At 43.0% G+C, this 72,089-nt stretch overlaps 1 protein-coding gene, 1 long non-coding RNA gene and 1 pseudogene across 5 annotated transcripts; 2 read left to right on the top strand and 1 right to left on the bottom strand.

Moving 5' to 3' along the window:
* The first annotated feature begins 11,896 nt into the window (after positions 1 to 11,896).
* Gm2710 lies at positions 11,897 to 22,058 on the top strand (annotated as a pseudogene).
* A 10,656-nt stretch (positions 22,059 to 32,714) lies between these two features.
* On the bottom strand, positions 32,715 to 58,112 carry Gm35601. 4 transcript variants are annotated; one of them, XR_001779541.2, is made up of 5 exons: positions 57,832 to 58,112; positions 53,796 to 53,902; positions 40,144 to 45,794; positions 39,519 to 39,666; positions 32,715 to 35,527 (listed from the first exon to the last, which is right to left on the bottom strand). It is a non-coding gene; the product is annotated as a predicted gene, 35601 (long non-coding RNA). The 4 variants fall into 4 exon arrangements; XR_001779542.2 differs by having other exon boundaries at positions 57,951 to 58,112; XR_373716.4 differs by lacking the exon at positions 32,715 to 35,527 and adding an exon at positions 38,098 to 39,278.
* A 5-nt stretch (positions 58,113 to 58,117) lies between these two features.
* On the top strand, positions 58,118 to 60,323 carry Dusp23 (dual specificity phosphatase 23). Its single transcript, NM_026725.2, has 2 exons — positions 58,118 to 58,476; positions 59,266 to 60,323. The coding sequence occupies exons 1-2, from the start codon at positions 58,210 to 58,212 to the stop codon at positions 59,449 to 59,451; spliced, it is 453 nt and encodes a 150-aa protein (NP_081001.1). The 5' UTR covers positions 58,118 to 58,209; the 3' UTR covers positions 59,452 to 60,323.
* Positions 60,324 to 72,089: the final 11,766 nt, after the last annotated feature.

Raw genomic sequence — 72,089 nt, 5'->3', positions numbered from 1 at the left:
GCATCAGGCCTCAGAAGAGAAATCCGTACTCTACAGCTATGAGCTACAAGCTGGAGAAGTCATGTCTCCCTCCACACCCAGTGTGGCCAGAGTCCACAACACAAAAGCAATACAACAGCTCAGCATCCATAACAGCCATTCCCTGGTAGAGTGAGAAGCCTCAAGGTTTACAGTTAGAGCTAAACAACTCAGCAAGCTTAGGCAGGACAAGGCACGGAAGCATTCAGAGCAGAAGTGAGGCCAACTATCCAGTGGCAGGACTCAGGGGTAGCTGCCCATGCCAAGGAACCGGACAAGGACTGACTGCCTGGGCAATTCCCATGGCTTTCTGCAGTAGGTCAGAATCGGTCCTCAGTAGCCAGCTACAGGGAGGGGTAGAATGATTACCATTTACCTGTCGAAGGTTTTCCTCAGAAAATTAGAAAACCCCATCAATGTCATTTTTGCCATCTTGATCGACTTAAATAAAAATATCAAAACATCATTCAGAGGGATCATTTTTTAAAGCATCTGTTTTAAAATGTCTTAGAGTTTAAAATTTCACCTTTTTTCATCTTTATTAAATTAAAAATAAAAATTTCAATTGAAATGTCACAAAAAAAACATTATTCTTAAAATTGAGCACTGAGGAGTTAGTAGAGTGGGTAAAAACAATTGTCAGGCAAGCATAAAGACCTGAGTTCGAATCCTTATCCCCATAAAAACACAGGCTATGACCCTGCGCAAATGTGACCTTGTCACTAGGGGCAAACACAGATGAGTCTGTGGAGCTCTCTGGCCAGCATCTAGTAAAATAACTGCCAGCCTCAGGTCCAGTTAGAGACCCTGACTCAGAGGACCAATAGAATGAATAGAAATAAGCAGCCTCAGGGTAGGAGTTGGGGAGGACCCTCCAGAAAGTACCAGAGACCCAGAAGGTGAGAGACTCTCAGGACTCATTGGGGGGTGGGTGACCTTAGCCAAAATGCCCAACATTAGGGAGAGGGAACTCAAACAGTCCACTTCTAATAGACAGACAGAGCCTCAAGTAGAAGGTCAGGGTAACTAACCCACAGTCAAAATTTCTGACCCAGAATTGTTCCTATCTAAAAGAACTGCAGGATGATGCCCTCCAGGTCCATCCATTTGGCTAGGAATTTCATAAATTCATTCTTTTTAATAGCTGAGTAGTATTCCATTGTGTAGATGTACCACATTTTCTGTATCCATTCCTCTGTTGAGGGGCATCTGGGTTCTTTCCAGCTTCTGGCTATTATAAATAAGGCTGCTATGAACATAGTGGAGCATGTGTCCTTCTTACCAGTTGGGGCATCTTCTGGATATATGCCCAGGAGAGGTATTGCTGGATCCTCCGGTAGTGCTGTGTCCAATTTTCTGAGGAACCGCCAGACTGATTTCCAGAGTGGTTGTACAAGCCTGCAATCCCGCCAACAATGGAGGAGTGTTCCTCTTTCTCCACATCCACGCCAGCATCTGCTGTCACCTGAATTTTTGATCTTAGCCATTCTGACTGGTGTGAGGTGGAATCTCAGGGTTGTTTTGATTTGCATTTCCCTGATGATTAAGGATGTTGAACATATTTTCAGGTGCTTCTCTGCCATTTGGTATTCCTCAGGTGAGAATTCTTTGTTCAGTTCTGAACCCCAATTTTTAATGGGGTTATTCGATTTTCTGAAGTCCACCTTCTTGAGTTTTTTATATATGTTGGATATTTATGAAATTCCTAGCCAAATGGATGGACCTGGAGGGCATCATCCTAAGTGAGGTAACACATTCACAAAGGAACTCACACAATATGTACTCACTGATAAGTGGATATTAGCCCCAAAGTTAGGATTCCCAAGATATAAGATACAATTTGCTAAACACATGAAACTCAAGAAGAATGAAGACTGAAGTGTGGACACTATGCCCCTCCTTAGAATTGGGAACAAAACACCCATGGAAGGAGTTACAGAAACAAAGTTTGGAGCTGAGATGAAAGGATGGACCATGTAGAGACTGCCATATACAGGGATCCACCCCATAATCAGCATCCAAACGCTGACACCATTGCATACACTAGCAAGATTTTATCGAAAGGACCCAGATGTAGCTGTCTCTTGTGAGACTATGCCAGGGCCTAGCAAACACAGAAGTGGATGCTCACAGTCAGCTAATGGATGGATCACAGGGCTCCCAATGGAGAAAGTACCCAAGGAGCTAAAGGGATCTGCAACCCTATAGGTGGAACAACATTATGAACTAACCAGTACCCCAGAGCTCTTGACTCTAGCTGCATATGTATCAAAAGATGGCCTAGTCGGCCATCACTGGAAAGAGTGGCCCATTGGACATGCAAACTTTATATGCCCCAGTACAGGGGAACGCCAGGGCCAAAAAGGGGGAGTGGGTGGGTAGAGGAGTGGGGGTGGGTGGGTATGGGGGACTTTTGGTATAGCATTGGAAATGTAAATGAGCTAAATACCTAATAAAAAATGGAAAAAAAAAGAACTGCAGGTACAAAAGTGGAGAAGAGACTGAGGGAAACAGGTCCAATGACTGGCCCAACTTGGGATCCATCTCATGGGGGGAGAGGAGCATCAAGGCCTGACACTATTATTGATGTGATGATGTGTTTACAGACAGGAGCCTGGCATGGCTGTCTTCTGAGAGGTCCTACCAGCAGCTGACTGAGACAGAAGCAGATACTTACACCCAACCATTGGACTGAAGTTGAGGACCCCTATGGTTGAATTAGGGAAAAGATTGAAAAAGCTGAAGGAGAGAGCAACCCCACAGGAAGACCAGCAGACTCAACTAACCCAGACCCTGGGGAACTCCCAGAGACTGAGCCATCAACCAGGAGCGTACACAGGCCCATCCAAAACCTCTGGCACATATATAGCAGACGTCTGCCTGGTCTGGCCACAGCTCGAGAAGATGCACTTCATCCTCCAGAGACTTGAGACCCCAGGGAAGGGGGGGACCTGGAGGAGCAGGAACACCCTCTCAGAGGCAAGGTGGAGGAGAAATGGAATGAGGAACTGTGGGAAAGGGGACCAGGGTAGAGCAATGACTGGAATGTAAATAAATAAAACAACTTTTTTAAAAACAGAAATGTTTGTGTTGTGCATATGATTGTCTCTATTTAAAATCCTAGACATGTACACATACTTTTAGAGACAATTGGAGCGACATTTGTGTTGTTACAAAATAACCATAAAAGATATTTAAAACATTCTTTTCCCCTAGAAATAACCATTTAGGATATGTAACATATAAGATGCCAGCCATGGTATTAATAAAACCTAAAGAACACCTAAGAAGGAGGTCACATACAAAGTGGGTAACATTTTTACTTAAAATGAAAATAGTAAAGGATATAAAAATAAATAAATGGAGATGTAATCACACCCACTGAATGACCTAGATGACCTGGAATCATGATGGTGTTAGTACTCCCCAAATGGATGCATATGTTGCATTAAAGATGCCAATATCCTACGGTCCAACAGTCTTGTGTCTATCAACATAACTTTTAAAACAACTCCCTTAATAACATGTAAAGAAAAATTCTCTGCAGTGTTGTTTGGTTTTCGGGGGGTGGGGGGATTGGAGATCAAGGAATTCCAAGTTTCCATCTGAGAAATGCTTTTTTAAATGAAGGATTTGTTTACCTCAGTTAAAAGGCATGAAGGAGATATGTACACATCCTGTGCAGCTACAAAGCAAGTGGCTGGATATAAATTAGGTCATCCTCATTCCAATATGTAAATTAAAGCTTTACATAAATTAAGAATAGTGTCAATATAACATAGAGGTTATATTCATTCATATGTCACCTTCCCCAGCAGATTAATGGTGAAGCAATAAAGACCACATTTTCTTACAAGCAAAGAAAATTTCTTATAAGGTGTGAAGTTCGTAATGAAGATACTGAGAATTCTGTCTCAGCACTGTTAGTACATGCAGGCGATGGTTTATAGCGGCTTCAAGCATTGCTATGCATTCCACAGTGCTAAACTATATTGTGATGCTGCAAGTGTTGATGAAGGCACTGCCAAGAATTTCTGGGTGAACACAAAATTTTATCGATGACTGGAGAAGCTACACTCACAATGAGATTTTTACGTTTCCATGAGCCCGGCCCCTGTTGTAAATGATAGCCCTAGAAGACATGTTTCTCAAAGGTCACGGGGCCTCTAGACTGCAGGCCAGAAGAATGGAACTAATTGTGAGGCTGGTGGAAGGGTCTGAGAAGCCGTTGCTGTGCTAATAATGTCACTGGATTGTTGCTCTTCATGTTAGTCCTCTGGTGTGTTACTACATAGGTTTTGAATGGTCTGCCTCTAATTATCTATGGGCCTAATTATCTCACAATCCCTGTTATTTTTAGTGCACAAATCATGCAGAACATGAAGATTTTTTAGGAATGCATATGTTACACTATAGCAAAAGAGATGTGTTTTTAAAAAGACAGAGCTCAAAAACAAGTTTGACGATAAAAAGCAAGTTCTCAAAAAGCTGTTAAAATAGCATCTCATGCTTTTAAAATTCAAAACAATGATATATAACATATGTAAGTATATTCTGCTTTATTTGAGTAACATTTTATTTATTATTTGGAGGTTCCATATGTATAAGCAATGAATTTTGACCCTATCTACCTCTCCCACCCCATCCCAACTTTTCCCACCCCCACCAACTTCACATGTTCTTCCCTGAATCCATATCTTTACCTATATAAGTACATTTATCAGTTGTGTTTTTAAGTACTAAGAACAATGAATAATTCAACTCAAACACCCATAACATCAGCCTGCTAAGGAGAAAAATAGCAGACAAATCCAAAATGAAAGATTTTCTACAAAATAGCCAACCAGGATTTCTCAATATTGTCAAGGTCATGAAAAACAAGAAAAGAATGAGAAGCTGTCACAGACCAAAGGAGACTTTAAAAAGACACAGTGACTAAATGTGCTGTAGTGTCCTGGGTTACATCCTTAAACAGGAAATGAACATTGATATAAAACCTGTAGAGACTCAAGGAGAGACTAGAGTTTAGTGGCTGGTAACCCAGCAATGGTGTTTTGTAGCTTTGACAAATGTACCATGACCATATGAGGTGTTAATATTGAATGAAGGGCATATGAGAACTCTTTGTATTGTGTTTTCAACATATCTATAAATCCATAAAAGTATTCCAAGAATATTAATAAAAGATGTTATACTCACACACACACACAAAAAAAAAACACCTATGTAAAAAAGGCAGTGGGATTTCATTATCACACTTGCATCTGAGACAGGAGATAAAACTTTCTTTGAATTATGTGAGTGTTGTTTTTTTAAATATGCCTATGTATATATGCTATAAATTTTCAATTCTTCATAAGACTGTTTTTCAAAATAAAAATAAATAAATAAATTTTTTAAAAAGTGGTAATATTTTAAAGACAGTGTTAGAAGACTGTAAGTTCATATGACTCCCCAGACACTAAAGGGCAAACATGAATGTTGAGGTTTGCAAGGCTTTCCAGTACACTTTGTGCCTTGTCCTTTGAGATGTGAACCAGTAAGAAAAGTCAGAGCCATGGAGTTGAACATACTGATTTTAAAACTGAAGGAGACTAGTTGAGTGAAAACGACTTGGCACTGATCCCTAGATGCAGACAGATTTCATCACCCACCCAGGTCATGCTGCACCAGATAAGTGCCCTGTCACGGGTGCACAGTTTTCACTGCCAAAGTCATCCTCATGTGGCCATGAGCTGATCCAAACATATGCTATTGGCAGGCTAGAGCAAGATCCTCAGCGCATGCAAACACACACACACACACACAGAGAGAGAGAGAAAGAAAGAAAAAAGGGGGGCACTGAGGGTTTTTAATCATAAAGTCATCAATGGGACATCACTTCACTATTTTCAGTGACCTGCTGACCCCTCTCCAGTACAAAAGCCATAATGTGTAGGATCTGCTGCTCTCTACACTGTAAATATCCTCACTCTAGCAGATTTTAAGCTACGAGTGCTGTGCCAGAGTGAAGAGGTGGCCACCGTGAAAGGAGGAAACCATGTAGCAAGGCATGGCCAGGAACCCCTCTTTGACTCAGATGCGCCTTCCATAAAGGAATATGGTGTAACTATTTCACCTAAAAAAGCTCTACTTTTGGTTCTTTTGATCCATCATTCCAGATCAACAACCCTAGAATCATCAGATATATGGCTATCACCAGTACACCTTGACAAATAAATCCTCCAACAACAGATATGATGATGGTCTGGTTACACCTGCCACCTCACCCATCACCCAGGATTCCATTGATCTGGCTAGTTAGGCCAGAATCTTGTGCCTTCCTCATTGTTCCTTGTGTAGTTCTTCTGAGGCTGAGCTGTGCTCAGTCAAAAGAGGAGGACTTCTTCCTCACAGAGGACCATGTTTCACTCAAAGGTCTGTGAGTAGTCGAACTCCTATTGTTTAGACCCTCCAAACAACTTCTCAAGGTCCATAACTGCTCCATGGATGTTAGAATTCAGTGCAGATATTGTCCTTATCAGGATCAATTAACTATAAGACTTTTCCATAACTAAATCTAAAATTCATTCCCTGTTATACTCACAATCCAAATCTACCTGAGCCGTAGTCCCGAATGTAGCCCCATCAAAGTTCAGCATTGAAATCAAACAACAATATCAATAACCAAAGTTGACAACATATAGATGACCCAACTCTAAGTACTAAATCTCTGTACTATTAAATTTCTAAAATGAGATTAAACTCCAAATATTAAATTTCCTCCTAAGTAAAATCCAAATGAATTAAAGTTTAAAGTCAAGTGTCCTTGCTGTTCTGAGAAGAAAAAAAAAAAGGCTCCAGATTCACCCTCCCCCTTCACTTCCAATCTTATTTGTCTCAACCACAGAGTTGTAATTGCATTGCCATGGTAAAGTCAGAACACTTCAACATCCACAGCTTGGGCTTTTACACAATGGAGGGTGTGGCTCCTTCAAGTCTAATGGGGTTGGATAAGCCCTGCCTTTAAAGAGCTCCAAGAATTTAATGAAACACATAATAGTGTCACAGCATCCATTCTGCACCTACAAAAATACACAGAGCCAGCTCGTATCACAGCTACTAAATGAAATCTTTCAGACAAAATCATTTCTCCAAAACCCAGGACTCCATGTTGCCACCGGCAATAACAGAAACGCCACAGTGTCTGCAAGAACAGAGCGGTTAAAGAGAATCTTGGGTTTGTCTTTGCAAGATGCCAGTGAATTGATATTAGCCGCCCTGGGTTTATAATCTCATCTAGGACAAATCTCTTGAGAGATTAATGTAATCTCTTAAGGCATTAAGCCCACACATTTATCCTCTGTGAGGAGAATCTGCCAGGGCATCCTCTGAGAATAGCATGAGGGATATTGCCACCTACCAAACGGTTTAGACATCTGCCATGTTGCCAGTTGTCACTATCTGTGTCTCTTACCTGATGTGTCTTTCTTCTCCTTTCTGCATAATCAAAAGCTCTTGATTCCCATCTGTCTCTTTGAGCCTTTGTTTCTGACACCCCTGAGGTCTCTCATCTAGTGACACAGACTAGGTGGCACGTTTTTAGCAGGGATGATTGGCTCTGGACCCAGAGGCTGTTGCTGCAGCCCTCTACTGAAAAATTGTTCAGGCCAGTGACCCATACCTGGGAAAAGTCTCTACCAGACTCTCACAACTGTTTCATCTTGATAATCACCCTAAGCAGATTTCTGAACTGAATCTGCTGTTGATCCATCTTCAGCTTAGCCCTGTGTGGCCAAATATATCCGTAAGGAACCACCTCATCAGCTTCTGAATGACTCAGGTCACCTTTGAGCGACAACTTCTCCCAAATCATTGTCTTAACGTAATTGACAAAGCCAGAACCTGCTTCAGAAGGGATCATTTTATTTAAATCAAAATAAACAAACAAAATGTCTTTATTATTGAACATGGCATCAATAATCGGGCTCCTAACAGAAAATCCACTTGACACAATTTCTAGCCCCAACAGTATTCATCAGCAGAGGTGTTTCAGATACCGCACCTGTTTTCTGAAACATGAGCTCCTTCAATTGTCATCCGTAGGGAACACAATACCAGGGTAATATAGAAACTGTATCCTTGTTTCTCAGGGCCACGTAGTATATGCTCTGCCACCAAGTACCAGCAGTTAGCACAGAGTATACAACAAGGAGAAATCTGACATTTCGAAATTAATACCTAATATTTCTTCCTCTTGTCCCATCTGGCCACATGCTCCATCTTAGAAGGATCTACTGTAGTGTCATTTACCATCATGTGTGTCCATGTGGGACTCAGGTCCTGGAATCTTGCTCATGCTGGGCTCAAGCACTCTACCAATGAGATCATCCCACACCTCTGTTCCTCCACCCCCATCCTGGTGCACTTGTATCTATATCACTCCACACTGTCTTTCTCTATACAGTCCACTAAAGAGGGTTTTCAAAGCTAAGCTTCCTTTTAAAGACAAAAATCCAGTATTTGGTATGTTGCAACTTAATTTAATCATAATCTTTATAACAAGACACCCAGTGAGATTTTAGAACTGCATAAATTTTAACTGGTATGCCCTAAAACATACTTTTCCCATAATACCATTCATGTTTTGCATGCTTTTGAGGGATGGGAGGAGACTTCCTCATGGCAAGTGATGCTATGCAGAAAATTTGACGTTGAAAATTTTTCACAGAGAGATTTCAAATCCAACAAGATCATTTATAGGAGATTTTCTGTTTTACAGCACTTTTTATTTTCCACATGTATACAATGTATTTTGATCATATCCACCCACACCTCTCCCCTTCCACTTCCCACTAACCTTCCCCCACAAAAAAATGTTCCTCTTCTAACTTCCTGTCCTCTTTATACACACACACACACACACACACACACACACACACACACACACACACACACACCAACTCACTCATGTAGTTTGGGAAGGTAGATACATCCCCAAAATGATTCTCCCTCTTCCAGAAACTACCAACAGTCAATAGCTCCTTAGAGAAAAATGGAGTCTCATCAGCCTCTACCCAATCCATGCTGGAAATTTGATTGAATCGGTCTTGTGCAGGCAAGCACAGCTGCTACGGGTTCATGAATGCAATTGGAAGACATTTCACAGTTCTTTCTCCCATCCCCTGGCTTCTGCATTCTTTCTGCCCCACCCCTCTTCTATAGTTCTGTGAGTCTTCTGGGGATGATCTAGCTGTCCTGTCTGGTACTGACACTCACAGCCATTTACCATTAACATTTTGACCCGTTAGAAGTCTCTATATTAACCACTGCCCAATGAAAATAGAAGTTTCTCTAGCCACTATTAAGAGCAGCACAAAAGTATGTATATAAAAATATTTAGAAGAAACTTTGACATGACCACATAGCAAACAACAATACTCCTACCCAGCACCTATGACCTCTCTCTCCAGCCATGGGCCTTTTACCAGGTTTTATATTATCAGGAGTGAAGCAGTCCTCAAATTCAATCAGAAAGTAGTTGGTTATCCCTTAACAGCCATGCCACTACTGCCCCAACAGCATGTCTTATTTTGGAAGTCAATATTGTAGCATGCTGGATCCAGCACTGAGTAATATCTTTTCTCCCGCAGCAAGCTGTATAGTGCCCTGTACCAAAGACTTCAGCAAGATTCTGATATAGAGACAGGAGTAATGATACTTGGGAGGGGGAGGCTGGGGGCATGTTCTTCTCAAAAATACTAACATATAACCATTGGGCTATTTAATGACAGGACCAAAGGCTACCCAAGCTCCTGTATTCCGCTTAGGCTCTGCATTCAGGCTTTCTCTTCAAAGACCTGTTCCATCCCTTGGATTCCTCACTTCATTAACTGCTGGATCAAAGCATTTCCTCTGCTCCATTTCACCTATTTGCTGTCCTTTTTGCAAGTGCATTCACAGACTTTTTCACAACAGGGTTAGTTTTTATTTCTGTTACACTTTTTTAAAAAGTCTAATGATCTAGACACAGGAGACACACAGAAACAGAAATAAGTAACATGACACATTGGGTGAGGTTTGAATTGCCCTCCAGGAGTTGTCTGTGTGTCAGATACTGTCACCGCACGTAAGCATGCATGTGCATGCCCAGACTGATGCCGATTGTGAAATACAGAGCAACTCTGCTGCTTGTGTCTGTAGAAGCCCTGGATGCATTTAATATTCACATTCCCTTCTGCTTTGGCTTCCTAGTCTATCGTACTGGATAAGCTTTAAAACTGCATTACCCTGATCTTTGGATCCTAATGAGAAAGACCCACTTCTCCCTGGGGCCCTGAACCAGGGCTAAGCATTGTTAAAACTTACAAAATTACTATTAGTGGTGATGGTACATTCTTTTTGTTCTTGCTGTGAGCGCTCCTTCTAGTGTTTCTCTTCCTATAAATAAGCACAGACATTGAGGGATGGACAACTGGACTTGCTATTTAGCATCTGTTGGACAATTCTCTCAATGGCCTGACTGCCTTGAGCAAAGGACTATTAGTCAGCCAGCCAGATTATCCTTGTGCCAGCATCAGCCATTTTGAACACTCTGAGGATGCCTGAAGAAAATGATGCAAAGATTACAGCTGTTTTTCCCTGACTCCTGGAAGCACAGTCAGCCAGGGTTGTTTGGAATCATTTGCTCCGGGCTTTTTTGCTATTACGTCTTCTAAATGACCTTGTAGTCATTTCCATGTAGGCCAGGAGGATACCTTTCCCTTGGTGGCTCGAAGAGAAGTGGCTTGCTTAACTAAGGAAGTAAAAATGTGACTGGCATACAACACATCCTACAGTGGCTGAGATTGATCCTGAGAAGCAATGCTGTAAACAGCTATGATTGGCTTTAAAATAAAATAAAATAAAATAAAATAAGCCATGGCCGGTCTGAGCATTCCTCCTCAACGTCTGCTTGGTTTGCTTGTTTGGTTGGCCTGGAAATTCTCCTATGCCACCTCCTCTCATTTTGTAACACTAGAGCAAACAGAAATCTTTTCTCTATGCAACAAAGGAAAGAGAGAACCTGCAGAGACCACCTCCAGTAGATAGACATGGCCCCCAGTTGAGGGATGAGGCCACCCACCCATCTCAAAATTTTTATCCCAGAAATGTTCCTGTCCAAAAAAGGAATAGGGACAAAAAATGGAACAGAGACTGAAGGAAAGGCCATCCAGAGACTGCCCCTCCTAAGGATCCATCCCATCTACAAACACCAAACCTCCACACTATTGCTGATGCCAAGAAGTACTTGCTGGCAAGAGCCTGGTATGGCTGTTCCCTGAGAGGTTCTTCTAGCACCTGACCAATACAGATGCAGATACCCACACACAACCATTAGACTAAGTCCAGGAACCCCAAAGGAAGAGCTAGGGGAAGGACTGAAGGAGCTGAAGGGAATTGCAACCCCACAGGAAGAATGATATCAACTAACAGGACCAACCAGAGCTCCCAGAGACTAAACCACCAACCAAAGAGTATACATTGAGGGATCCATGACTCCAGATACATATGTAGCAAAGGATGGCCTTATCTGGCATCAATGGGAGGGGAGGCCCTTAGTCCTGTGGAGGCTTCATGCCCCAGCATAGGGGATGCTTGAGCAGTGAGTCAGAAGTGGGTGACTGGGTGGAGGCACACCCTTATAGAGACAAAGGGGAGGGGGAGAAGGGGAGAAAGGATTAGGAGTTTGTGGAGGGATAACTGGGAAGGGGGTGCCATTTGAAATGTAAACAAATAAAATGAGTAATTTTTTTAAAAAGAGGTCTTTCCTCTGGTTAGCTTGTCTTGCATACTTTTACAAGAGTGTATTGAGCTAGCAACGTGGAACAAAGAAAGCACCAGAGAAAGCAGAGTGGTGATGGTGTCAATGAAGCTTAGCAGCCAGGGGACCTGTGCATGCAGCAAGACAGCTGGCAACAGGACATCTGCAAAGAGAGCACTTGACACCTGCAAAGGGAGCACCTCAACACCTGCAAAAGGAGAACCTCGACACCTGAAAAGGGAGCATCTCAATGTCTGTAAAGGGAGTACAACACCTGAAGAGCAGCCAAAGTAGGAAGAGGAAGGTTGGCGAGAGAGAGAGAGAGAGAGAGAGAGAGAGAGAGAGAGAGAGAGAGAGAGAGAGAGAGAGAAGAGGAAGAAAAGCTGAAGATGAGGGATAAAAGGCTGTAGGGACTGAAGAAGGAAAACTGCAGGCTCTGGTCAGGAGAAGAGAGCTTATTGAGGGCTGTTCAGTGTAAGTGTAAGCCTGCGAAGGCTGCCCATATAACAGAAGGACCTTCGAGAGAAGCTGACTGGTAACACTAAGGTGAGACACTGATTTGGGTTTAGTCAACCAAAAATGCTCACAGATTTTCAAGGTGATCTCTAGATCCTAAGGGTCCAGAGGAATCGAGTCACCTAAGCACATCTCTGCTCTTGGGCCATGTTAGATGCTGTTCCTCCTTACGTCTTATTTCACAATAACCACTTCTCCACTGTACACAAAACAAGCATACTAAACCCTGTGTCACTCCCAGACTGAAATTTCTAGAACATACAGCACTCTCCAAACGCATAAAATGCAACTGTAACGTAATGTCTAGTGAGTTCCTAAATGACTCCTTAATACATGTTTCTCTATTTTAATTTTTGAACATGGGGTCCCACCATATATATCCCAGGACAGCCCTAAATTCATGATCCTCCTGCTTCGGTGCTCCTGGGCTGGCATTACAGGTATGCACCACCTCAGCCAGTTATTAATACATGCTTCTGACTTATATAACCTAAGATATTCTCAAAAGAAATATCAGGCTTTTATGGCACTTCTTCTTCCATAAAATCAAGAACATGATTTATATGTATCTGATTTTTATAATTTGCTATAAAAGCTAATAATCACATTCATCTACATCATCTTAATTTAGACATTGTTGATTTTAGTCATCTATATCACATATTTCTCTCTATAATTTATTTTTTAGTAGTTTATATAATTGTCTTTGGAAGTACAAATTTAAGTAGTAAGATGTGTGTCCCTTAAATATATAAAATTAATTATTCATCAATAAAATTCTAATGTTTACTTAGTTATAATGAAAAATGTTGTGGTATAAATGTTTCCAATATCTAAATAATTTAATACTGTTAAATATAGTAAAATTTCACATTTTGAAGTACAATTTTTAACTTGAATATTTTGATGAGATGAATTATACTCACATAATAAATATTTGAGCATAAATGCATATATATGGACTCACACACATATATATATATATGTGTATATATATATATATATATATATATATATATATATATATATACATATATACATATACCTATTGCCAATTCCTCAGAATCCAAGCTTATTTAGAAACAAAGATTGGGAGTTGGGGCGGCGCCATCTTCGGCTCCAGACAACCGACCACCTTCCTGTTGAGAGCACAGGGGTCCGCCCGGCCCGAGAGGTTTCTGCCTCAGGCTCCGGCGGGGGCCACCTTGGCTCTGGGACTCCGCGGAGGGCAGGCTGCACGGGTGAGGGTGTGGAATACAAAGGCCAGCCGTTTCTGGGACAGGCGAGAGCCACAAAGCTTCTGAGGCGGCGCCATCTTCGGCTCCAGACAACCGGCCACCTTCCTGGCCAAAGCAACACAGCTTCTGGGAAAGATCCTGTTTTGGGCCTTCATCTTCAGCCAGGAGGAGGCCCAAACACCAGATAACTGTGCACCTTCCCTGAAAGAGGAGAGCTTGCCTGCAGAGACTGCTCTGACCACTGAAACTCAGAGGAGAGAGCTAGTCTCCCACGTCTGCTGATAGAGGGTAACAAAATCACCAGAGGAACAATCTCTAAACAAAGACAACTATAACAACTAGCTCCAGAGATTGCCAGATGGCAAAAGGTAAACGTAAGAATCCTACTAACAGAAACCAGGACCACTCACCATCATCAGAACCCAGAACGCCCACTTCGCCCAGTTCAGGACACCCTAACACACCTGAAAAGGTAGACCTGGATTTAAAAGCATATCTCATGATGATGGTAGAGGACATAAAGAAGGAATTTAATAAATCACTTAAAGAAATACAGGAGAACAATGCTAAAGAGTTACAAGTCCTTAAAGAAAAACAGGAAAACACAACCAAACAGGTAGAAGTCCTTATAGAAAAACAGGAAAACACATCCAAACAGGTGATGGAAATGAACAAAACCATACTAGACCTAAAAAAAGAAGTAGACACAATAAAGAAAACCCAAAGTGAGGCAACGCTGGAGATAGAAACCCTAGGAAAGAAATCTGGAACCATAGATGCCAGCATCAGCAACAGAATACAAGAGATGGAAGAGAGAATCTCAGGTGGAGAAGATTCCATAGAGAACATCAGCACAACAATCAAAGAAAATGGAAAATGCAAAAAGATCCTAACTCAAAACATCCAGGAAATCCAGGACACAATGAGAAGACCAAACCTATGGAAAATAGGAGTGGATGAGAATGAAGATTTTCAACTCAAAGGACCAGCAAACATCTTCAACAAAATTATTGAAGAAAACTTCCCAAATCTAAAGAAAGAGATGCCCATGAACATACAAGAAGCCTACAGAACTCCAAATAGACTGGATCAGAAAAGAAATTCCTCCCGACACATAATAATCAGAACATCAAATGCACTAAATAAAGATAGAATACTAAAAGCAGTAAGGGAAAAAGGTCAAGTAACATATAAAGGCAAGCCTATCAGAATTATACCAGATTTTTCACCAGAGACTATGAAAGCCAGAAGAGCCTGGACAGATGTTATACAGACACTAAGAGAACACAAATTCCAGCCCAGGCTACTATACCCAGCCAAACTCTCAATTACCATAGATGGAGAAAACAAAGTATTCCACGACAAAACTAAATTCACCCATTATCTCTCCACGAATCCAGCCCTTCAAAGGATAATAACAGAAAAAAAACCAATACAAGGACGGGAACCACGCCCTAGAAAAAACAAGAAGATAATCCCTCAACAAACCTAAAAGAAGACAGCCACAAGAACAGAATGCCAACTTTAACAACAAAAATAACAGGAAGCAACAATTACTTTTCCTTAATATCTCTTAATATCAATGGACTCAATTCCCCAATAAAAAGACATAGACTAACAAACTGGCTACACAAAAAAGACCCAACATTTTGCTGCTTACAGGAAACTCATCTCAGAGAAAAAGATAGACACTACCTCAGAATGAAAGGCTGGAAAACAATTTTCCAAGCAAATGGTATGAAGAAACAAGCTGGAGTAGCCATTCTAATATCTAACAAAATCGACTTCCAACCCAAAATAATCAAAAAAGACAAGGAGGGGCACTTCATACTCATCAAAGGTAAAATCCTCCAAGAGGAACTCTCAATTCTGAATATCTATGCTCCAAATACAAGGGCAGCCACATTCATTAAAGAAACTTTATCTCCTGGGCATATATCCAGAAGATGCCCCAACTAGTAAGAAGGACACATGCTCCACTATGTTCATAGCAGCCTTATTTTTAATAGCCAGAAGCTGGAAAGAACCCAGATGCCCCTCAACAGAGGAATGGATACAGAAAATGTGGTACATCTACACAATGGAGTACTACTCAGCTATTAAAAAGAATGAATTTATGAAATTCCTAGCCAAATGGATGGACCTGGAGGGCATCATCCTGAGTGAGGTAACACATTCACAAAGGAACTCACACAATATGTACTCACTGATAAGTGGATATTAGCCCAAAACCTAGGATACCCAAGATATAAGATACAATTTCCTAAACACATGAAACTCAAGAAAAATGAAGACTGAAGTGTGGACACTATGCCCCTCCTTAGAAGTGGGACAAAACACCCTTGGAAGGAGTTACAGAGACAAAGTTTGGAGCTGAGATGAAAGGATGGACCATGTAGAGACTGCCATATCCAGGAAACCACCCCATAATCAGCATCCAAACGCTGACACCATTGCATACACTAGCAAGATTTTATTGAAAGGACCCAGATGTAGCTGTCCCTTGTGAGACTATGCCAGGGCCTAGCAAACACAGAAGTGGATGCTCACAGTCAGCTAATGGATGGATCACAGGGCTCTCAATGGAGGAGCTAGAGAAAGTACCCAAGGAGCTAAAGGGATCTGCAACCCTATAGGTGGATCAACATTATGAACTAACCAGTACCCCGGAGCTCTTGACTCTAGCTGCATATGTATCAAAAGATGGCCTAGTCGGCCATCACTGGAAAGAGAGGCCCATTGGACACGCAAACTTTATATGCCCCAGTACAGGGGAACGCCAGGGCCAAAAAGGGGGAGTGGGTGGGTAGGGGAGTGGGGGTGGGTGGGTATGGGGGACTTTTGGTATAGCTTTGGAAATGTAAATGAGCTAAATACCTAATAAAAAATGGAAAAAAAAAAGAAGCAACAGTCCACACACAAAAAAAAGAAACTTTAGTAAAGCTCAAAGCACACATTGCACCTCACACAATAATAGTGGGAGACTTCAAAACACCACTTTCACCAATGGACAGATCATGGAAACAGAAACTAAACAGGGACACAGTGAATCTAACAGAAGTGATGAAACAAATGGACTTAACAGATATCTACAGAACATTTTATCCTAAAACAAAAGGATATACCTTCTTCTCAGCACCTCATGGTACCTTCTCTAAAATTGACCACATAATTGGTCACAAAACAAGCCTCAACATATATAAAAATATTGAAATTGTCCCATGCATCCTATCAGATCACCATGGACTAAGGCTGATCTTCAATAACAAAATAAATAATAGAAAGCCAACATTCACGTGGAAACTGAACAACACTCTTCTCAATGATATCTTGGTCAAGGAAGGAAATAAGAAAGAAATTAAGGACTTTTTGGAGTTTAATGAAAATGAAGCCGCAACATTCCCAAACTTATGGGACACAATGAAAGCATTCCTAAGAGGAAAACTCATAGCTCTGAGTGCCTCCAAAAAGAAACTAGAGAGAGCACACATTAGCAGCTTGACAACACACCTAAAAGGTCTAGAAGAAAAGAAAGCAAATTCACCCAAGAGGAGTAGAAGGCAGGAAATAATCAAACTCGGGGTGAAATCAACCAAGTGGAAACAAGAAGAGCTATTTAAAGAATCAACCAATCAAGGAGCTGGTTCTTTGAGAAAATCAACAAAATAGATAAACCCTTAGCCAGACTCACTAGAGGGCACAGGGAAAGTATCCTAATTAACAAAATCAGAAATGAAAAGGGAGACATAACAACAGATCCTGAAGAAATCCAAAACACCATCAGATCCTTCTACAAAAGGCTATACTCAACAAAACTGGAAAACCTGGATGAAATGGACAAGTTTCTAGACAGACACCAGGTACCAAAGCTAAATCAAGATCAGGTTAATGATCTCAACAGTCCTATGTCCCCTAAAGAAATAGAAGCAGTTATTAATAGTCTCCCAGCCAAAAAAAAAAAAAAAAAAAAGCCCAGGACCAGACGGGTTTAGTGCAGAGTTCTATCAGACCTTCAAAGAAGACCTAATTCCAGTTCTTCACAAACTATTTCACAAAATAGAAACGGAAGGTACTCTACCCAACTCATTCTATGAAGCCACAATTACTCTGATACCTAAACCATGAAAAGATCCAACAAAGATAGAGAACTTCAGACCAATTTCCCTTATAAATATCGATGCAAAAATCCTCAATAAAGTTCTTGCTAACCGAATCCAAGAACACATCAAAACAATCATCCATCCTGACCAAGTAGGTTTCATCCCAGGGATGCAGGGATGGTTCAATATATGGAAATCCATCGATGTAATCCAGTATATAAACAAACTCAAAGACAAAAACCACATGATCATCTCGTTAGATGCTGAGAAAGCATTTGACAAAATCCAACATCCATTCATGATAAAAGTCTTGGAAAGATCAGGAATTCAAGGCCCATACCTAAACATGATAAAAGCAATCTACAGCAAACCAATAGCCAACATCAAAGTAAATGGTGAGAAGCTGGAAGCAATCCCACTAAAATCAGGGACTAGACAAGGCTGTCCACTCTCGCCCTACCTATTCAACATTGTACTTGAAGTCCTAGCCAGAGCAATTCGACAACAAAAGGCGATCAAGGGGATACAAATTGGAAAGGAAGAAGTCAAAATATCACTTTTTGCAGATGACATGATAGTATATATAAGTGACCCTAAAAATTCCACCAGAGAACTCCTAAGCCTGATAAACAGCTTCAATGAAGTAGCTGGATATAAAATTAACCCAAACAAGTCAATGGCCTTTCTGTACACAAAGGATAAACAGGCTGAGAAAGAAATTAGGGAAACAACACCCTTCTCAATAGTCACAAATAATATAAAATACCTTGGCATGACTCTAACTAAGGAAGTGAAAGATCTGTATGATAAGAACTTCAAGTCTCTAAAGAAAGAAATTAAAGAAGATCTCAGAAGATGGAAAGATGTCCCATGCTCATGGATAGGCAGGATCAACATTGTAAAAATGGCTATCTTGCCAAAAGCAATCTACAGATTCAATGCAATCCCCATCAAAATTCCAACTCAATTCTTCAACGAATTAGAAAGGGCAATCGGCAGATTCATCTGGAATAACAAAAAACCGAGGATAGCAAAAACTCTTCTCAAGGATAAAAGAACCTCTGGTGGAATCACCATGCCGGACCTAAAACTGTACTACAGAGCAGTTGTGATCAAAACTGCATGGTACTGGTATAGTGACAGACAAGTAGACCAATGGAACATATATCCAGAAGATGTCCCAACCGGTAAGAAGGACACATGCTCCACTATGTTCATAGCAGCCTTGTTTATAATAGCCAGAAGCTGGAAAGAACCCAGATGCCCCTCAACAGAGGAATGGATACAGAAAATGTGGTACATTTACACAATGGAATACTACTCAGCTATTAAAAAAATGAATTTATGAAATTCCTAGGCAAATGGATGGACCTGGAGGGTATCATCCTGAGTGAAGTAACCCAATCACAAAGGAACTTGCACAATATGTACTCACTGATAAGTGGATATTAGCCCAGAAACTTAGGATACCCAAGATATAAGATACAACTTGCCAAACGCATGAAATTCAAAAACGAAGACCAAAGTGTGGACACTTTACCCTTTCTTAGAAATGGAAACAAAATACTCATGGAAGAAGTTACAGAGACAAAATTTGGAGCTGTGATGAAAGGATGGACCATCTAGTGATTGCCATATGCAGGGATCCATCCCATAATCAGCTTCCAAATGCTGACACCATTGCATACACTAGCAAGATTTTGCTGAAAGGACCCAGATATAGCTCTCTCTTGTGAGACTATGCCGGGGTCTAGCAAACACAGAAGTGGATGATCACAGTCAGCTATTGGATGGGTCACACGGCCCCCAATGGAGGAGCTAGAGAAATTACCCAAGGAGCTAAAGGGAACTGCAACCCTATAGGTGGAACAACAATATGAACTAACCAGTACTCGGGAGCTCTTGTCTTTAGCTGCTTATGTATCAAAAGATGGCCTAGTCAGCTATCACTGCAAAGAGAGGCCCATTGGACTTGCAAACTTTATATGCCCCAGTACAGGGGAACGCCAGGGCCAAAAGGGGAAGTGGGTGGGTAGGGGATTGGGGGGGTGGGGGGGGTGAGTATGGGGGACCTTTGGGATAGCATTGAAAATGTAAACTAGGAAAATACCTAATTAAAATAAATAAATAAATAAATAAATAAATAAATAAATAAATAAATAAATAAATAAAAAGAAACAAAGTTTGTGCAGACATATTTATGATACATCCATACCATGGCAGGGTAGCCTCAATTGAATGCCCTTTTTAGAAAACAGATGTGGAAAAACTGTGCTAACACCTGAAACAACTAAGACATGATTAGAGTGATGTCACTGCAAGCTACTGAATGCCAAAGAAGGCCAACAAGCCACCAAAGGCTAGGATGCAGCAAGGAAGGATTCCCCTACAGGTCAGAAGGTGAGCACAGCCCTATAGAAACCATGACTTCAGAATCCAATGCCAGATTGACTATGTCTGTTGGCACAAGCCCCAACTTGTGACTCTCAGTTTCTCAACCCCATCAAGTAATCCAGATGTGTTTTGTACAAATTTGATTTCAGTAGAAAAGCAGAAGTGTCACTTTCCAGTAGAAAGAGCCAAATATGTGCAGTATCCGCATCATTTTTTACACTTGCCAGCTTGGGGCTAAAATTCTAATGAAGAAGAATGGAGTTGAACTGAGCAGACACAAGGAAGGACTACTTTGGACAAAATAAAGCTGGTGTCTGGGGGAGGAGGGAGAGTTTACACCAAGCCAAGCACTGACAAAAATATAATGCAAGTTTTTAATCAAAGTTCCAAGGTCTACCAAAGTAGAACTGAGAGAAAACACTGACACGAAGCACTGTGAGTCGTACAGAGAGCGTGCCTTTCTTCTGCTGGCTGCTGTTCTGTTCCTCTTTGTGCTCCTCACAAAACAGTCAAACAATAATATTGGAAGAACCTTTTGTGCAGTGTGTAGTGATTTATTTACAGAACATTTAGACTCTAAAATTAAATCAATTAGTTCCTTTTGAGGAAAACTAAGAATACTAGTAAAATTATCAGTAAGCTTAGCATTTAAACTCAATTATCAAGATTGACTGGAGAGCCTCATAACAATTAGGATTGCTGGTTCCAGATTTTTCTGGGGAAAACAGTAATGGTCATACAAATATCAAAACATATTTTACATGGTACGCTGTAAACAAATAAAAGCTTTACATGTCAAGTCTTCGTGGCAATTCAATACACTCCCCAGTCTAACATTATTTTCATTTATATGGTAACTAAAATGACCAAGATAATAATGATGATAATAGTACCAATAGTTCAGTAGTATTTACTAAATGCTCATTCTAGGTACATTCTCATAGTAACCCAATTAACCCTTATAATTTGGGGGACAAATAACATTATCCACTATGTGCAGATGAGGAAACAGATGCACTGAGAAACTTTTGACCAGGCTATAGAAAAAAATCATGCCAGGTAAAGAATGCATTATAGGTAGAAAAATCCATAAATACTGGTCATCTTTTTGTTAATAAGTTATATCCACATGGTTTAAAAAAATGGGTAAAAAAATAAATGCGAGCCATTGCAGTACATTGAGCTCCATAGAGACAGCGCCGGGGCAAGCACGAGCCAGACGGGCACTGGGCGACTCTGTGCCTCGCGGAGGAAAATCAACTAAACATAGGCAAAGGAGATCCTAAGAAGCCGAGGAGGGGTTGGGGATTTAGTTCAGTGGTAGAGCGCTTGCCTAGCAAGCCCAAGGCCCTGGGTTCGGTCCTCAGCTCCGGAAAAAAAAAAAAAAAAAAAGCCGAGAGGCAAAATTCTTTGTGCAAACTTGCCGGGAGGAGCACAAGAAGAAGCACCCGGATGCTTCTGTCAACTTCTCAGAGTTCTCCAAGAAGTGCTCAGAGAGGTGGAAGGCCATGACTGCTAAAGAAAAGGGGAAATTTGAAGATATGGCAAAGGCTGACAAGGCTCTTTCTTATGAAAGAGAAATGAAAACCTACATTCCCCCCCCCCAAAGGGGAGACCAAAAAGAAGTTCAAGGACCCCAATTCACCCAAGAGGCCTCCTTCGGCCTTCTTCTTGTTCTGTTCTGAGTACCGCCCCAAAATCAAAGGTGAGCATCCTGCCTTATCCATTGGTGATGTTGCAAAGAAACTAGGAGAGATGTGGAACAACACTGCAGCAGATGACAAGCAGCCCTATGAGAAGAAAGCTGCCAAGCTGAAGGAGAAGTACGAGAAGGATATTGCTGCCTACAGAGCTAAAGGAAAACCTGATGCAGCGAAAAACGGGGTGGTCAAGGCTGAAAAGAGCAAGAAAAAGAAGGAAGAGGAAGATGATGAGGAGGATGAAGAGGATGAGGAAGAGGAGGAAGAAGAGGAAGACGAAGATGAAGAAGAAGGTGATGATGATGAATAAGTTGGTTCTAGCGCAGTTTTTTTTTCTTGTCTATAAAGCATTTAACCCCCCTGTACACAACTCACTCCTTTTAAAGAAAAAAATTGAAATGTAAGGCTGTGTAAGATTTGTTTTTAAACTGTACAGTGTCTTTTTTTGTATAGTTAACACACTACCGAATGTGTCTTTAGATAGCCCTGTCCTGGTGGTATTTTCAATAGCCACTAACCTTGCCTGGTACAGTCTGGGGGTTGTAAATTGGCATGGAAATTTAAAGCAGGTTCTTGTTGGTGCACAGCACAAATTAGTTATATATGGGGACAGTAGTTTTTTTTTTTTCTTTTGGTTTTCTTTTTGGGTTTTCTTTTTTTCATCTTCAGTTGTCTCTGATGCAGCTTATACGAAGATAATTGTTGTTCTGTTAACTGAATACCACTCTGTAATTGCAAAAAAAAAAATTGTGGCTGTTTTGTTGACATTCTGAATGCTTCTAAGTAAATACAATTTTTTTATTAAAAATAAAAAAATAAAAAAATAAATGCATACAAAAAATACATTGGTACAGGGGAACGCCAGGGCCAAAAGGGGGGAGTGGGTGGGTAAGGGATTGGGGGGGTGGGTATGGGGGACCTTTGGGATAGCATTGAAAATGTAAATGAGGAAAATTCCTAATTAAAAAAAATACATTGATGGCGTTATATCTTTAGTTTGGGAGGGTTTTTTTTAAATTATTGTTTATCTATTTATATTAGGTATAAGATACAGGACTCTACAGTTAAAATTGTTCCCAGACCAACTTCATGGGCAAGCAACCTAAGGGCCCTGTTCTTAGAAAAATTATATATTTTTTAAAAGAGACCCCACACTTTCATTTTGTTCTGAATTTTACAAGTTATGTAATCAGTCCTGATTATTACAGTGACTGTGCTCACTAAATGAAGTTTTATTTCTCTCATCCATGTTTCAAACTTGCACTAGAGGATATGATTTGATTGATTTTCAAATTTTTGTTACAACCAAAATGTAGTGTTTTGACTTGTAGGGAGTACTGGATGTTGTCATTTGAACTGTAACTTATAAAATCGGGGGCTTAAACTGGCATCTTTCTACACGGACATGTAAGGAAACGGACTCATTTAATCCCCAGATAGCTGCTTGCATCCAGGAGCCCGACGGTTGTCATGGGGATGCATAATAGCATGCTTATTTGGATTGAATATGAAGTCAGAGTGAGACTTTTTCTGACAAAAAAAAAAAGAGGTTGATTTGGCTGATTGGGTTGACAATGAATAGTGGCTTTGCTCATTAGGCAAGATAAACATATGCCTTTGCTTGTCCAGGCCAGTTGTCCTGGCGTAATTAGTAGTCCACCCTCATTCAGTTGTGCAGTAGATGATTTCCATACAGAGTTTAAATGGCTAGAGGGTTTTAACTGCCCCCTAAATGTACATTATAAAGGTGTGTTATCAAAAAAACCTTAGTATTAGCAGAGAAGGTTTTTACCATTCCTAAGTATATCAGGCTAAAACAGGAACCACTTAACAGACAGCCAATCACAAAATGCAGAGTCTGTGACAGGTCTTAATAAAGTGTTTTTGCACAACTCAGAGAAATTTAAAACTAGAAAAGAAATCTATTGGCATATCACATTTTTATTTGTTTTCACAAATAAAAGAAGAGCCTAGTCAGCTCAGAGATCTCATACATAACTTCTATGGTGGAGAATGTGTGGTTGGAGGCAAATAACTTGAAAAGAATCAAGCAAATGTGTTTGTACAATACTTTCTCTGTCTAGAAATATAACTCAGTAGCACAATGCTTGCAAGAAAAAAAAATTTTATCTGATCCTTTCTACCTATTTGTATATATACAGTTTCTCAGCAACTACATTTTAAAAGAGAGACAACAGAAAGGAAACTGTTGCTGGACCCAACTCATCCCTACTCAGGGGACTGTAACTTTCATTTTTTTCAAACCTTATTTTTAATGATGGTTCTTAAATGCTTTAACCTTCCTTGTAACCCACCACCCACCAGAGGTAGTGGGAAAGAAAGGATACGGAGAAGTGGACCTGTTTGGAAAGGTTCTTTGGAGCAACTCCCATCTGTGCTGTCTGGAAATCAGCAGTTCAGTTCACAGGTAAGCAGCGGCAGCTTGAGCCACTTGAAAACACCTCAGGGATATACCAGCAGTCCAGTTCAGTAGAGTCAAGTTAGCGACAGCAGTGACACAACCCAGCAGACACAGCAAAAGGACCAGCAAAAGGGACCAACAGGTACACCAGAAGTAGCTATGCCTCTCTCGAGGAAGCAAAGATCAGTGAAGATAAGAGACCCCCAAGTGTTGCACAGCTAGCTGTACCAGCAAGGCAAGCTCTGTCTCTAGCACTGTGTAGAGTCCTATTTATACCCTCCAAACATCATGTGTCCTCCACATGCCCTACCTCAGCACAAGGGTCTTGCCTCGGTATATGCATCCAATCAGCCCCAGTTCTTGGAAGGGACAACAAACTGCAGCAGACCTCCAGAAGTTTTTTTGGTGTGTTTCTCTCTATGGAGTCCCGACATATGCAGCCCAACCACAAAATGTAAGGCAAATCAATACATGTGTGTTGTTAGTAAAGAATCCTTCATCACATGTCCTTTCACATGCTTGCTTTAGCAGAACATCCTTTCATCTGTGTCTGCTTCAGCTAAACATGTCTTCAATTGTTGGCTTTAGCCTTTCACACCTGTATCCACTTTAACGAAATGTTCCTACACGTGTTTGCCACAGCAAAACACCATCCAACCAACTTTCAAAAAAAACCTTTAATTTCCTGCTTCAGAGGACGATTCACTTACAGACACAAAGTAACTGAAAAAGAGTGAAACTAGTCAGTGAAAACATGAGGGCGGGATGGTTGTATAGCCTTAAAGTCCTAACTCCAAAGAGCACAGTGGAGAAACTGACAACCCTTCCATCAGTTAAGTGATCAAAGTCAGCAAGCACATCGAGTAAGATCTGTTTGGAGGTGAGAGAACCAGAATCAGATAGGACTTGAGGGTTTATCCTCATGAGTGGACTAATATTGCTACTGAGGGAGTGGTTTGGTAGCACGGGAGTAGTCTTGTCACAAGAATGAGCTCTGGGGACTGGAGAGATGGCTCAGCAGTTAAGAGCACTGACTTCTCTCCCAGAGGTCCTGAGTTCAATCCCCAGCAACCAATTGGTGGCTCACAACCATCTGTATTGGAATCTGATGCCCTCTTCTGGTGTGTCTGAAGACAGAGACAGTGTACTCATATACATACAACTAATAAATAATTCTAAGAAGAAAAAAAAAGAGCTCTGTCCCTTTTGTTCCCTTGTTTCTAGCCTCTCTTGTGTATTGCATCACCACATGACACCCTCTACCACGTTACCATGGAAACAAACACATCCACCAAACCCTTTCTTTTTTTTATGTTTAAGTCGTTTTATTACATAAAGTCTGAAGACCTCCCAGGCTACAGTCTCTTCAGGAAAAGGGTGAGTTGGGGGGAAATCTGCTGCTGTGCTCTTAGTGTGCACACAGGTCCCTGAGCCCCACAGAATCAACTGCAGGCATCCATTCCCTTCCAAGTGATCTAAAGAAAAAGCTTCGGTTTAAGTTTGCTATCTATGATTCTGAGTAAGCACCGCTGTACACAAAGAACATCTGGGTGCCAGGGCTGAGCAGTTGTAACCAAACCCAAACGCAGCCCTTCCAGTGCTGTGCTTCTCAGCTTTCAGAACTGCATGCAGAAAAATAACAGCCCCGGTCTGTGCTGTTAACGTCTGCTAACAGCTCTGTTAATAAAGAGGTAGTTTATTTTAAAAGGAAAAAAAAAGCCAATCTTCTTCCCTTAGTATTGTTTTTATTTTGATCTGTTTTGTGTGTTTTGTTCTTTGAAGCAAGGTCTCTCCACATATCCCTACATGAGCCAGAACTTACTATGTAGACAAGGCTGGCCTCAAACTCACAGAGATCCTCCTGCCTCCTCTGCCTCTGCCTCTGCCTCTGCCTCTGCCTCTGCCTCTGCCTCTGCCTCTGCCTCTGCCTCTGCCTCTGCCTCTGCCTGCCCCTGCCCCTGCCTCTGCCTCTGCCTCTGCCTCTGCCTCTGCCTCTGCCTCTGCCTCTGCCTCTGCCTCTGCCTCTGCCTCTGCCTCTGCCTCTGCCTCTGCCTCTGCCTGCCCCTGCCTCTGCCTCTGCCTCTGCCTCTGCCTCTGCCTCTGCCTGCCCCTGCCTCTGCCTCTGCCTCTGCCTCTGCCTCTGCCTCTGCCTCTGCCTCTGCCTCTGCCTCTGCCTCTGCCTCCTGAATGCTATGGTTAAAGTTATGCCCTACCACATTGGGCTTCTTCCCTTCCTCTTCACTCTTAAATGCTGCTGTTGGGTTTTGTATTTTGTTGTTGGTTTTTCTGCGTATATTTTTCCTGAGCACTTACCCCATTCTATATGCAGTGTAATATAATTGCATTTTGTGTTTATCTTTCACTGTCTGCATATCCCACTAGAATGTGAGCTTCGTGGGAAAGCAGGGTTTTTATTTTCTTTGCTGATTTATCTCAGGTTTTTAGACCAGTATATGGGTGTGTAAATATTCACTGAATAAATTAAAGATACCTAATTGTGGGCAGAAGATAGGCTATATTTGAAATAATGTTTTGCAGGGATTTTTAATTTTCCAAACTAAAACAGTGGATTATAAAAGTGAAGACCAGGTCTTTTATTTTTGGCAATGTAAGACTGAAACTCTAGAATATAAAATATTTAGAAATTCTAGGGAAAACATGAAAATATACTTTTAAGTGCATGGCTAAAGTACAAAAAGGAAAAAGAAAAGCCCCAAGAGACCAGATAAAAGGGAGTGAGAAAACTAAGGAGAAAGGTAGTAAGTGCTTGTGGCTATGTTAGCTCACAAAGCCTAGGCAGCAAGGCCTTGCCCAGAGACCAAAAGATCCAGTTCTACACACAGACACACACACATTCACACACACACATACATATGCATGCACACACACATACACTGACTCACATACACAAACACATACACAGAAAGAGAGAGAGAAGCCAAGACGACAAAGGGACACACATCCTAACTGAAACAGCTATAGAAACAGAAAAGCTTGTCATGCATTTTCTTACATTTAGCTCTGGTTGGGAAAATTAGACGAAGCTTCAGCTAACAAGAGTTGAGGGCAAGTTTTGCAAAGGAAGGGAGCAAGGGGACTGTTGGCCAGGTGCTGGGAGGAATCGGGCACTGTAGCCCATCGCAGGAAAGCAGGCTTTTCTATTCCTCGTCATAAGATTTAATCCCTCCCTCCCAATTACTTGAGATAAACGGAAGAAACTGTTTCCCAAAAGATCAATGGATGACAGAAATTAAGGAACTTCTCATAAAAACAATAGAAAAAAATGCCTGTAACGTGATCAAGACAATCAAAGAAGCATTTAATCGCCTAGTCAACTGGAAATGCCCCACTAGCCAAAGCTAAGAAGCAATAGTAATCAGTTATAATCCCTTGGTCCGTATTGGTGTAAAAACATGGTTGATTAAATAAATGGGGAGAAAAAAATAGACAGGTTGTATGGGATTCCAAATAGCTTCCATACTTAGCAAACTCTCAAGAAGAAGGTGTTTATAAGGACAGGGAATATCACCCTCCACTCTTGGTTTGTGGGCTGCCATAGTGACTTCCACACAAAGAATTCGACAGCATGAAGAAACAGGGAAGGCAGAATGACTTGAGTAGAAAAGCATGAGAAATACTTCTTCAGCCAGTGATTAAGGTCAGACTCAGCAGCCACAAATCACACTGATAATCTGTAGCCTTGATATACAATGATGAAGCAATGCTTTAACTCTGAGATCTTCCCATGCAAAACTAAGAGGAAAGCATCAGACAGGCTCCAGTGGAAAAACATCTGGTGATATATCTAACCTGTGCTTCAAACTGTCAAGGTCAGAGAAACAGCCAAAAGGAGCCCAGGGAGATTCAAGGACTAACTCTGTTAAGGCAATAACATAATATGATATCTTAATATGATCCTACCACAGTGAAAAGGTACTAGGGAAAACTAAGAAATTTTGATAAACTAAGACTTTGACAATATATCGATTCATTATCAGTTCACTAATTTTGACAGATTTACCACACTATAATAAAGTGTTTATAGTAGGGGACATTATCAGTAGGAGTGATAGAGCCAGTATGTGAAGACTCCCTGTAATATGTACTCAATATTTCTTTAAATTTAAATTGGAAATGTGCAGAGAGTGAGAGACTTTGAAGCATCAGTCCTAGATGGGATGTCTTCATCAACCCCTTCCTCGGGGCTCAGGGATTTATGTGAAAGAGGATGCGGAAAGACTGTAAGAGCCAGCGGTGATGGATAACAGCAGGAAACAGTGTCTTCCAGACAAAAGGGCACTGATGCACATAGGATCTCGCAGAGGTTGTGGCAGCACACGTGAAGAATGAACAGGTTCAAGCCAGACAGGGACCCACCATTGAGAGGTGAAAGCGGATGCAGGTTCCTACCTCTAACCAAGAACCTATTTACAATTGATATCCTCCAGCAAAGGAAGAGTCAGTCTCCCAATGGAGTCTCCACTGGGAGTGTAACCGGACACCAGGACAGATCCCATCCCCAGGAGGAGTTGGCCAATATAAAACAAACCTACTCAATGCTCTATTTGTATGGTGTTTTGTTTTGTTTTGTTTTGTTTTGTTTTGTTTTGTTTTGTTTTGTTTTGTTTTGTGTTTGTCTCATTTTTTTGCTTTGTTTGGGCACTTTTTGTCTTATTTAACTTTTGCCTCTTTATCTTTATTTCCACTTTTTTGTTTTTGTGGGAAGTTGTGTATTTGTGGTTTTATTGGTTTGGTTTGGTTTGGTTTGGTTTGGTTTGGTTTGGTTTGGTTTGGTTTGGTTTGGTTTGGTTTGATTTGGTTTGGATTAGGTTTTGTTTGTTTGCTTGCTTGCTTGCTTGCTTGCTTGCTTGTTTTAAAGAAAGAGAAAAAGAACCTGAGTGGTAAGGAGGTGGGAATGATCTGGAAAGAAATGGAGGAGGGGAAAACAATCAAAATGTATCGTATGAATCAAATATAAATGTTGCCATGAAATTATGACATAACAACAAATCAAGCTTAATAAGTTTCTATCAGTATTCAATATTGTTAAACTAGATTAAATTTCTATCTTTTAAATCTAAGAATAATTTAGACGAATTATAGTAGTGCTCTATGTCCATAGGCTGATATATTCAAAATGGAGGCCTGAATCCAAAGATAATACGAGGCTCTATTCTATACTGTGTTCTTTCTCCTGTATGTAAACATCTTGCTATATCAACCATGTTCATCTCTTCACTTAAAGCACTGTATGGCTTTCTTTGGTATGTCTCAATTGCCACTATCATTTTGGGACAATTATTAAGTAAGGTGAGGGTTAGTTGCCAATAAACACTGTGATATCCTGACAGTCTATCTGACGACTTGGATAGTTACTGACAAGCAGGCAGCAGATACAGGACACACACACTGTACAAAGGGATGATACAGATTTGGTAAAGAACGCAGTGCAGTGAAAGTCCATGCAGTTTCTCAGAACGGCATCCTATTTAAAACTTCTCGAATTGTCCATTTAAGACTTTCAGTGCACAGTTGCCAACGGCAACAAAACAGATAGTTAAACCACAGATAAGAGATCTCTGTACAGCATGCTACATTCACAAAGAGCATGTTAGATAATATGATGGGGTTCACGGTCAGCAGGAAAATGACCCAGTTTCCTCAATAAAACTGCAAGAAAAGGGTGACAAATGGAGACAGACTCAAAGATTGTGGAGGTGTATAATCCTATCAACTGTTAAGCCTTTGTCTGGATCCTGGCTTAAACAAGCAAGCTTCCCTGATTGAATTTGTTTACTGTCTGACTTGTGCTCTTTCTGGACTCACCTGCTTTTTAAAAGGTGCCGTCTGTCCCCAAACTCATGTCGAGGTCTTTTTCCTGAAGAAACTCAAGCAAGGCTCCCCATCATTTAGTTCTCAGTTATATTAGCTCTAATGCAGTCATATTGCAGACTCCACCTAGTGAATGCTATCTGATACCAAAAGATCTCAAGAAAGTTCATAAAGCATAATTCTTCAAAGACACTGCTGTGCTGGCAAGCTAGCTATCAGGGGACAAGAAAGCTTTAACTTGTAGCATGTCCTGTCATACTGTGCATGCTCCATACCACTATATTTCAAGCTACCCATGACTGAAAATAATCAGAACTTCTAAGAACCATCATTCTTAGAAGCCAATTGTTGGTTGTCTCTGGCACACTGCTAGGTAAAACTGTGCATTGAGTTTTTTCATTGTGTATATTGGTTGTGGTGGTTTGAATATGCTTGACCCAGGGAGTGGTACCATTAGGAGGTGTGGCCTTGTTGGAGGAAGTGTGTCACTGTTGGGGGTAGGCTTTGAGACCCTTCTGTTTGCCTTGGGAACAAGATGAGAAAGCCATGCCTGCATGCTCCCATGTTCCCGCCTTGATAACAGACTGAACCTCTGAACCTGTAAGCCAGCCCCAACTAAATGTTTTCCTTTATAAGAGTTGCCTTGGTCTTACTGTCTCTTTACAGCAATAGAAACTTTAACTATAACACTGGTTGAATCTATTTTAAGTTCTACTTAGAGTAAATTTTATTTTGAGAGAAAGGAAGAAGGGAGAGAGGGAGGGAGGGTGGGTGGGTAAAGGAGAAGAAGGAGGAGGAGGAGGAAGAAGAGGAGGAGGAGGAGAAAGAGGAGGAGGAGGAGAAAGAGGAGGAGGAGGAACTGCGAATATAGTTCAGCTAGCATGCATAAAGTGCTGAGATCAATTCCCAACCTGACATTAATCAGGTGTGGTGGCATAATTCCAGCACTCTGAAGGTAGAGGTGAGAGAAGCAAAAGTTTGAGGCAATCCTTAGCTACACAGCCAGCTAAGGCTAGCTTGGGATATAAGAGGCTACATGATAGAGTTAGAGAATGGGAAGGGAGGAAGGAACGAAAGAAAACTATTGAATGCTTGCTAGGTTTTCCAGTTCCAGTTCTCAGTTACACACAGCCTTGGAAATGAGCCCAGGCACACATTCCCGGCCACAAGGAAATCGGTCAGCAGAGGGCAAGATGGAGGAAACATGCCCTTGCTATCCTCTTCCTTTCTGTGTGGTAAGAGAACTCCCATTTGGTGAACAAAAGAAAAAAGGTAGAAAGGTCGACATGTACGTGCAATGGAGTCTCCTACAGTTTATGAGGCCAAATCGCCCAGAAGGTGAGATCATAAACAGGAAAAGAAACGAAGAGTCCTGGCAAGGGAAGACAGAGACATTACGATTTAAATGTCTATTTTCGCAACCATGGTCTCCTCTGAAAACTATTTCAGAGCCGTTTTCTTTTAAAGCGGCTACTACCTCAGGAAAATAAATCAGGTGATTCGTGAGTCTGTTCCACCCTCCAATCGTTATTCATCAAATAGCTTGACTTCTTGATTGCAAAAAGATTCCATAGAAAGATCATTTAATTAGAAAAAAAAATTTTAAACCCACATTATCATCCTAGCAATGTATTTTACTGCAAAAGCTTGAGCCAATCACTTAACCTCTCCAGGCCTCAGCTACTCACATCTATCCAATAAGAACTTTGAGTACTTCTCCAGTTTAGAAAAGAAAACACACACACACACACACACCTAAAATACTATTATTTCTGATGACCAAATCCTCTTAAAGGAGCCGATTCCTCTCAAGAACTCGTATCCTCTGAGTTAGGTTAAACAGAAAGACAAGGGCAGGATCAGCCCCTCTGTGCTGCTCCGTGGCATAGCTTCAGGTCCTGAGACCAGCATGATCTCCAGTGGCCTGTACAGCCCCAGTACCATGGTGGCTCCTTGGGAGACATTTCATCCGGGGTCCACCAGTCTGGAGCATGCAGAATGTCAGACCCTCCCACAGTCAGCGGTCACCTTCCTAAGACAACCTTATACCTCTCCTGTTCAGCTTCCTTTATTTTCTGCCCAAAACCGGCTCTTTACAAAGTCCCCACTAGCATAATCCTAATCCTACTTCCAGATGGATTTTGGCTTGTCTCTTTAAGAACTTCCACACCAGGGTGCTTTCAGCCATCAGAAAAGAATTGTTTCTGGGTTGTGGGAACAGCTTATCCCACGGGAGGACATGAGTTCAATACCTAGCACCCCACATGAAAGAAAAGAAAGAAAGAAAGAAAGAAAGAAAGAAAGAAAGAAAGAAAGAAAGAAAGAAAGAAAGAAAGAAAGAAAGAAAGAAAGAAAGAAAGAAAGAAAGAAAGAAAGAAAGAAAGAAAGAAAGAAATAATAAGTAGGCATATCAGTGCGTGACTATAGCTCATTGCTGGGGAGCCTGAAGCAACAACAACAACTGAGATTGGAGGCTAATAATAGGTTAAGGGCTCATTCTGATCTGGCAGAGGACTCAAGTTCAAGACCCAATATCCACACTGGACATCCTACCTGTAACTCCAATTCTAGGGGATTCGAAATTCTCTCCAGCCTCCAAGAGTACCTGCACATAGGTGCACGTGTGTAAGAGCACATGCACACACAAACACATGTACATACACACGGGTGCACCAACACCTTTTGAAAACTTAATTTAAATATACATTTTATTTCCTTATTTATTTATTTAATGTGTACAGGTGTTTTGTCTTTATGTGCACCACCTGCATGCCTGGTGTCCATGAGAGCCAGAAAAACGCACTGAATCCACTGAGAGCAGAGTTATAGGTGGCTGTAAGCCACCATGTGGTTGCTGAGAATCACACTCAGGTCCTTTGGGAGAGGAGTTGGTGCTGTTATCCTCTAAGCCCCAATAAGTTTTTTGGGAAAGTGGCTAAATGTTGAGGAATGACAGGGAAAGCTGACCTCTAGCCCCCATAGATATGTGCACACATCTGCATGTATACATGGAAACGAACTGTGTCTGAGGCTAGCTTTGAAGTGCCTGGGTAGCCAAAAACAGGAGCAGAGAATAATTCAGAGAGAGAGAGAGAGAGAGCCTAAAGGGGATGATGTTATTGCTGTATTACTATGGTCCCTGGTGGCAAAGGAAAGCCACTTACTCTAGCTCACCATGAGACTGGGGAAGACTCAGACAAAAGAAAGGCCAACAGAAGCTTCCTCCGTTTGGTGTAAAACCTCATAAGTATCAGTTGACTCTTTACAAAGCCTAAGAGCCACTCCCCTGAGGTTTGTGGGGGGGAAAATGAAACAGCGAAAGCAAGTAATTTTCTCTAAGAGCTGAGGCCTCACTTTGTCGCTCAGATTGTTAGGGAGCGTAAATCCCAGCAATGATCACAAAGATCTTCATGCCACTTCTCAGAGTGGAAAATGCCTCTCAGTGCATTACCTAATCAGGTTCTGACGATGAGCTGTGGGGTTTAGGTACAGAGGGAGGCAGGAGCTTTAAAGCTCAGGCCAGGGCACTACCACTCTCCAGTTGGGAATCGAAGTGAGTTTCAGGGCCTCCTCGGGGTGTGGTGTTGCCTTTATTTTACAAATAAGGAAACTGAGGCTTGAGTGAGCTAAGTGACCCATCCCTGACAACTGGGGACAGCATGGGGCAGACAGGAACAGAGACTTGAAACAACAGTGTCTTTGCTCCATTATGTTAACATAAAAAAAGGATGAGCATCCTATCTGGACCACAACAGGCAGGGTGGACAGAAACAGCACCACAGGAGTGGAAGAAGGTATGAAACCCATCACTGAGGAGCCAAGTTGGCCGGCCATGGGAACTTACCTGTAATCCCAGCACTTGGGGACTGAACCAGAAAGCTCATGAGTTAGATGCTAACCTGAGCAGCATACTAAAGCTGTGCTTTTTTAAAAAGCTGGTGTGGTTTAGTTGTTAGGGAAATAACTGTGGAAAGGGACAATCTAAAGGGATCCATAAGCAGTGACTTTGATGCACTCAGGTGACTCATCTCTAACTCCAAGTCCAGGATGACCTTGAGTCACAAGGTCTCACAGAAAGAGTCATTTAAACACATCCTCAGGAGATCCAGAAAGAGAGATGCTGAAGCTCCACCTAATTACAAAAGACCCAGACTCCATCTAACTCATGAAGCAGCCATTCATTCTCATTAGGTGATTTCTATTCTCAAAGTCAGGCTAAATGATAAGATCTGTCCGTCTTATGTGTTTTCAAACTGGAAAGCAGAGGTGAGACGAAGCCAAAGGATTGGGCCTCTGTTCCCTTTCCAGGAGACTTCCCTGAAGTCTTAGCCAATGCCTTCTAGTTAAATCACATAACCAAAGCTAGCTGTGCAGGAGGTTAGGAATAACAAGTCCCCTCTTAGCTGTATAAATCACACTATTAAATAAAATCACAGTTTGTTTCTGGAAAAAAAAATGAAAAAGTAGGTGTTGAGTGAGCAAAAAATCGGGTGCAGCCACAGCAACATATGATCCTTATGAAGTTGGCGAGCTGGGCCAGGCGATCTCAGCTGAGTTCAATAGTAAAATCCCCGCAATGGCGAAGGTGCTACTGGTGTGATCCTAGTAGGAAAGGAAATGCACACATCGGATGTGAGGTTAGCAGTGTGGTGGGGGTATAATCTGTGCAGGTAGGATGTACTCATCAGTGGGATGAAGAGGGTGGTGCACAGCTGGTCTGTACTGTGCATACCTCACACGCAGGGTCAAAGAAAGTGCACATAGCTAGCAAGGTGTCTGTGATATGAGGGTTGTGCAGCACTCATGGCTTTAGAAGGTCAATGCCTTTGGGCCTATATAGTTGAAGAAACTTTATACCCATTTTACAGCTTTTAAAGAGCATATGAACTGGTGATTAAGATCAAGGAAAGGTGCCAAATACTTGTCTGTGCTCATCGAGTCTTGACATAGGTGGTTTGTAGTCGAAGTCACATTTGTAGGTGCAGGTGACTCCCTTGTCAGTTCCCAGCAGCCTCCACTTCGCTCTTTTCCTTCTAGGGTCAACTCTCCTAGGGTTAGCAGGCTTCATACATCACATCAGGCAGGTTTATACACCTCGACCCGAAGCCTAGGCAGCTAACAAATTACTATGACACGTTGATTGCTTGCCTTATCTCACCCTGGAGCCCTCCAGAGTCCTCTTTCCCATCACCACAAACACTTCCAATTACCGCACTGGTTTATCTGAGACTATTTGCTTGGTGTTCCATTCTGTTCACCGTGACCTTGGCTGTCTGACTGATACATCCTTGAGTTGTTGCTCAGTCCCTCCGAGATTTGCTTATCTCTGCCTCTGTTCCTATAGGGTGTGTTTTATGATCATTCAGACTTAGCAGAGGCATGGTCCAGTGCTAGCTGTCCCTCAAGCAAACCCAGAACCTCTCTAGGTGGTCTCTGTGAGAGAGATCTCCAAACACAGAATGCATTGCTTCAGGTATGTGGCCTTGTCCGACTTCTTGAGTTGCACGCAGGGAGGAAATCATTGCCTAGGATATCAAAGGGCAGCAGAGAATTTCAACACACACTTGGAAGGAGGTTCTGATGACTCCACCCATGCCAAGCTAATAACAGGAAATAATGATGGGTCATGTGATTGCCAAGCACTGTCCCAAATCCTTTCTGAGGTCAGTGTCCCTAAGCCCATGAAACCCTGCAGCCCAAAGAGCATCTAGAGATATATTACGAAGTGTGACATTGTAATGCCAAGTGTGGTACTGTGGGAAACAACTACTTCAAGAGGCCCATCAGAAACTGCTTAATTGGGGTTAGAAATGGTGTTTACAGTATGTCATCTGGCTCATCGATTATCCCCCATGATCAATTAGAGCTCCACAAACAAATTTAATGTAAATTTTGTTTTTTCAAAACAGGACCTTATTATGTATCCCTGGCTGGCCTGGAAATCAGGAAGTAGGTAGATCAGGCTGTCCTCAGGCTCACAGAGATTCATCTTCCTCTGCCTGGGCCTCCTGAGTGCTTGGTATGAATTCTTAAGAGCAATGGTCTGAAAGAACTATTGCTTTAGAGCCCACCATAGCTTACTTTGCAGACATAACAGTATGTTTTAGAGGAATGATAAGAAATTAATCTTGACCTAGTTGGCCAAGAATCGCCTAGAATTGGATGTTCTCAACATATGTGTAGAACATAGTGCCAGTTTTGCTGGTATTAGGTACTGAGGTTGCCTTTCCAACTGAGGATCTTGATTTAGGTAAACTGGCTGAGTATGGTGGTGACAAAAACCTTCCTTTCATAATGTCCTATTGAGAAAAGTTATGAGTTCATACTGGTGTAATTACTACCCAAGTGTAGACTCTGCAGGAACTTGACTTCTGTTCAGTTTTAGTATAAAGAAGAAGCATAAGAAATTATCACCCATGAATACTATATCAAATATTCTTCATCACAAAGATAGGGCTAGTGCTCTTTAAAAAGATGGAATGACCCCAATTTCAGGACACTGTAGGAACTCAATAGAAGTTTTGTAATACTATTGTAATTTATAAAGGCATAACTAACTCAACAACAGGAAGGAATTATCGTCCCTTGATTATAAAATAATTCTGTGGAAGCTTCTTTGAATTATTACTTATAAAATTAACTTCATGATGGGGGTGGGGGGGGAGAACGTGAGAATTCTGCCGGATGCAAGATGAACATGTACGGCTGCCTCGAACACTCCTATTGTTCACCTGACTGCTCAATAGAATTGAATCCCACTCCCACCCCTTGTTGTAGGATCAGAGATGCTGCTGCTGAGACACCCTGAGCAACACGGGAAGCCAAGCAGAAAAATACAACAGAGCTAAGAGTTACAGGTGTGGGCTGGAAATGGAAAAAGGCTGTATGGCTCAGAAGCCCACTGAGCAGTCAGGAATGAAGATTAAGTTTGTGGGCTAAGAACCAAGCCAGCAGTCAGGAAGCAGAAAACCCACAGGGACCATAGACTGTTGATAGTCAACGTACCAGCAACTGAGTCCAAACACTGAGGGACGAGGCACCATGATGCTCTCCTGAGGGCCAAAGCACTTGCTACTTTGGGAGAGAAGACTCTCGAGCAGATCATATATAACCGTTCCAGGTTGTCAGGGTAGAAGCAGGGAATCTATGCCAAGGCACTTCCGTACAGTGCTTAACAGAGGTGGGAACTGGAAGCTAGCCATATCATCTCAGGGTAGGGCACACCAGCCAGAAAAAGATTCTAAGAATCTGGAGGGGGAGAAACTGACCAACTTTGTAACCACACTCACCTCCTGGTCAGTACTATTTTCCCTGTCCTTGCACCCTTTCCTGGCAGGAATCCCACACTGCCCCTCTGAGGTTCAGCTCCTTCCTGAATGGCACGACACTTGCCCTTCCCCAAGCCTTAATGTTTTCTAAGTGAAAAGATGTGTGGTGTGTGTGTGTGTGTGTGTGTGTGTGTGCATCTCTGTGTGTCTGTCTGTGTGTGTTTCCATATGTGTATGTGTTTCTGTATGTGTGTGTGCATATGTGTGTGTTTATGTGTCTGTGTGTTCCTGTATGTGTGGGTGTCTGTTTGTGTGTGTGTGTGTGTGTCTGTGTGTGTGTCTGTCTGTCTGTGTGTGTCTGTGTGTGTCTGTGTGTGTGTTTCCATATGTGTGTGTGTTTCTGTATGTGTGTGTGCATATGTGTGTGTTTATATGTCTGTGTGTTCCTGTATGTGTGGGTGTCTGTGTGTGTGTATGTGTGTCTGTGTGTCTGTGTGTCTGTGTGTGTGAGAGAGAGAGAAACTTTCTTAGCTATTTCACAGATGCTGAGCAGATAGAATTGTATTAGAGCAACTACAATGTAAAAATGACTATGCCTGCCTCTCCTACAGGCATTATCTGGAGGGAAGGACTATTTAATGTGAAAGAGCAATCACAGCTCCATCTGCCCTGGCACTCCAGAGGAACTGGGGTTCAAAAAACTAATTTTTTTTCTTAATTATTTAAACATATTACTTTAATTTGTAGTTCTTTTTTTAAAAAAACTATTGGTTTTTCTTCACAATTAAAAATATATACTTATTAATCAAGACCTCTGAGGTCTCTGTTTAGAGGCGATAACTGAATCATCTCTCTTATCTCCCTTTTTAATCAAATATAGTTCTAGGAATAAATACAGACGATTTGAATTTTAATGAATTCTAAGACTGATACTTGACGGTGTAAAAAAAAATCAGAGGTTTTGGTTTTCTAGGACAAGGGAGAAATTATTGCAGAGGTTACACTGGACAGTGGGAAAATCATGAACTCAATCTCATTTGGCTAATCCCTCTCCACCCCTGGCCCCCACCTCTCCACACAACAACAATACAGATTTTGCAAAGTTCCGGTGAAAATTACAGAGCCTGCCTATGGAGTGTCTGCGGCAGGGTTTCACAGGTGCTTGGTGAATCGTAGCAAATGTTATTATTAGCTCGCTTATCTATGACGTGCCCCATCATCTTCCACTGTAAACACGTTGCTTCCTCGTCAAGAGAACAGAACGCAAGGCTGGAAAAGCACCCAGGTAGAGTGGCCAAAATTCCATTCTGAGGGCAGAAAAATGGGCAGCAATACGAGCCTTATCTCCAGGCTGCTCTCTGAATCTTTGAACAACAACAAACCTCTGCACCTTTGCTTTCTCACCCGAAAGTCGGCGGTGTTGAACATAATTCTAGATACAAAGGTCTCCGGTGCTCGCATTACCTTGCTGGGCAAAGAGAGGGCTGAGAAAGGCTGTCCTGGGCTGCGGACTGCCTATTCCTAGATGACCAGGCTTTACCTCCTGTGCCATCTCACGTTCTCCCTCACACCCCCAATCCGGACTCTGATCTCTGGACTCTGCCCCAATGGCACAGACTTAGATCACGAAGGCCAGATCTAAACACACCACAGACACCCACTCCCCTGAGATATGGGATAACATGCTAACGTTATCTTAAGCCTCAGTTTTCTCCTCTGTAAAAGAGTAATAATCACCTCGTGGGGTTTCTATGAAGATGAAATGATATTTATATTGGAAATGATTTATGAGCTATCTGGCACTGTGCAATGTTAATACCGCAACTGTGATTATTGCTGATTAATGCCATTCAAAGCCTATGGGTAGCAGCCCAAGAAGTTGGATTCTGAGTTGGAGACTTCAGGGTCATCAATTTCAGCTCCTGCCCCTTGTGGATTTTCGGAGGTCGGTGGAATCAGGCCGAATGACATTGAACTTTGCTGTAATCGGGTATTGATTCTGGTTTTCCTAACACAGAACAGAGGTTTGTTTAAACTTTTACTTAAAGGCAAGTGACAGGAACTGGTTTTAATGGTCCGGAAAAGTTTTCACCCCATTAGCAATACCCTGCCCACATGACCTCAGGTTTTCCTGTTTCAAGAGGCAATTGCAGAATTTCTGGAGAGCTACCGTATACTAATGGTAACAAATCCATCAGTTGCTGGAAAGAACTGGCACACCTCTACTCTAAAGTGTGGTTGGGCTTACCATTCCACAGGACAGCAGCTTTCTGTGGTCGTAAAGAAGCGGTAGGAAAGGCTGCCCAACAAGACACTGAGTGTGCCAGCGAGCTCCTTAGATGTTTCCTGCACAGTGCTGGTGCAGTGCTGTGGAACATCTTCCAGAGCTTTCTCCTCTGTGCCAAAGGTGAAAAGCTATGCATTAATAAAAGGTCTTGAGCAGTTCCTTTAGAACATACTCCGAGGTGTTAAGTTCCCTGAGCAGTCAGCCTTAGGAAAGCTTTCATCTCTCTCTCTCTCTCTCTCTCTCTCTCTCTCTCTCTCTCTCTCTCTCTCTCTCTCTCTCTCTCTCTCTCTCTCTCTCTCTCTCTCCCTGTCTGCCTCTTGCTCACTCCCCTCCTCCCTCTGACCTTCCCATCAACACCTGCAGATCACATGCCCCTAGACAGACAAGCCTGGACCCATAAACAGAAGAGTAAGCAACTCCTCATATGGTGTAACTGGAGACATATCCCAATCCCCACTGCCCAAAATATCTTCCCCGCCAAATGCCATGGTGCCGAAAATTCCCAGTATTAAATTCACTGCGACTAAGAACTCCTCCCTTCACCTTATCTTCTTTCCAACTGTCTACACCATGTTAGCTTACTTACCCTCTGTGCTTAGCCATGAGCCACTGACGTATCATCCAAAGCCTACAGGATTCCCCCAGCAGTAAGTGATCTCTCATTGCCAAGGGAAAAAGAAATCGCAAAGCTTAACTTGAACCTGTTTTATGATATACATTGCCCTTTGTTTAAACACTCCTACTATTGCACCACTAATAACCTGAAAGGTCCATCCCTCAGCTGGACCTTATTAGTCTCTCTGCTTCCATCCCATCCTCAAATGACTAGGCTCAGAGCTGCCCCCTACTGGAGAATCACACTGAGAGGCGCCGGCATGAACTTTACCAGGCCTGAGATCTTGCTGCTCTCACTACCTCTGTTCACCTGGAGAGTCACTTTGAAGATCTCCTCTTATGGAAAAGGCCACTGGAGAGTCTCCCAGCTCCATAGCTAGCTCACTCGATGACCTCACACCACATACTGGCTTAATAAAGACCCACACACACATGACTGGTCTTCATCCTCCAGTGTGGATTAACACTTACCCACTGAGGTGAGGCTTCTGTTTTAAAGAATGCCAAAGGGAGAATAAGATAAGAAAGAGGAACCACGCAGATGAGGTGTTTTGTTTTGTTTTGTTTTGTTTTTTGTTTTTTTTGGTTTTTTTTCATCTTATTTTCTTACAAAACTGGCTGATTCATTCGGCCCTGGGCTTGCAAACAGCTACACAGAAAAGGTATTAACACAAAAGAACACTGAGTGGTAGGTAGCTCACGTCTGTAATGTCAGCATTAAGGAGATTAGGAAAGGACACCAGAAGCAGGACTTCCAGACTAACTTAGGAAAGATGGCAAGACCATCACAAAAATAAAAATTGTAATTCAGTTTTTAAAACAATGTGAGGTGATCAGCACTTCCTGATATCCAAGGTAAGTTGATGTGATGCACTTGACCTTCGAAGCTATCCACGGAACCTAGGGGTGGTAGCCCAGGCCTAGAAAGCCAACACTCGGGAGGCTGGAGTAGAATTGCTTCAAGTTCAGGGCCAGTCAGGACTGTATAGTGAGTACTAGGACTGCCAAGACTACATAGCAAGACCTTTTCTCAAAAAATAAAAACCACAGACCAAACGATGATGAGCATTCCTGGGCGTCACAGGTCCGTCTCCTGCACAGTTCTTTCACACAGGATCACTCTGGCTGTTGCTTTACAACGGTGTTGCTCAAAACGGTGGCACAAAGTAATAGCAAGTATTTTATATCACCTCACTGGAGATTAACCGGGCTCAGCTAAGCAGTTCTCTCTCTCGGAGTCTGTTGGGAAGCTACAATCAGATAGTGGCTATGCCTAAAATAACTTGAAGCCTGACTTGAGAAAGCTAAAACATCTAGAGGCTGCAAGTTAGTCTTCCTACCCCGGTACCACTGAGTGATCTCTCTAAATAACTGCGTAGCCTTGATAGCCTCAGAAAAGCCAGGATTCTCATAAGGGCGCTTAGCTTGGGCGGAGAGGGGGAGGAGAGGCATGTGCCAGGGAAGCTTCCTCGTTCTTTCTGAGTTAACCTCCCAAGCCATACTGTCACCTCTGTCACATGTGTTACTTGCTAGAAACAAAACAGCCAGGACCAACTTCTGTTGAAGGGAAGTAGAATTATTCTTCAGACACTCTGTGGAGGAATGTCTAAGAGTGTGAGAACACGTTTTAAAGCTCTCATAAATGAGAAAGTAAGCATTTGCAAATCGATAAATGCTATTCTTGACAGCAATGGTAGCACGTGGCTACGACGCTCATGCGATGAAGGTCAAAGCAGCATAGAAAACCAGCCTGGGTTACACAGTGAGACCCTGTGTCGATAAAAGTAAAACCTAAAAATTTAAATTTCAAAACAATATGTGATTCTTTTGAAAATCAAATGAAGGGATATTCTAACATAATCTTCTAGGGATAAAACATAAAATATCTAGAGTTATGCTGTCAAATATGGTATCTACTGGCATAGATATTTAAACTTAAATTAGATTTAATTAATTGTAATTTGGCATTAGGTTAATTAAAGTTAACTAGCTACAATAATTAACTGAAACAAATTTAAATTAATTTTAAGATGTCTTAATAAAAAAGTTCTAAAACCCATTCTGTTTCAACAGCCAATTTCCGCTGCTTTGTAGATGCACACACTTGGTGCTACCATGTTGGGCACCACAAATAAGAAACATCTCTCTGCGTCACCAAAAAAAAGTTCTCCTGGACAATGCAGATTTACAGTGAAGGAACCAAGAATGCATCCTTCAGCTGTCAATCCAAATTGCTTTCCCGCTCTAACTAAGCTTCAGTAGGTACTAGGCAGGAGAAATATCTAACTTTAAAGACTGAACAAGAATAATTCATGTTGTTGATGAGGGATAGTCCACACTTCTTAAGACCCAACCAAGCAAGTAGTAGGTTTCCCTCCCTTAAGAGGAATGGAGTCTCCTAGACAAACACCCCAAACAGCTGGCCAGCCCTCTTTCATGTGGAGGCTTTCTGTCTAGGGTTTGCCTTCAGCCAGCTTCCTAAAAGCTATTTCCTCTAAAGAGTGAAGAAAAGATAAAGTCAAAGATGCGTAGATCGTTCTTTCACTCCTTCACTTGACCAACATTTACTGAACAGGGATGTATGCTGTGTGGTTTGTGGCTAAATAAAAATGTGAAATAGATTTCACTGATTCCTCAGGTTATTCCCCAAAATAGACATATGTCAATAATACACACACACCCCAAAAATCTACTTTAGAGATCCTACATTAGAGGGGGATAAAAAGATTGCAAAATGTACTGAGACATAGCTGAAAAAATTAGCTCACCAGATATAATTACTAGATATTAGCCAATTAAATCATAAATGCTAACTGCTAAAAAATGATGATTTCGAATTTAGAAATTTTGAATTTGAGCCATTCTATTTTCCAGTAAGATAAAAGGTCCATTTCTGGTTAGTGACAATAAAATTATATCACCAGCAGAGAGAATAGTTATTTTTATACTTCTTATAATAGGGGTGCACGCAGCTAGATCATGTCCAAGTTGTTTTAAATCATTAAGATAACAAATTTCAAAGGAACTGGAAGAAGCAGAGTCAGAACACAGTTCAGATTTTCAAAGACCAGACGGATAACTAGAATTGTTATCTGATCTATTGCCGGACCATTCCCAGAAACTTGTGTGGCCTAAGCTCAAATGGTATAGAAGAATAGTAATCTTGCATCCAGCTGTAATGAACGTTGCACTTCATCACCACCCCACAGCTGCTCCACCATTCTTACATCAGTCCGTGCCTCTAGAAGCTGGCTTGTATGAGATGCATCTGCAGGTTCCCTTGCCCTCTCCCTTCTGGAGGAGTTCTGCCAAGGGGAAGCCCCAGCAGGAGATTTGGAGGATGGGAAAATAGAAGGTTGGAGTATCTGTCCCTCCAGCTCCCTCCCTGCCAGGCCTCCATGGGTTGGCTGCATTCCTTAACTAAAGGCTATAGCTCGTGTCGGGCAATGTTCTTAATATAGTTATGCTCTCTGATTTCCACTAATCCCCTACTCCCTTTGATCATTCAGGCCTGCGAGGTACAGTGTCTCCCTGCTATTAAAAGCCCTTGAAGGTTTTCCTCCATCCTGTCTGTGCCTTTGTACATTGTTCTTCTAAACTATTCAGTTTGTGTCAGAAACTGATTTCTGACAAACCCCGATGCTACACCAGTTCATTAGTAGTTTTATGCATGAAGATCAAAAATAACAAATTAAATTTATATGCAACCTTAGAGCTCCTAAAATACTTCTTAACACAGCATAAAGAACATGGTCACTGGCATAATATTGTACCTAAATCCAATGTGTTTCACCTAAAATTTATTAAACCCAGAAAAATCTGTGCTATTATTTATGAAAGGCATTTCAATGCAAAGCCCACCAAAACAATGGTACTGTGGTTGGATAGAGTAACAGAATCCCCTTTAAAAAGCAAGAGTTTGGGGTCATCATGGACTATGCAGCAACCATTTAAAAATTTAAAGCAAGAGGAAATAGGGTTTAGTAGATAAAATTAATAATATATTTTAAGACTACAGCCCAAATTGGAACAGAATACAAGCAATTCTGGTAGAGTCCTCAGAGGTACTTTGTTACCAACAGCATCCTATGAAGAAATAACACTTGCACTCAACAACAGAGACCACCTAGCCCAAAGATAAATTCAGTTATTCCTAGAATAAAAGGCTCTGAGACTGCCTTGCTCCCCACCACTGTACCACTGTAATGAATGAAATCCTTGAAGTCAGACAGACTCACTTCCAGGTGTCTGAGTCAAAATCACTCATAAAGTAAGAGAAATAGTATTTCCAGTGTGGAGTTGTTGTGAGGATTGGGTATAAAAATACACTTTCATTAAAAGCACTAACTAAATAAAACTCAAAACAAACCTAAGAGGGACTCTGACAGAGGAATAGAATTCAGTTTCCTGAAATCATGTCAGGTGGCACACAACCAACTGTAACTCCAGCTCCAAGAGATCAGGCATCCTTTTATGGCATCCACAGGCACCTACAAACATATGCATACAAACACACACACACAAGAGAGAGAGCGAGGGAGAGAGAAAGAGAGATGGGAAAGAGAGAGGGAGGGAGAGAAAGAGAAAGAAGGAGGGAGGGAGAGGAAGAAGAGTCAGGCAGATATATATATATAATTCAAAAGAATAACCCCAAGTGGTAGGACCCAAAGACTTCCATCTCAAGATGGCCCAGAAAACTCAGCAAGTACATTGAGTGAGCAGTCTGGTAAAATACCCTGACTCCCATGGGTCATCTACATTTAAGAAACTAAATGATGGATTATTTCCCTTCCAGAGTTCTTCCAACTGGGCATGGTACCACTAACAGCTAGCTCCATAAATGTCCAGGGTAGAGAGCCTAAGAGGACCTCTGGCTTGTTCTTTTGACATCATTTTATTTGAGTGACAATTCACTCCCTTGCCTGGTTGGTCACCTCCAGGGCCAAGTTATGATTATTTCTTCATACAAGAGATATGTTCCATTCTGTGTCTTGGTCATTGACTCTACCTCTGAATAGAATTCATATTTATGAGTCTCTTAAAGCACAAGAAGAATCCTTAGCAAGACTACCAAGAAGTGGGACCATGACAAATTATTTTGACAGACGAGAGGGAGAGAATTGTAGGGACAGAGTCAGTGCCCTCTGTGGTGAAAGCACGTGTGACAAAAGTGAATCAACTCAGAACCTCCACTCTGTCCCAGGTGCTGGCTGGCAGGTCTCTGAGGCCATGGTCCCTGTTACACTGAGGCTGGCACTGCTGTTCCACTGGCCCATCAGTGAAACATTATGTGGACAGAGCAAATGCAAACATACGGAATCAACACGTAGAAAGCATGCTAACATGTGCCAGGCTTTGTACAGCACATTTTTGTACATTATATCAGTTAATCCTGTGAGTAACACCTCTTTACAAGTCTATGAGACAATAGGTACTTGCCCAAAATTAACCAATAGGATTAGAATTCAAACCAGGTCTGCTTGTTTCATAGCCTGTTCTCGTCCTCTTCTGTCACACATTGATTGAGGACTGGTCCGTTGTTCCGGGTCTGGACACAAAACTCTGGAAGCCTGCAATGCATTGTCTTAGAATCCTATCCGTCTTTCATCTTTTCTCACAAAGCTGTCAAGAGAAAGTATCCATGGATTTCAGTTAACTCAAGCAAGTCAACAGCATCCTCCAGTTTATGAGATATAACTTGATTCTTAGCAATGGACTCCTGTGTCAGTGGCAGGTCACTGCATAATAAATCCTCCAAAGGTAGTAGCTTAAGGCAAAAAAAAAAGCTTTTATTATCGCATTATCATAGCTCATGATTCTGTAAGTCACACCATCTTACAGCAGAACCCAAAGAATATATTCTAATGTGCAGCATTGGTGGTATAGTGGTGTGCACAGCCACAAGAACTCAGTTTCAAGGTGCATCTAATCTCAAAGGTCCTTGGGGAGAGAGTCAAACTGAAACAGATTAAGGTCATGTTCTCTCTGTGTCTCCCTCTGTCTCTGTCTCTCTCTGTTTCTCTCTGTCTCTCTCTGTCTGTCTCTCTGTCTGTCTCTCTGTCTGTCTCTCTGTCTGTCTCTCTGTCTGTCTCTCTGTCTCTCTCTGTCTCTCTCTGTCTCTGTCTCTCTCTGTCTCTCTCTGTCTCTCTGTCTCTCTCTCTCTGTCTCTCTCTGTCTCTCTGTCTCTCTCTGTCTGTCTCTCTCTCTCTCTGTCTCTCTCTCTCTCTCTCTCTCTCTCTCTCTCTCTCTCTCTCTCTCTCTCTCTCTCTCACCTATGACCTAAAGCAATAAGTTATCTGTTTCATATACACTCATCACACAGTTGTGAAAGAACAGCAGGGAGCCACATACCCATCACCGGTCCACAGCAATTCTGAAATCCAATCCCACGTTCATGAAAGAGGAGTACAGTTTTACTCTGGACATGGTTGGGCCTGCTCTCTAAAATGGCTTTTTCACAAATGAAAACACCCTGTGTTGGTGGCTAAATGATTTTCCTAAATCCTTGTCTCTTCTCATTTTGAATCTCCCATGCACTATTTAGTCTAAATGAATCTGATTCTCTTAAAATTTTTATGACTTCCTACATCTCAAGTTATAGTCGAATACATTAGAGAAGTTATCCCCACAACCATTTTTTGAGACAGGCCTCCACTTTGTCAACATATCAAGGCGCTGTGAAGAATGCCCTTACATTCTTAGAGGACTTCCCCGTCCCTTGGGCATCAAGAATCCCTTAAAGGATTCTAGGGACTTAAACCTTGCTGTTATGCCTGTGGTTTCAACTCTGTCCCAAGATCATCTTTAAAGAATCTGTTGTCAGCAGAAGATGCTACAATTAATGAAAGTTTCATTTCCCAATCTCATATCTCCTGAACCCTCATATCTGCCTTAAGTTTTTCCTAGAAACTGAGTTCTTTGCATACTTCATCTCTGTCTTCCTACTACATGTGCATAACCTATCATATGTAACCATCTAAAGGCAGTTTGACCCCTACAGCACTGCAGGTGGAAACCCCCTTAAAGAAGAATCCACAGTTGACTGAATGCATGTTCTGCCTTCCCCATTCCTGGATATGACAGTGTTTCGGGCATTTCCTCTACAATATCATGTGATCCACCCTTTATCAGCCTCTATGAGCAATTCTCTGCATGTCATCAAGTTCCCCTAACACCCACTTGCTGCCTCTGCCACCCACTCAGTCCTAAAGGGGAGATTATGTCACTTTGGGTTTTGTTACGGCAACACACTACTTCCAGGCACTGTTTTTTTATGATTTATATTTCTTTGTAAGAAAAATATACAACACATGCTAAGGAGCAATTGGTCTATGGTTAAGAGTACTTGCTGTTCTTGTCAAGGACCTGTGTGGATTCCCAGCATTCAAACCAAGTACCTTAAAGTCCCCTGTAACTTCAGCTCCAAGGATCCATCACCCTTTTTAGGTTTTGTGGGTACCAACTTGCACATAGTAAACATACACACCAAAAAAAAAAATTTAAATACCCCAACAAACTTCCTGACTTAACCACCATTCGTTTGCCATGATTCTATGAGCTACATAATTTTGCTGGTCAGGCCAGGATCTTTGCTAGAGCTGCTTCCCTCTGGGAAGTTCTTGGAGACTGAGCTTAGCTGGTCTCTCCACACTATAATGAGGTTTTCAGTTCTGGGCTGATCTGTGACACAGTGCCCTCGAGTTTCTGAGATGCTGAGTCCCAGTGTGAACGTTGACCTGACCTCTGCTTCCACCTCATTTGTTGATATCACATTAGCCAAAATAGGTCACATGGATGAACCCAGTACTGGTGTGGTAGAGACATAAGGGTGTGAATAACAAAGGTATGTCTATGGGAGTCACTGCAGTAATGGTCCACTGTAGTGCCAAAATCTATGCTTTTTTCCTGGATTCCCACTCAAGCATATAAGCCAACAACTTACTCACCTGTGCATATTTTTTGTGTTTGTTTAACTGAATTGAAGATGTATAGATATTAGAAACGCAAGGACCAGAAAGACTAAGGCTGATCCTGTGTACAGTCTTAGAACAAAAGACTTATAACAATATTAATCATTAACTACCATCTTCCCATGTTCTTATGAATCCAATGTATTTTATGACCAAGGATACTTCTAGCATCAAGAATTTCAAGTAAAGAAGTCTGGCCCATTCTCTGTGCATTTGCTACAGCCATACCAATTCAAGAAATAAATTCTCTATGAATGCACAAATTTTTCATCCTAAATCACTGTTTGAACATCTGAATGATCATATGAAGGCAACCTTCAGTATTTGAACAGGAGAAAAAGAACTGAATAGAATCATTGGAATTTCAAAACCTGTATTTGAGTTTGGCTGAGACTGGATGTTAGACTTGATTTGTCTTCCCATGTGAAGATATAGGTATATTTAGTTTTCATTAAAATAAAGAGAATCAGGAATGTGTTTTTATTTAATGGCCTCAATTTTTCTCTTCCTATCAATCATTTTGTCCAAAACAAGTTGAGATTTTTTTTTATCAGCAGTAGTGGATAATGATGAATGCATTTGATTAATGGTATCTTGCTTTCAAGGATTGATAAGCCATAAAATGCTGTGCCCAAAGACACAATTTCCTCTTGCTACCAAGTATGATTTTAATAACTCATGTATGTTTGCATTTTCCCGCATGCCGCAGATTATTCCATCAAAATGTAACAAGGGGATTCTCTGAGAACTCAATTTGTACATAGTAGCTTTTTGTTCTGTTTGTTGGCTTGCTTGTTATGCAATTAACCTTCTGCCAATGTTTCCAGCTCCAGCAAATGATGTTCTTACTCCAATCTAGGAAACAATGGAAGGCGTTCCTAAGCTTATTCTTTGGGACTAGAGGGGGCCACTAATATTTTCCATATTTTTAATCTATTAGTCTTTCCAATGTGAAGCCTACTGTCATGGTAGTGGTGATGGGGAAGAGGCAGAGTCAAAGGAGGAGGAGGAGGAGGAGGAGGAGGAGAAAGAAAAGGAGGAGGAAGAGGAGGAGAAGGAAGAGGAGGAGGAGGAGAGCCAGTGTTTATTGAGTTCTCATAGTACCAAGCATTGTTCTAAGTACTTTATGTAGACTTATTTAATCCTCACAGCTGTTGAGGTAGGGTGTTATGATAATTTCCCTTTTACACAGATGAGCTCAAAGGCATAAAAAAGCCCTCTTTCAGGTAATGTAGTTTTTAAGTAGTACATCAGGATTTGAAAACAATACCAGCTCTATTCCTTCAAAAATATCAGGCTCATGCAGAATTTGGAGATCCTTTTTGTGTCCATAGCCTTCCTGTGACTCTACCTGCAGGAGTAAGTCACTCACACTCATAGATTTTGACAGTAATTTACCCTACTTTTTGATGATTTGCACAAATTGTTAATAGACAGTAACTGAAGCCTCTGGCCAGTCACCTAACACTAAGAGCATCTCAGCCAGACATCTTCTTAATTGTCTGGGACTCTGTATTCTCCTAGAACTCAAATGGGATTGCTAATTCACTTACCACCTCTTCAGTTGTCTATATTTCTTTATGTAGCCCTGGTGACTTCATAGAATTCAGATATAAACCTGGCCAGTTCCCTGTAACTTATTAGACACCACCACTACCACTACCACCACCACCACCCCATGCATCTATTGATTGACACATAAGCCCTGAGGGATGAAGTTCTTATTTCTTTCCTCAGCTTCATCTTACAGCAGTTTTGTAACAATGTGTGTCCCCATAGCCCTCTTACATTGAAGATGGCTGCCAATACCCCAGAGCTGGATCTTCTCTTGAGACATGCATCTTCCTCACCCATCACACTGTATCCATATCCAACACAGTCAATCAAAATGTGCTTCGTGAGAGCTTACTGTATGTCAGGGCCTAAGGCAGACACAGAAGCTGGACCATGGTCTAGGAGCTTCTATCCCTACCATCCCTCACTTCCAACATAGCAACATGACTAAGTTTGGTCAACCTGGAAATAAGATAAAGGAAGGGGTGTTTTAGAAAACACACAGACTAAACCACCTTTATATTCTCTTACAAACCCACCCCCACCCTCTTGATTTCTCTCTAAGGCAAGCATTTATTAGTTTGATTTCAACACACACACTTGTACCTGTAATTACTATATAATGTCTGTTTACTTTTTTAAATGAAAATGAATTTAAATTAATCTTGTTTTGTGAATTTCAAGGCACCCCCTGAGATAAATGAAGACACTCCAGGGTGTCATCAAACCAGTGCTTGGAATCCTTGCTCTAAAAAAGTGGAGAAACAGGCTCATTAAACCTTCAAGGAGCCAGAGGGAGAAATGTATGCAGAATCGCAGGCAGAGAGAGCACAGTGTGGAGGGGTTTTTATATGTGCATCATACATAGAGACTGGGAGGAAGGTGGCTGCCAAAGTATGGTGCTTTGGGAAAGACTCTTAGAAATTTAACCATCAATGTCATTTATTCCTAAGGCCTCTCTATCATAGAGGTGATGCTGAGGACATTCTAAATGTCCTCTTCCCTCCCTAGAGATGCTCATTGCGGAAGAAAAGAAAGGTGAATATTATTTTCCAGAGGACAGCAAATAGAGAGATGACAGGTTCACAGCATCCAAGTCAATTTCTTGAGACTCCCCACATCAGGTACTGCAGGCTGAGAAAATTGGTGGGAATTTCCCAGAAGTCCTTGAAATTTACAATGGGATCCTTTGCAGGCAATGATTTTTGAGAGCATCTCACTTGAGCCCTACGGGCCAGGCTCATCTGTGACCTTTGCTGAGCAGCCCATCCAACAGGTATATAAATCTCAAAACTCCTTACATTGTTTCCCTCCACACCTGGACTGCATAGACTGGTTCCTCTTTGCCTGGTCTGTTTTTCTTATAGATGTTCCTTAATTCTCTTACAATACTTACGTGTATAGATTATTACTTCAAGTCCTACATGGTTTAAATCTATAATAAAACTCAGTTGGTCTGGGTTTGAACCTAGTACCTTGCACACGCTAGGCAAGCTCTACCACTAAGCTATAACCACAGATGTATAGAGATACACAGAAGCTCAGAAGAGTATGTAAGTCCTGCATGGCAAAGAAGCCTTCCTGGGACACTTGGTTTGCCTCCAGACTGAACATTGAGAGAGATACAGTGCTGCAGCTAAAAGAAAGGGGAGCAGGGGCAGGACACAGTTGGACAAAGCAGGAAGGAGCACCCTGCTTCTCTGAGGACCCATGCAATTCTGGGTGATGGGAAGGTTACAAGAAAATGTTATGAGATAAGGCTGAAGAGAAAAATAAGAACCTCAGCCTGCAGGGCTTATATGTTCATCAACAAGTATATAAGGGGGTCTCTGGAAGGCAATACAACATACAGAGTACTGGACAGGTCAAGACGTGTATTCTATGAGGTCATCATAAAGGGGAAATTTGTAAAGCCAGGCTAGAGGAGGCCAGACTGGAGGCGGACAGGCAGGTGATTCCTAAGGAGGTTCTGGAAAGACAGAGTCTGAATGAAAAGATCTGCCATGGAACAGGAAAGAGGGTGTGATGTGCTAAGTTGCCCATGGCTCCTTCTCTCTTTCCTTCATATTGTGGGGAAGCAGGGTGCTTGTAAATTGGATTGCAACCAGAGTAGTTCTGCCAGGCCTGGAACGTAGTTAAAAAGGGAAGAGGGCAGAGAGTGATGTTTCAAGAATTCCCCCCAGAAAGGAAATCTAGGAACCAAGCCCTTCCTTGGAACAAAAACAGGAAAAACACATGTACATTTAAGCATATTTTTCTTGGATCTCTTTCTAACTTGTACCTACAGCCAACAGATTGTTCTAACTCAGACTGTTAGGTGTTTCTAATTGGCCCTGGGCTTCCATCCAGGCCAGTTAGACTCCTCTAAGTGTCAGTGTGTGCCCCTCCCCACCACCTCTGCTGCAGCTGCTTGCCTCCTCTGCCCAGAGATCCGCTCAGTAGTTTCTCAGCTCTAGAGAGGTGATACTGATAAATGCTGCGTTGGTGGAGACTGGGAGTCTGAATTTCTCACAAGTGCCATGGAGAAGCACTGACAGAAAGAAGAAGCACTAATGGGAGGGAGAAGCACTAATGGGAAGGAGAAGCCTCATAGGAAAGAGCCTGGTGAGGAGCAGGGCTTTGGGAAGCCCCAGGAGAATCAGGTGTTGGCTGTGTGAGCCTCATGCATTGGCTATCTTTGTTGAAGTTCAAATAAAAATGGACCAGTGTGGGTACCGCTTTGGGAATTAAAAATGCTTAAAATAAAGTGAAAAGACAAGAAACAATATAGCAATTTAGGATCTATTAACATTATCATAGCCAGAATATGAGTAATTAGCAAAATAAGTAAGAAGGGGATCTAGAAGTTTTCTATTGTTGCCGAACAAAGTGCCACACACCCAATTGCTAAAGAAATGTGGATTGTGTCATAGGTCTGTTGATTAGACTTCCAGTTACAGGTTGTAGCTGTATCCTCCACTGGGAATCTCAACAGACTGGCATCAAAATGCCAGCTGGGCTGTTTTTCACCTGAACTCCAAGCACACTGAAGGTAAACATAGGAGAACTCACCAAGATGGCTATTGTAGCAAAAGGGACTGTTATCTGTGTTTCCTCTTGATTCTGCCTTTACATGCCTTTTATAATAGCTTTACAGACATTAAAGCCTGCCTCTCCCATCTACTTCCTTACCTCCAACTCACACAATAACATCTGATCTAAGACGCTATCCCCCGACATCCCAACTTAAAGCTCCTGAAATGATCTAAAAAGAAAATATAATTATAAACATCTTAAATGCAAAAAAAAGAAAAAACCAGAAATCAGCTAGCAAAGGGTGAGGCTTCAGCTGGGGAATGTTCTGCAACAGTATACAAATCATACAGTTTCAGCAAGACAAAAAAAAAGGAGAGAAAGAAACAAGGAAAAGCTATCAGTGCCATCTGGTGGATAGGCCTGTATTAAAATGTCCAAGGTGATCTGGCCACACCCAGACCACCACAGACCTCTACCTCCCCAGCTGACACACAGCCAGGAGATTTCAGGACACTGTCAGCATTAGTTTGTAGGGACCGTGTCTGGTTAGGAGCAATGCATTGTGATTGTTCACGTCCTGCACATGGCTAGTGATAAAGTAATTTATAGCTCATCCCTAGCTGTCCAAATACCGTATAAACCTTTACCTCCAACACCACACACACACACACACACACTATTTACCCAAACTACTCTAGTTGATTACTCTAAATGAAGTTCACCAGATGTGAAAATTTTGCATTAACCTCTCACAAAACCCACTCATAACACAGTTGCTTTTTGGTGTGCCTTTTCCCCTTTGTTTTTATTTTCATTCCTGTACCTATTGGCAATTCATCTTCTTCTTTCCTTAAAATAATACTTTCATCTGTAGTAGTTTCCTGATGCTACACAATAAATCCCCTCAATTTTTGATTAAACAAGAAGTATTCATTGACTCGGTGTCTGTGTGTAAGGAATTCAGAATAGGATCGGCTAGATGCCTGAGCCAGGCAATCCATGAGAGTATAATCAAGATGTTGTACAAGCCGCCTAAAATCTTGACTGGAGCTGGAGGGATCCAGTTCCTGAATAGTTAACTCACAAGCTTGCCTGCAAGTCAGAGCCTTCTGGTCCTTTTCACAGACATCTCCCCACATCCTTATCACGTGGCAGCTGACCTCCCCACAAGATTTTCCACGAAAAATCTTCCTAAGGAAGAATAAGGAAAAAAAAATTCAAGTTTTTGTGACCAAACCTAGGAAGTTATATACTACATTTCAACAACAGCCTACTGGCTACAAAAACTGGCATTAACATCGTAGAAAAGAACTACCCAAAATATGAGACACCCATCTGAGGCATCTTGGAGATTGCCTTCCACCTAGCTTCTTCTTCCTAGGTTCAATGTCCAGATCTTTGAGCCCTGGTATAAAGTTGTTAACACATATTAAACTCAGAACATTTCAGACACAGAAAGACTGTTTTGTAGTTCAAGTGACCCTCTGCTTTGATGAGACACAGGGACCTAGCTGAAGGAAGGAAGTGTCTGAGTCTACCTTCACCTCCTGTCAGTCAGGAAACGAAAGCCTAGTGGTGGTTTCAATGAGAATAGCCCCAGATGCTCACATGTTTGAATACTCAGTGTCCAGTTGGTAGAACTGTTTGGGAAGGATTTAGGAGGTGTGGCCTTGTAGTACAAGGTGTGTCAGTGAGTGAAGGCTTTGAAGATTGAAAAGCTCATGCCATTCCCAGTCTCTCTCCCTCCCCCTCTCTCTCTCTCTCTCTCTCTCTCTGTGTGTGTGTGTGTGTGTGTGTGTGTGTGTGTGTGTGTGTTTGAGAGTGTCTCATGCTTGTGGAATGAGATGTAAGTTTTCAGCTACTACTCCAGTGCCGTGCCTACAAGATAGTCATGAACTCTGACCCTCTGTAACCACTGAACTAATGTTTCATTTTATAAGTCATCTTGGTCATGACGACTCATTCTGTTGAGCTTCTGAATAAACAGAAAACTAAACAGAACAGGAAGAGTGTGCCTTTAGAAACATCTTGTGGTTCCAGCCCCAGCTTCGCCTCCCCACCCCGCCCCCACCGACTTCTTTCATGCTTGTTAGTTTTATTGCACAATTAGCTTTTGACTGTATATTATCTGATTGTCAGATATTGGCAATGGCTTTGATGAGAGGCTTAGTACTTTATTACATATTCTGAGAATAATTATATCTGTGTCTAAATCCCCCCAAGTATGTCAAAAATTCCTCAAAATTGAGGAAGTTACCCAAATCTTCTTGTTCCCCCAAAACATGTCCCACACACATACCCACATACACACATATGCACATACTATCTATCAATACAGATGCACGCAGTAGAGATTGTCCCCAATAAAGACCAAGAAACCTGCTCCCTTTATGAAAATAGTAATTAGACAGAATCACTTCCTTAAAAGGAGAGACACGAAAGGGGGAGGCTGCAGGAGGGAGATGTGAGGGTAACATAGGGACAAATATAATTACAATACTCTGTATGAAACTGGGTTTTTTTTGTAATTTAAGCCTTTCAGAAAAATAAAAGCATAAATTCAACAAATAAACAGTCTAGGATAATGTTCCTTATCTATTTTAATTGGAGGTTGTGTGTGAGTACACACATGTAAAAATTCACTGGGGTGTGTATTTGTTTCGTGTTTTAGTGTGTGAATTAAATTACAGTAAAAAAATGAAGTTTTAAAAGAAGTTACACATAATATTCAACACAGTCCCCATGCAACTGAAGAATCCACAGACACCCTGGAGACTCCCAGTGTCTTGAAGTACGTCTTGCCAATGCATTCTCTTTATTTTTTCAGTCCATTTACTTAACACTTTTGAACACTATGTCCAGACGCTGGTAAAAATAAAAGATTCAACAAATCAGTCTTAGTTCCAACAAAAACAGGAAACTCTGGCTCAACAAAGCAACTTCCACAGTGGGAAGATCAGAGTACACAGAGCCTAAACCCTCCTGAGGCCCAGATAGCCCTAAACAGACAAGAAAGATCCTGTAGATAATGTGTAAGAGACTGCCGAGGTTGCAGGAAGCCTCGCCAGGAGCCCAGCAGTGGCTTTTCTTACAGAAACCCTCAGCTGAGACAGAAAATTAAAGGAGACACCTGCAATGGGACACAGCTCAGACATGGACCCTGAGCCCTTCTCTCTCTAGAAGATGAAGGATGAGCAGACAAGGGAGAGCAAGTCTTCACTCGGAGCTAACTGGCCTTTCCACAGGCAAGCCTGCGTAGGAGGGAGGATGATGGACGACCTTTCAGCCTCAGAGACCCACAGGAGAGAGGACACACTGAGAGCAGCCTAGGGGCTCATTAGAGAAGAGAGTCTGCCTCCCACTGGAGAAGACAGGCTTGGAGCTGGATAGGAAGGAGATAAGAGACGTGCACGGAAGGGCGAGGAGAGACGTGGAAAGTTCTTCCCTGACACGTGGAAGGTAGACAGAGAAAGCAGAGAACCCAAGAAGTGATCTGCCCACACGGACAGTTCCTGGAAATGTTACTTCCAGACACAGCTGTCTGCCGTCAAGGTTCGTTCCCACTGAGCCAGAGCAGGCAATCCACCTCGGAAAGGAGAAATCCTTCCATTTTGCTGATGCCGTGGACAGCCCTCCCGCTGCCCGGTTGCTGAAACAATGGACTCCACGATCCTGGAATTTCCCCCGAGAGCCTCACGCAGGAGAAGGGAAAGACTGGGAGCCTGGTGTTTGAGAGATGGGGAACTTGTCTCCTTGTATGAGAGACGAAAGCAGAGGCTAGGGTGAAGGGGGGCATGGAGAACCACACCTTGACCAGGAACACTCAGTTATACATAACTCTTACCTTCTACCTAAGCCTAATCCTCATACCAGGACCCTAAAGATAGACTTGGGTGGTAGGGACTGGACCTCCTTGTTTCTCTCACTAATGTAGCACACTGAATAAACCACCTCCCGCTTTCACTAGCAGGTTTATTTAATTGGCCCATTGAAGAGACAAGTAGCCCATCTTGGCTTGTTATGGCTCCCAAGGCCCAGATTTTCACCCTAATGACCAGCAACCAAGGGAGGGTAGGATGTCTTCATACCCAGGTCTTGTGGGCTTAGGTCAGTATGTCCCTAGGCCCCCGGTTAAGAAAATACCCAGGGTTTTAAACACAAAATGTTTGGAAGAATGTGAAGATGGCTGTGTAACACTGTCATTTCCTGGATGACTGTAGGAAAGTGTGCCATTAAAAGATTCTGGAGAGGGGGACAGAACAATGGCTCAGCAGTTAAGAGCACTGGCTGCTCTTCCAGAGGTTCCATCCCCAGCACCTACACGGCAGCTCACAGCTGTCTGTAACTCCAGCTCCGGGAGTCCTGACACCTTCACACAGATACACATGCAAGCAAAACACCAATGTACATAAAATAAAAATAATAATAATTTTTAAAACAAGATTTCGGAGCTGGAGAGATGGCTCAGCAGTTAAGAGTACTGACTGCTCTTCCGGAGGTCCTGAGTTCAAATTTGAGCAACTACAAGTTGGCTCACAACCAGCTGTAATGGGATCCGATGCCCTCTTCTGGTGTGTCTAAAGACAGCTACAGGGCACTCATATACATAAGATAAACATTTTTTTAAAAGAGAGAGAGATTCTGGAGAATGGTATCTTCCTTAGCTTCCTCGGTGCCTCAGTTTTCTCATCTCTAAAATGGGGTTACTGTGATCACCTACCTTATGGCGATTAATTAACATATATAAAAAGTATTTGCACAAGTACCTAACACAAAGCAAAAGCTTAAATGTTGTTAACCCTTATGTTGTTGATAGTGGTTACTATATTACCCTGAGTACCATTTCCAGTGCCACATATTTCCCCACCCCCCATCCTTTAACTACTGTCGGCAGTAGAAAAATAAAACTTTCTATTGTCTGGGACATAGTAGTTCCCTCTTACTTCAAGAACTCAAGAAGACAGCAACCATGACTGCTTGGTCATTGAAGAGATTACCTACTCACACCCGCGCCCAGGCAGAAGTAGATTTTTCTATCACTATTTAAACCCCTTGTATAAAAACTATGAAGAGACCAGGCCGTTAGGCGGCTGGCCCACGATGCAGTAGCTCCAACGCACCACCAGGGAGCAGCAGAGCCCAGCCCTGGGCTGTTTTCTCTACAGGAGCAATTAATTGGTTCCAGGCTTCCTTAGTGCCTTCACTCCCCGCTGCAATAATCACGCTTGTTGTTGATTACCCAGCCTATCAACGAGTGCCCTGCTCGCGTCCGTTGGGCTGTAGGGTTTCTCTGCCTGCCTTGGAGCCGTCTTAGCCCCGCCCCCGCTGTTCAGCCAACCCTGGGTGGGGAGGAGCGTCACGGGGGAGGGTCCAAGAGACTACGTGGCCCGCTAGGGCAAGTGCTGAGCGGGGACGGAATCCAGCCCCAGAGGGGGGGTGACCCAATCTCCCGGCAGAGTAGGAAAGGCCAGCCTCGCCCTGAGTAAACTCCCCCCACGATGGGCGTGCAACCCCCCAACTTCTCCTGGGTGCTTCCGGGACGGCTGGCCGGACTGGCGTTGCCCCGGCTGCCCGCGCACTACCAGTTCCTGCTGGACCAGGGTGTGCGGCACCTGGTGTCCCTGACGGAGCGCGGACCCCCTCACAGTGACAGCTGTCCCGGCCTCACGCTGCACCGAATGCGCATCCCTGACTTTTGCCCGCCGTCCCCGGAACAGATCGACCAATTTGTGAAGATCGTGGACGAGGCCAATGCCCGGGGAGAGGTCAGCACGCTCGTGAGCCAGAGCGAGAGGGCGGGGCCTGGAAGGAAATGAGTGGGCGGGGCCGGAGCTGGAGTCCGAAAAGAGTGGGAGAGCCTGGGGTTGGGGGCGGGGGTGACAGGGCTAAGTGGGGTGGGAGCTAGATGGACCCACTCCCTGACTAAAGTCAACTATGCTGCTAGGAGAGGTGGTGCCAAGTAGGCTGGAGAGAGAGTACTGTCAAGTGAAATCCTTCCAGGAGTCCAGGGAGCGCCTATGTCAGACGGAATCAGTTCAAAGCCCTTTTACTAGAGGTCCAAATGTCATAGAGACACACTTGTAATTTTAAATTTTACTAGCAGCTACGTTTTAAAAAAAAAACAAAAACAAAAAACGAAAAAGATGAAAAAGAAGCAGGTGAAGTTAATTTTGTACTAATCCAATAAGTCAAAAATATTATTTCAACATAGAATCAATATGAAACAAATTATTAATGAGGCATGTCCAGTCTTTTTCATGCCGCATCTTCAGGGCCTGGTAAGTATTTTGCACCTCAGCTCAGTTTGGACTGACACATTTCAGGAAAAATAGCACCACAAGTGGCTGGATGTACTATACAAGACAGCACAGGATAGAGGCCAGGCGATGTAGGCTGAGAGCCCAAGTTGGAACCAGCCATTCCAGAGGCCTCCTAGTCACCTGTCCTCCCACAGCTTTGATGTCACTTCTTGGAGAGCCTGTGATGTGTGGGGTGAGGACAGGGGAGTATTGGGGAGGGCATTGGACTCTACTCCATCAGTCTCCACTTCACAGGCTGTTGGAGTGCACTGTGCCCTAGGCTTTGGCCGCACTGGCACCATGCTAGCCTGCTACTTGGTGAAGGAGCGGGCTTTGGCCGCAGGAGATGCCATTGCTGAGATCCGGCGCCTGCGACCAGGATCCATTGAGACGTATGAACAGGAGAAGGCCGTCTTCCAGTTCTACCAGCGAACAAAATGAGGACTTCAACAGCCCGCCTTTCCCCCTCCCCAACTCCTGCGGCCAGGGAGGAAGGGGAGTGAACTAAAGTACTGCATCCTTCAGGTCCCTCTGACTCCTATTGGACAAAAGTAGTCCTTCCCCAAAGCCATAACGTGGCCGGCAGGATGGCCGAGACCCCACAAAAATGAGGTAATAACTGATAAGAACTCATCACCGCTGCATAGCATGTACACAGCACTCCCAATACATCTGGGTGGTTGAAAAGACAAAAAAAAAAAAAACAAAAAAAAAAAAAAAAAAACCACTTCTGTTCTTTGGATGAGGTGTCTAGAGTTCAGAAAGGCCTCCGGTCACAGTTCTGGGAAACAGAAGGATAGGCCAGGACTCCAGCACACACCTTTGTCATCCTGAGGATGATGGGATTCTAAGTGCTGTTCCCTGACATGTGATAGAGGAGAACTGGTCAGTGAAGGAGACCCATGTCCCTGGCCACATGGCCTCCAAGCAGCCTCAGGCCGCTGCACTCCTACACCAGCAGTGCCCCCTTGACATCACCCCTTATGTAGGGTCATCCGTCCTACCTGAGCCACCTTTGTTCTCTCAGGGTACAGAAGACCTGCATATCGTGCTACAGATGAGGTCTCTCTCTGTCTTATCTGTTTCTCTCTTGGTCTCCCCCTCCCACTCTCCCTCTTAATCTCCCTCTCTCCCTCCCCCTTCCTCCCCCCACCAGGGCTGGCCACCTCTTACCAGCCTCAGGTGACTCAGCTCATCTGTCACCTCCAACCCCTATGTCGTCCCCAGCCTCAGACCAACGAATGCTGAAACTGTGTCTTGGTGGTTTTAGAGTGGATATTAAGTGATCAAATAAATAACTCTGGGACTATGAATCTTGGCCATGTTTCTCAGGTGTTATCTTCACGTCTCCCCTGTTGGACTCCACCCAGCCGCAAGCGCCACACTTTAGACTTTCTGAGAGATGAGATAAGTGTCATTCATGAGCCCAGTGGACTCTTCCATAATGGCAGTCTGAATCCATGCCCTATCTTCCATAATAGGCTGAACTGAGTAAGGGAGACTCTGCGTGTCTGTGTGAACCAGGTGCTGTTAGAGATGGAACCAACTCAGCAAAAAGAAAAGCCATGATTCCTATTCTCAGGAGCCCTGCCTTCTGGAGAAGGGTAATGACATTCTCTTCACACTCGATGGACACTAAAGGCTACCTCAACTATCCCAGATGCAGGACAGTCAAGAGTTCCCCTACAGCCTCCATCTCTCCTATCAAAGACCAGAGCTAGGCCTACACCAGCCCCTCCCCTGTACTTCATTCCATCTTCCCTGTGCCCCTAACTCAACATTATCCAGCTCACTCTTACACAAAAGGCTTTTTAAGCAAGAAATATAAGAGCCCTCATTTGAAATCCTTTTTCTGTTTCATCTGGAGGGCCCATTCCTTAACTGTCTCCTTGGATCCTCTCTGACCCACCCAGGGGGATATATCGGCCAAAGAGAAGAAACTCCAAGGTCCCAGGCATTTAGGCTTCAAGGATGGGAAAAGGACAAAGGACGGACACACCATCCACCTTGCCCCTCCCACTTCTGCCCCATGATTCAAACCAGACCATCTCCCGCGGGAGTGTGTATGTCTGTGTTTTCCTGAGGAGGGCATAACCCAGAGAGAGGAAAAGGCCTGTTTCCTTGACTCTTTTCTTTCACTGCCAGAATTTACCCACACAGAAGGAGGTGAGGGGCTGTGCCCTCCCCTTGCCAGTATTGCTCGACTGTGCTATGTGACCCATCCTCGCCCTTTCTGCTGTCTGTTCCTCCGCGTGTCCTCCGCACTGCCAGAGCGGAATCTGCTCTTACCTTCCTCCCAAGGCTCCTTTGAAGGAGACAGAAAATTTTTCTAACCCCATTAAAGCCCTGTGTGCTGTTCCCTCCCCATAATTTAAGCAGGTCTCCTCTGCCTCAAGAGTTCCTTAGGGAAATAAACATATAATTATGTGCTTAAGGAAATCGCTTTTAAATAAGTAAGAGTTGACTTCAAATGAAAAACTCTGCCCTTCTCCTTCTCTCTACCTTGAGAGGTTAGCCTGAAGCTCTGTGTGTGCTCATTTATGGCCCCCAGACCTTTTGCCTTCCCATCACACTTCCTTCTGTATTTGCCTACCAACAGAAGGGCACTCATTAGCGATGGCCCATCCCCATTACATCCGACGCTGGTGCCAGGAGCACTCCTCCTCCATCTGAGAAGCATCCTGACATTTGCATCAGACCAGGGCTTCTCATTCTTAGCACTCTTGATATTTTGAACTGGGGCTGGATGATCGGGGGTCACGGGGACTCTAGGCGGTAGAATGTTTAGCAGTGTCCCTGGTCTGTATGCATCAGATGCTAGTCACACACCCCTCTAGTGATGACAGCCATAGATATCTGTAGACACGGCCACATATTCCCAATGGGAACAAAACCTGCCCCACTGATAGACTGCAACAGACCAACATTTGGGTTTCATTTTCTCTGGAAGAAGAGGAACAGATTTTGGATCTTGCATATATAATGTCATAATAAGGGAACAAGGACCAATTCACATATTGCCACCTTTTCAACCAATGTCTGGAAGTCAAGTTATTCCCAGGTTCCCAACTCTTCCCAGGCTTGTTCTCCAGCTAGGTCTTAAGCAACACTGACTTTCTTCATTCAGAAGGATTATTTTCCCAATGAGTTGTTGCTGATGGCCATAACTGAAACAGCTTCCACCCTTGTCCAGGCTTGGTTTCCGTGCTTGAGATAGACATGACTATCTTGGGGTTTTATTGATGTGAATAGACACCATGACCTCAGCAACTCTTATAAAAGAAAACAGTTAATTAGGCTGGCTTACAGTTCAGAGGTTTAGTTCAATATCATCATGGTAAAACAAAAAAACAAAAAACAAAACAAAAACAAAAAAACATGGCAGCATGAAGGCAGACTTGGTACTGGAGAAGGAGCTGAAAGTTCTACAGTAGGCAGCAGGAATAGTAGAGCAGACACTGGGTCTGGCTTAAGCTCCTGAAACCTCAAAGTCCACCCCTAGTGACACACTTCCTCCAACAAGGCCATACCTACTCCAACGAGGCCACACCTCCTAACAGCGCCACTCCCTATGAGCCTACAGGGGCTATTTTCCAGAATAACCAAATTCGATTTGGGAAGGAAAGGGTTTGTTTCACCTTATACTTCCAACTGACCATCCATCATGGAAGGAAGCCAAGGCAAGAACTGGAGGCAGGAACTGAAGGAGAGGCCATGAAGGAGCCCTGCTTGTCCTCTATGATTTTCTCAGCCTGCTTTCTTATATAACCCAGAGCCAACGGCCCAGGAATGCCACTGCCCACATTGGGCTTGGCTCTCCCACATCAATAAGAAATCAAGAAAATGCCCCCACAGACATGCCTACAGGCCAGTCTGATGGAAGAATGTCCTCAGCTGAGGTTCACTCTACCCAAGTTGACAAAAAGTAGCAAGTATAGTCCCTGTGTTGGTAAAGTTTATTTGTGTTTATTCTCCACTAGATGAAAATTTTTTCATGACTAGAGGATTTTCTGCTTGGAAACCTTTGCTCCATTCCATCTTGGCTCTGTGAGCACCACCTGGAGGTTTTCCTGGGAAAATTGTTCAGATGCAAGATGAGCATGGGTCAAGCCAGAAGGAAACTAACCACAAGCTTATTTGAGGAGATTTCTCCCTAGCCTGGTTCTCCTGCCTTCATCCCCCTTGCAGGATGCCCAAGACAGCGCACAGGACAAACCTACACCCTACATCATACAGTCCGAGATCAAAATGTCAGGAGTGCTAAGGATGAGAAACTCTGGGTTTGGTGCACACATACTGTGATGATTTCTGTAAGCTCAGAACAGGAAGTGGCACTATTAGAAGGTGTGGTCCTGTTGGAGTAGGTGTGGCCTTGTTGGAGTAGGTGTGTCACTGTGGGTGTGGGCTTATATACCCTAGTCCTAGCTATCTGGAAGCCAGTATTCTGCTAGCAGCCTTCAGATGAAGATGTAGAACCCTCTGCCTGCACCATGCCTGCCTGGATGCTGTCATGCTCTCACCGTGATGATAATGGAATGAACCTCTGAACCTGTCAACCAGCCCAAATAAAGTGTTGTCCTTGACTTGCCTTGGTCATGGTGTCTGTTCACAGCAGTAAAACCCTAACTAAGACACATACCCATCATGATTTCTGAGTTAGGAGTCTCAAGACTGCCTGAATTCATGATGCTATAGGAAAATCATGGGCCCACAACTGCATGCCCCGAGCCTGTTCACACTTCCTGTGGACTTGAACTTAGTTCATTCCCACCCAGTCTGACTTGTTATCATACCCTAATATGGAGCAACACCTTACAAAGGGCAGTTCACTGTTGATCTTCCCCTGCCTGAGGGGGATCCACCCCACTTTAAACCCTCCCACCTGCTCAGCATTATCGCCAAAGTCACTTTCCCTCGGGACAATAATGAACATATTTCTGGGACAGAGAGTTGATTTAAATGATAGATCCTTTCTCAGCATGAACTGCACACATATGCCAGCCCTCAAATCAAAGCCCCTGCTATCCCTGTCTTATCATTCTTTCTGAGAGGGAAACTAATTTGTTCTCACAGGAATTTTTGTCACAAAACAATGACAGTTACCGCGAATGCATTTCACAGTTTGTCATGCCCGTACTTTGCTTGCTTATATGAGCATAATTGCTATCATTTATGAAGCACTTACCATGTAGCTGATGGTTTACATACCTTGCCTTATGTGATTTTATCATTACAACGCTGCAAGTCAAGTGATTGCTCCTTTCTATAGAAGGAGTTGAGATGGAGAAAAGTGAATAATGTAGCAAAAGTCACCCTAGTATGAGTTACTTTTCTCACTCCTGAGACTGCTTCCCTGACCAGAAGCAACTTAAGGGAAGAAGGTTTTGCTTTGGCTTACAGTTCAAAGGGATACAGTCCATCATGGTGAGCACAAGCAAGGCAGAGAGAGTCTAAAGTGGCTGGAAGCTGAGAAGACATGAAGAAAGGCTGGGCTGTTAAACCTCAAGCCTCACCCCTATGCACTCCACCAGTTAGACTCCACCTCCTAAAGATTCTACAACCTTCTCAAACAGCTCTATCGACTGGGGACCAAGCGCTCAAACACATGAGCTTATGGGTGAGCGCAGGGTGGAAGAGGGACATCTCACATTCAAGCCATTTGTTTTGAAGAAGATAGGATGTACACCCAAGTCATCTGCTTCATCTCCAAAGTCCAGACCTGGTGTTTCTCTCACCAAATACCCTCCTTCCAAGACCTCCCATGATTCTAGAGACACAGAAGAGTCTGCCTGCCTCTCAGAGCTCACAGCCCTACTGATTGTCTCACTCACCGGTCCCCTAAGACTGGTGGCCAGGGAATAACTTTGCACCTAAACACAATCAATTACACCTTAGTTATGTGTTACACTTTACTATGTGGCCTGGGGCTGGCAGGATTTCTCAGTTGATACAGGCACTTGCTGCCAAGGCTGACAACCTGAGTTCAATTCCCTGGACCCACATACTGAAAGGAGAGAACCTGCTCCCACATGTTGTCTCGTCTCCTCTCTCTCTCTCTCTCTCTCTCTCTCTCTCTCTCTCTCTCTCTCTCTCTCTCTCTCTCACACACACACACACACACACACACCATAAATAAATAAATAAATAAATAAATAAATAAATAAATAAATAAATAAATAAATAAATAAATAAATTTTAATAAACTAAAAATCAAATGTGGCCTGGGCATTGAACCAAGCACCAGCAAAGTATTTCTGTCATGTCCATCTCTAACTCATGGTACCTAGGTGTAGGTGTCCTCTCCCAGGATGACAGTCCTAGGGATTACGTGGCTGGCAAAGGAGCCCTGAAAAAAATGGCTTTTTATGGTTGATGATTTATTGAAAATCCTGCTACTCTTTATGGTTTTGTTGTGTGACCCCTTAATGTATAACCAGGCGCTGTGCCAAGTGCTTTACAGACATTATCTCATTCACTCTTCCAAAAGAAATTGTATAAAACCCCACATGCAAAGTGCTACCACAATAACCAATACATGATGAGTACGCTGACACCCAGAGAGTTTAAGTATCAGTCCCCAGGTCACACAGTAGAATGCAACAGAAGCCTGCAGTTAGCAATTAACCACCTTCCCTTTCATAGATCAGAGCAGGGAGGCTGTTGTAATTAGAAAAAAAAGGAAGAAATAGGAGGACCTTGCCCAGAATTGAGGCATTTGATCTCCCGGCCCATCTGTGGAACCCTCTGATCACTGAGCTTCGGGGACACTGCTGTCCAACTAATGTCCACACCGCCCATCATCATCTCAAACAGATCTCTACCTCAAGCCTCAAAAAGGCATCAAAACTGAAGTCCCCCATTGATTGAAAAATTATTTACATAAGCACATTCCCCGCTCCCCTGTGAGAGCCAACATTTTCTAGCTATTACCAATTCAAGGCACACTTTTAAGAAGGCAGCATGCTTGTCCAAGCAAACAGAAATCTGAGAAACACTTTGGTGCACACCTATCCCTGAAACCGTTGCCTTATTTGCAGCCTTGAGAACCGAGTCCTTTGTGCCAATAAATTGCTTAAATTGCCACAACCACCCCTTCGCCCTATTTCTCCCTTGACTTACTCTGCCACCACGGATATGTGATCATGGAACAAATTAGCAATACTACCTCTGAATTTTCAATGTGCAGTAGCACCGAATATGACAAACAGCTCTGGGATTTGTTTTTCCCCTCCAGCTTGTATAATGGCCACACTCATCTTCATTACTAATAAATATGGAGTAGTGGCTGTTTTGAATCCAAACTGGTCCGTGGGAAATGGGAATGACTGCAGACATCTCCCAGGTGACACTGTTGATCTCTTGGAGTACACTGTATGTGCCTTTGCTCTCCCTTACCCCCATCCCAAGAAAATTTATTGATTTTCATGTTTTCATGATTTCTAGATAGGGCTAAGTTCTAGGTAAAGCCACTCTGGGATCCAGCCCACAGACAGAATCCCGTCACTACGGATCATAATCACAGAGATCTAAAACACCCAACTCGGTATGGAAGCTAAAGGATTCAGATTAAAATCTGAAAGTAGGGAAAGGCTCATAGGACAGAGTCCAGGAAAACCCAGATTTCCCACTGTCCTCTCCCAGGGATGCACACAGACATAATTCTCCTAGTGGAGAAACGTACAAAGTATTGCCAACCACAGATGCTCTCCCCAGCCTTGGTGGGCAGAGTTTTATTGAGGCTCAGTCATACTGGAATGCAGCATGTATGTGACCGACCTTAGCCACTTAGTCCCCAGCTCCAAAAGAGGTCAAATTGAAACAGCATGATCCAAAGCAACTTAAATATAAGAGAACAGGTGTTCACCATAAATCACATTGTTGGCATGAACCATCTGTCCAGCCTGTGATCTCAGGTAAACAGAAATCCTTGTATCATTCGGAGTATTCCAAAGGTTCAGCATTCACCTCACAGAAGCTAAGCAAGGGAGAGTCTGAAGACCTTTGGAGTGTGTGGTCTGAGCATCCCCAGCCTCCTGTGTTAAACTTTAATGCACACCACCAGATACTTAACGCATTGGTTACCTTTTCATTGCTGTATGAAACACCATGACCGAAAGCAATGTAAGGGAAGGACAGGTTCATCTTGGTTTACAGTTCCAGAGGAACAGTCTACCATGATAGAGAAGGCGCAGCAGCAGCAGCAGCAGCAGCAGCAGCAGCAGCAGCAGCAGGAAGACGGCTAATCGCCCACATCCACACGTGGGAAGCAGAGAACAGGAAGTGACATTAGGTTCCAAGCCCTTAAAGCCCAACACCAGCAAGGCTGTACCTTCTACAGGTTCCATAACCCTCCCAAGCAGTACCTCCAACTAGGGATCAAGCATTCTTGTACATGAGCCTATGAGGGACATTTTTAGTCAGACCACTGTACTTAGTGTTCTCTCCATGTGATAATCTGGGTACAGTACTGTGCTGTGTTCCTCTGCTCTTTGCCCAGCTTTCATCTCTTCCTACCCCCAAGCAATCTGTGTTTACCCATCACTCCTCAAGGTTTCCAAAGCTCGTGTCCATATTCCCTTGGCATCTGCCCTCACGTACCCATGCCGATTCATTCCATAGTTTAATTGCCTTATATCTCTCTTTTCCTGTCTCTACTGGAGACTAAAGATTTGCTCACACTTCTAAAACCTGGGACAATGCCCACTGCCTAGCTGTACAATGAGAACAGAGTAATGTAGGTTTAGATTTTTTTATATTACCTTTATTATTTTACAGTCCAATCATCACCTGCCTCCCAGTCCACCCTCTCACAGTTCCTCATCCCATTTTTCCTCCTCCCCTGTCTTCAGGAGATATCCCCCACCCCACCCCACCAGGCCTCCCTACACCCTGGGGCCTCAAGTCCCCTGGGTTAGGTGCATCTTCTCCCACTGAGGCCCAACCAAGCAGTCCTCTGCTGTGTATGTGTTGGAGGCCTTGGACCAGCTCATGTACGCTGCCTGGTTGGTGTCTCAGTGTCTGAGAGATCATAGGGGCCTGTGTTAGTTGAGACTGCTGGTCTTCCTATGGAGTTGCCCTTCTCCTTAGCTTCTTCCATCCTTTTTCTAATTCATCCACAGGGGTTCCTGACTTCAGGTGTAAGTATCTGCCTCTGTCTCAGTCATCTGCTTGTTGGGCTTCTCAGAGAACAGCCATGCTAGGTTCCTGTCTGTAAGTACACCACTAACAGTGTGGCCTTGGAGCCTCCCCTTGAAGTGGATCCCAAGTTGGGCCTGACACTGGACTTCCTTTCCCTCAGTCTATTCTCCATTTTTGTCCCTACAGTTCTTTTAGACAGGAACAATTCTGGATCAGAATTTTTGACTGTGGGATGGCAACCCCCTCCCTCCACTTGATGCCCTGTCTTTCTACTGCTCCAGTAGACTCTGCAAGTTCCCTCTCCCCACCGTTGGGCATTTCATCTAAGGTCCCTTTGAGTCCTGAGAGTCTCTCACCTTCCAGGTCACTGGTACTTTCAGGAGGGTTCCCCCACCTCCTACTCCCTGAGGTTGCCTGTTTCCATTCATTCTGCTGGCCCTCAGGACTTCTATCCTGTCTCCCTCCCCACCCCACCCCAATACCTGCTCCTGTTCCCTTTCTCCCCTTTCCTTCTCTCCCTCCCAAGTCCCTTCCTCTCTGTGCCTCCTGTGATTGCTTTCTTCTCCCTCCCAAGTGGGATTGAAGCATCCTCACTTGGGCCCGTCTGCTTGTTAACCTTCTTGAGTTCTATGGATTATATCCTAGGTATTCTGTACTTTTTTTGGCTAATATATACTTATTACTGGGTACATACCAGTAAAACATTACGTGAGCCTGTCTTAGCAAAACACCGCAGGAGTCTGCATCACATGACATATCTAAAAACTTCCACTTCAGAGTAACTGACTAATATGTCCCATTAATGAAAAATAGAAAGAATGAATCTAGGGAATGGATAGTTTAGGGAAGGAATGTGTGACATAGATAGTCTTAGATATAAACACAAAAATGGAAATACGCAGTGCCTAAATAATCAATGCTATAGCTATTAAAAGGATAAGAATGAGTCTGTTAAAATAAAAAAATTTAATTGAACCTTTCAAAAAGATGTAGTTGCATAGCCTAAAGAGAAGACACACAAGTGGTGAATGTTATTAAAGGTTATGTGTTGAGTGTGGAGTCTATTCAGAGAGGCTCAGCTGACAATGGGTCAGATGTTGTGTGTCCTCAGGGGAAGGAAAAATAAAGACATCAAAAGGCATGGATGAAATAAAATCCCCATCCAGGGGGAAGTAAAGGATGCATGGTTGGGTTAAGAGAGTAAAGGAAGAGCAGAAATTCTCGCCACCGGAAAGGTCTTCGTCTGATCCGCAGCGTGGACTCACCACGGGATTCCACGCAGAGGACGGGTCAGGGGGCTCCGTTTTTTCTTAACTTGCAGTCTGATAGAATCGCCCTACGACTGAGTAGCAGGGGTAGTGCTTTGTGATTCAACATTGTCAGAAGGAGATGAGGTCTCACTGCTGCCGATTTCTAGGACTTCTGAAGACTTAACTCACAAGCCAAGAGTTAAATAAGAACCTGCTTTCTCCTGTTGCTGGAAGCTAACTACTGTACTGCTTTGCAAAGGGAAGTGAACGGGCTTGTCAAGTCAGAGTGCTCACCCTCTGGGCTAACAGGTTATGATTTTTAAAAGTACTTTCAAATGGGAAAAGATCTCAAATGAGTGTCATCCCTTTGTGCTGCAAATATTCCTCCCTCCTGGCAGCTGGCTTAGGTTTCTGCATACCCACCGCTCTGCCTAATTCTCTGGAGTTGCATTTTGAACCAGACTGCTGCCGTATTTCAGGTGACAATGCATCTCCCATGTTCTCAGGGGCAGGAGGCCCTGATGCTTTGCTCTGTCCAGCATTCTGGCATTTCTCCCTTTTGCCCCACGGCCAGGAGGACTCCTGAATGTTCCAACCTTCTGCCTCAGTTGTACTCCACACTCCCCAAAAACTGCCTGCTGGTACATACAACCCTTAACTCAAGCCTGCTTTCTCCTTCAAATAATGATCAATTTGTCAGACCAAGGAGCCAGACAGACAGATTGGTGTAGTTTTCTGTAGGTGGAGGAAGCATCCTGAGGACTCCAAAGACAGCTTCCCCTCTTGGGAATATGAGGGTCCCTAGAAGAATCCCAGTTGCTACAAATGCTAGAACATGGTAGAACACCTGAATCCTGGGACCTCCTGCCTGCCAGGTGTTCCTAGACAAGGACAACATGAGTCCCTGCAGCACCCCCATCCCAACCCTCAGGAGGACCTTCTGAACTTGAGGTACAACTAGACAAATGGGTGGCTCAGGTCCCCATGCTGAGTTCTTCAGTCCTGTGGGAGCCTGGGTATGTCCTAGCACATGTGCTTAAGAACCTCCAAGGACAAAGGGAGCCTAGGGGTGCATAAAGGCCTGCAGACGCTCTGAGTCAGGCTCTGGCCTCAGGAATGACCCTCACCCCACTCCGGCCCTCTCCTGTTCATGATAAACTGGAAGCCACAGAAGATGTCAAGGGGAATAGCAGATGAGGGCTATCAGAAATGACTTCAAATACAAATTAAAATAGCAATTGTATGATTTTTTACATACAGTAGTGTTGAACAGATACTCATCCCCAAGCTAAGTCTAGCAAAGCTGAGGGAAGCTCACACGCTCAAATTGCTGATAATCTTCGATTTCATACAGCATCCTTGGAGAGTGAGTTCACCCCAGAACCCAGCACATGTACATATATGTACATATGTACATATGTATGTGTGTATATGTGTATGTGTATATGTGTGCATATGTGCATATGTGTATGTACATGTACATGTATATGTATATATGCAAACACATATGCAGCCACTACATATACATTTATGGACACACTGCATTTGAGCAACTCGGAGACACATTAGAGACTGTTCATTTATTCATTTGCTCAATTTATAGTTACTGGACACTTGTTATACACCAGACACAATTCCAGGAACACAAAAACTGAGCATGAGCAAAAAACAAAAATATCCATCTTGGCAACTTGTATACCCACCGTTGTTTAAATAGCTCCAAACTGCAAACAACCTAAAAGACTCTCTTAGACTAGAACGGCTGTGCCCTGAGCACACTGCAGCACCAACGAAGGTCTATTCTGGAATCCACACTGGATGTGCCAGAAAGAAACTTCCGCACTGTTAGATACAGAATAAAAATAGTCCCATAAGTTGTTTATGGAAACACACATACAAATAAGTCAGTTGGAGGCCCACCAAACTCGGAATCTTAGCTGAACCCAGAAGGGAGAGCGCGAAAAAAAAAGCAGCTAAGTTACTTTATTTCTTAAACATCTACAACAAATAGATGCATGAAAAGTTAGCCCTACTGTGTATTACATGCTAAGCACACAGATGTTTATTTTAGCAATATGATTCCTTCTTTTCTTCAGAGTAGGTACGTTTTTGCTCTTATCATGATTGTTGTGTTTTTTTTATTTAGTTTTATTGCTGTGTTTGATTAGGCCCCCGTCTCTCCGTGACCCACAAACTGAAGCCTACACTGTCCACTGCCAGGGTTCAGGAGAGCAAAATCAGCCTGGGCAAGGTGCCTGGCGCCCCCTGGCGGCACAGACCAGACCGGCAGCTCTGGGAAAGCTGAGCTGGTTTAGGGCTGGGAATTTGTTCAACCTCTTTAAAGACCAATCTGGAGTTACAGAGACAAAATTTGGAGCTGTGACGAAAGAATGGACCATCTAGTGACTGCCATATGCAGGGATCCATCCCATAATCAGCTTCCAAATGCTGACACCATTGCATACACTAGCAAGATTTCGCTGAAAGGACCCAGTTATAGCTCTCTCTTGTGAGACTATGCCGGGGCCTAGCAAACACAGAAGTGGATGATCACAGTCAGCTATTGGATGGGTCACACGGCCCCTAATGGAGGAGCTAGAGAAATTACCCAAGGAGCTATAGGGAACTGCAACCCTATAGGTGGAACAACAATATGAACTAACCAGTACCCGGGAGCTCTTGTCTTTAGCT

Source organism: Mus musculus, chromosome 1, assembly GCF_000001635.26.
Source record: "Mus musculus strain C57BL/6J chromosome 1, GRCm38.p6 C57BL/6J".
NCBI lineage: Eukaryota > Metazoa > Chordata > Mammalia > Rodentia > Muridae > Mus > Mus musculus.
Note: the sequence above shows the minus strand (reverse complement) of the source record. Positions and strands in the feature narration are given on the sequence as shown.

Coding starts and splice junctions, on each gene's coding strand:
- Dusp23 (NM_026725.2), top strand. CDS start 58,210: ATGGGCGTGCAACCCCCCAACTTCTCCTGGGTGCTTCCGGGACGGCTG. Junction 58,477..59,265: donor AGGCCAATGCCCGGGGAGAG/GTCAGCACGCTC, acceptor TCCACTTCACAG/GCTGTTGGAGTGCACTGTGC.